At 37.8% G+C, this 72,089-nt stretch overlaps 3 protein-coding genes across 11 annotated transcripts in view; 2 read left to right on the forward strand and 1 right to left on the reverse strand.

Annotated features, from left to right (window-relative positions):
- Positions 1-2,929: 2,929 nt before the first annotated feature.
- Positions 2,930-22,120, forward strand: glipr2 (GLI pathogenesis-related 2). Of its 7 annotated transcripts, none has more exons than XM_084414690.1 (18): positions 2,930-3,059; positions 3,363-3,563; positions 13,617-13,643; positions 13,935-14,144; positions 14,554-14,631; positions 14,726-14,908; positions 15,138-15,266; positions 16,436-16,648; positions 17,070-17,147; positions 17,238-17,420; positions 17,651-17,779; positions 18,948-19,160; positions 19,347-19,424; positions 19,503-19,685; positions 19,953-20,075; positions 20,676-20,894; positions 21,001-21,078; positions 21,258-22,120. In XM_084414690.1, exons 3-18 carry the CDS (start codon positions 13,637-13,639, stop codon positions 21,416-21,418), a joined length of 2,265 nt encoding a protein of 754 aa, XP_084270816.1. In that variant the 5' UTR covers positions 2,930-3,059; positions 3,363-3,563; positions 13,617-13,636; the 3' UTR covers positions 21,419-22,120. The 7 variants fall into 7 exon arrangements, with proteins under 7 accessions (XP_084270816.1, XP_084270815.1, XP_084270814.1 ...); XM_084414689.1 differs by lacking the exon at positions 2,930-3,059 and having other exon boundaries at positions 3,435-3,563; positions 13,932-14,144; positions 21,258-21,444; positions 21,649-22,120; XM_084414692.1 differs by lacking the exon at positions 2,930-3,059 and having other exon boundaries at positions 3,437-3,563; positions 21,258-21,444; positions 21,649-22,120.
- Positions 22,121-25,213: 3,093 nt separating this feature from the next.
- LOC311294050 (tubulin beta-4B chain) lies at positions 25,214-32,516 on the forward strand. The gene is made up of 4 exons (XM_084414698.1): positions 25,214-25,561; positions 26,969-27,077; positions 27,169-27,279; positions 31,303-32,516. Exons 1-4 carry the CDS (start codon positions 25,505-25,507, stop codon positions 32,361-32,363), a joined length of 1,338 nt encoding a protein of 445 aa, XP_084270824.1. The 5' UTR covers positions 25,214-25,504; the 3' UTR covers positions 32,364-32,516.
- Positions 32,517-67,271: 34,755 nt separating this feature from the next.
- lmo4a (LIM domain only 4a) overlaps positions 67,272-72,089 on the reverse strand; it is a gene marked incomplete at its 3' end in the record, with an annotated part of 15,940 nt that continues 11,122 nt past the window's right edge. For 2 of the 3 annotated variants that reach the window (XM_084414684.1, XM_084414682.1), the window contains exons 4-5: positions 68,259-68,417; positions 67,272-68,112 (exon numbers count right to left, since the gene is read on the reverse strand). In XM_084414684.1, coding sequence (XP_084270810.1) covers positions 68,104-68,112; positions 68,259-68,417 — 168 coding nt within the window. Of the gene's footprint in view, positions 68,113-68,252; positions 68,418-72,089 lie in introns of those variants that run through there. The other variant, XM_084414683.1, reaches the window with a different exon arrangement.

Raw genomic sequence — 72,089 nt, forward strand, 5'->3', positions numbered from 1 at the left:
CTGGCTGACTGATGGTAACAAAGCACATGGAGACATCACCATAAAGGCCTGTTGAATATTGGTGTAACATAAGACTTTACACACAGACCTTTAATATGGTGAGACATTTGTGTGACATCAATGAAGACAGACATAATCTTTCACAGTATCCAATTTGAAGCAAATAAAGTTGTTTTCATTTGAAGTTGAGACGTGCAAGGCATTTAGGCAGTGCCTTGAAGAAACAGGAAACCCTGCAGCTAACTGACACTACAGAAAGTCAAGGGTTATATTTGAACCTTCTGGATAGTTTTTGGAGATCTCTGGTCCATGCCAGACTGGAGTTTTGATAAGATGTGCTACAGGTGGAAAGTAGAGCCCAATTATTCTGCAGACTACTAGTTGCTTTCCTTAATTATTTTCAGTACAACATTTTCTGTCCTGTACCTGTGCTTGGACCTGTGGAGCCTCTCATCTTGCCAATGTGTTAGTCAGAGCTTAAAAACATCAGTCGGTGTGCCCCTCTGCTTCACCTAAACTGTATTTAAGTCCTTTACTAACCTGAGTGTAAATTTGTGGTGTTATGGACTGCAAATCGTGCTGAGCCTTTTCAGCATTTCTTTAAATATACCCAGACCAAGAGAAAACATCTCCCAATGTGGGCTATGAACTTACAATAGGAATTTGCATTGACTATATGGTCATAGACCTAGGGAGTTCACACCTTTTGAAGACCAAAAGTCATTTGCATGAAAGACTCGCCCTCCTCTAAGCAAGATCTCTAAACTCTTAAAAACTTTATTACCTTTTGGGAATGAGACCGCATTGTACCAGTCGCACTGAGACATTTCAAATGACACCAAACATGTATAGTGTGTTGTATGATAATTGTTCACATTAAACATATATATTTTTGGGTGAATTTCCAGGGATCACAGCATGTGAGAGAAGAGATAGGGGAAAGAGGGAGTGAAGGGAAAGAAATGTAAATTAAGACAATACTGAGGTGATTGACTCTCAGATGCATGCTAATTTTGCAAGAGAGAGTTGAAATGTTAATTTCCAGAAAGGTCCTTTGTTTTGTCAGAGAGTAGCCCAGACGGCTCTGCTAACCGTTCCAGTCTTACTGGATTATGTGGCCAAAAAATCTGTAGGGGTTTGCCTTATACGCTGTTCATTAGGATAAGATCACTGTTTGTAGCTCTTACACAAGGAGGATTTTCATGAATATGACATTTGTATGGTCTACACCACAGGTGTCAAACTCAGTTCCTGGAGGGGCACAGCCCTAAAGAGTTTAGTTCCAACCGTGCTTCAACAAAGACACACACACACACACACACACACACACACACACACACACACACACACACACACACACACACACACACACACACACACACACACACACACACACACACACACACTACATGGATACTAGCCTAACATAAATAAAAGTGACCTACAGGAAATAAAGTCTAAACTGTTTTGTAAACCTCATACACTTTTAATTAACAACGTACCACAATAATCTTTAATATCAGGTTCAAGAATATCTACTGTAATTAGGGTTTCCGCAGCAGGTCTTAATTCAGTGTGCCAGCAATTAATGCTAATTGGACTGAATTAAATGGTTTGGCCTTTTTTTCTGCCTCTCATTAATTTACTATAGCACAAGAATGAAAAACTTCTGTTGAGACCTATCATGCAATATATATGTGCTGCCCACTAGTGGTTACATTACCATATATGCAGTATTATGTTGTTGTAGATGTTACATTATTAATTTCTTAAAATTATAATTATAAATATAATTATTCTTTTTTTGTATATCACTTCATTGTTTATTTGGGTAACACTTTATTTCGATGGTCCACTTCAGACATTCTTTTAACTATAAGTAGCTTTTTTGCTAATACCGTAATGAGAGTTAGTAAATATGTAGTTTCTGTAAATATTAGGGATTACAGTGCAAAGCAAAGATTCATTTTGACGAAACAGCCTATTCACCTCCTTTAGCATATCCCCTTAAATAGGGGAAGTGTGTACATACATTTCCACACACTGTAAAAAATCCAACTTACGTTTTGTATGACAAATTCAGTTTTTAAAGTCTATTCAACTATTTAACATGAAAAAAGTTGAGAAAAGTTTAGATAACTCAAACACGTAAGTTGAGAAAACTCAAAAATGTCCTACAGCTGGTTGCCTTAAACTTTTAAGTTTTCTCAACTTTTTTTTTTTTTTACAGTGCAGGTGCTAAGCAAAAAACAAAACGATATATGAATAAATGTTCATACTACAGTTTTTTTTTAACATTACATCCATTGAACTTCTTACTCCATCACTTACTAGTATGTAGACAAGTTTAAACGTGTTTTAGTAGTATGTCTACAAGAAACTTTCTTCACTTTTAGTCTTCATTTTTACTTTTAAGGGAAAAATATGTTTTTCTTTAATGAGCTTTTCAACTTAACAGGTCAAAATCAGGTCAACCCAGACCAGAAACTCCTAAAAGATGCTTTGAACGACCTATATGTGAGATATAAATAGATAAAGGTTATAAATAACCACCTTTAAACAAATGTTTTGGTGAAGCATCTAATGTGCAAGACTTTAGCATAGTGTATGTTATGAGCACATGCACCACCCACTGCATCACAGCTCAGACACAAGGTTTGAGAAAATGTATTCATATACTTAGTATATCATAGTTCTTTTTATAGTACATGATTTAATTATGATTTTCCAATTCATCCATCCATTCTCCAAACTACTATGTAGGGCTGCTGGGATGCAAAGAGCCTGTCCTGGTCCCGAAGATAAGGGAAGGAACACCTTGAATGGATGGCCAGTCCATCACAATGATGATTCATGATTTTTTTGTGCACAAAATTACCTGTATCTGAAATAACTACTCACTGTGGGTGACAAAAGGAACAAAAACATTAGTGGAAACAACCGCAAATAGAAAGGAAGTGCTGCTATCGCAACATGCAAGTGTAAGGACAACGCTGAAAGAGAGAAGATTGCAGGCGTGAACATGAACTGAAGATATGCAATTTCACATGATAGAACAAGTTAGAGCTTTGTTTTCCTGCTCTTAATAGTATTAAAATTAGTTTGTAATGATGAGTGTGTGTGTGTGTGTGTGTGTGTGTGTGTGTGTGTGTGTGTGTGTGTGTGTGTGTGTGTGTGTGTGTGTGTGTGTGTGTGTGTGTGTGTGTGTGTGTGTGTGTGTACTTGTTTAACCTACATGAGGACCAAACGTCCCAACAAAGATTATAAAACCTCAAATGTTTGACATTATGGGGACATTTGGTGAGGCACTAAAATCACACTAAAATAATGTTTGAATGTGTGTGTGTGTGCGTGTATTTCAGAGGCAATCAAAACTGAAAACGTGGGTCCATGTGTACAGTATAGGGCTCTTTCCTGGACAAGGGGCGTTGCAGCACATAACAGATACATAGTGCGTAGATTTCACAGCTAGTCAGCAAGATAGAGCGAACGAGAGGAGGAGGAAATAGACCGCTTTTAAAGAAAGACAAATTCCTGCATGCCTTGGTGAGACTTCAGGACAGGTATGTTTGTATTTTTTTTAAGACTATCTGTGAGCTATGTGTCAATGTGATTGATTACCATTAAAAACAATCAATGTATACAGTGCCCTAATCCATTTTTCTTAAATAATCACACACACACACGCGCACGCGCACACACAACACTATTTTTCTTTAAATGCATGCATCAAACAGTGTACTGCCTAATACTTCCAATCACAATAGAGGAAAAGAGCCTGATACTGCAAACTTGCAGTACCAGGCATGTAGACACCAATTGCGTTTGTCTCAGTAATGCAGATCCCTTTCGAGGTAGGTCTCTTGACATTGCGTCACTAGCTGACACTTTGGGGAAACAATGCTGAAGCCTGACTGAATCATGCAAATGTAACTGCATTAGCCAATGGTGAGGGTCAACCCGCTATTTAGCTCAGCGTCGAGCGCTATTGCTCAGAATCTTTCTCCTTCACTCGGCTATGCTATCTTCAAAAAGCCACCCATCACTCACCGTAGACATCCGCTCTTCAGTGGACGGTGCCTGGACTGCCGTTCCTCTGCAACATTCCGGTTAGTATGACATCTTATAAATTATGCTACGGATAATCTGTCTGCTCACCTCTTCTCCCCCTCCCCGTCTTAGAGCGGGGGTCTGTCTAGTTTGCATAAAGCACAAAATGCTCCGGCCACTTGCTATTCTTTTGCCAGTGTAAGGCCGTGTGTCCACCAAAGAGTTTTTTTCACGCGGCTGGCGTGTTTTTTCAATTGTTTTCAATGGGAGCGCCACGTTTTTAAAACGCCATGAGCGTAACGAGGCGCTGAGCGTTTTTTTCACGCTGAAGCGCTGAGCGTTCGGCGTTTTTTACAGGTCGCCGAGAGTTGAAGAATGTTCAACTTTGAGTAAAACGCAGCGCTCATCACTGTCACTTTTTACCCAACCGTCCAATCACAGTGGAGAAGGGGTGGGACTAATCCCACACTGACCAACCGCCACATTCTGCTTGTACAGCGTCAACAGATGACAACAAGAAGCATAATAACGGAACAAAATAATTTAAAACAAGAGCCAGAGAAAATACGTTACATTGTATCGACATTTTAATATAGAATCAACACAGAAACAAAATATGAGTGAGATGAGAAACTAGTAACACTTTCGCGGCTATTCCGTATCATAACAAGCAAAGCGTCTCAACTGAAAAAAATGCAACGCTACCAAAACGCTCTCAAGCGCCCACATCTAGGCGTTTTCAGCAGAGCGGCTAACGTTTTCAGCTGGCTAAATACGCTTTGGTGGACACATGGCCTAAGGCTGGAAGCTTATGCTGCTATTTTGAACCAATAATCGGAACAAAATGCAGTTGAAGGATGACATGCATAATTCAGTTATTTATCTGACTCCAATATAATTAATCTGACTCCATTAAAGTTGTTGTTATTATTCTTTAACCTCTTATTCTACAAAGGTAAAAGTCTTAGAACTGATAGGAAAACATAGGATTTAACCTGAACGTTTAGATAATGAAATTTACAATCACTTAAAAGATTCTCAAAGCCTATAAAGCAGGCAAAGTTATTTTTTAAGTTGCATGTTTAATTAAATAGACAGTGGAATTGAACAACATACTGTATAAAGAAATTAGTTGTAACAAACACTGTCAGAAAAAATGTGCAAAATTTGTACCTTTAGGGGTACAACGGCTTGTCACTGGGGCAGTACCCTCAAGGGTACACCCGTTGTACCCTTATACATGGGTACATATCAGTACCCTTGCAGTATGTACCTTTCAAAGACAAATATGTACCTCTCATGACTAAATTGTACCTTATAAGGTGCAAATTTGTCCTTTTAAGGGTACTGCCCCAGTGACAAGCGTTTTGTACCTTATGATGGCAAATTTGTACTCCATACAACACATTAAAAAGGCCAGAATGCTCTTTATCATTTATTAAACATTCAAAATTATTACATTCTCACAGGATGAATATTTTAAGCACTATCACAATGTGTCATAACAGGATGCATATTGAGCAATTTTACTTTTATATACAAAAATTGTATTATAGAATATCAAGCTTAATATTATATTTATATTTTTTCAAAATCAGTACAATACATTTCAATAACCTTTTTTTTACCATGTAATAAAACATGTTAGCATCAAGAATCACAAAGAAATTTCATTTTTTTTCAAATCAGTACAAGATCTCATTTTAAGTAAATTGTTCTACTTTAAAAAAAGTTTTGAACATCAAGAATGACAAAGCAATCTTTTACCAGCAGTACACATTTCATTAATTGTAACTTTATACCCTTAAAACATTTGATCACAAACACACATTTCACCAAACACAGTACTACACATTTAATTTGAACTTTTTAAACATTCTTGAGGATCAAACAATTTATCATTAGCAGAGTATGTGTCAAAGGGCCTGAAAGTCCATCTCTTGCCCTGGTTTCATAATACTCCATTTTAAGTCAACTTCGACTGTGTTCGCATGGAAGTGTAAATCATAGGTAGGTACAAATGTACATGGAAATTAAGATTTGTGCAAAGACAAACCTCCACACCATCCACTTTGACAAGGACTTGAAGCCTCTTGGAGAAAGCCATTTTTCAGTCAGTTTCTACCAATTGTATGGTTGGGTATGGAGTATCAGCATCAAACTGTGAGAAGAAAAGAATATGTTAAACATATCAGTAAAACAATGCAACATCCATCAGAACTGAATAACTGGACCTGTATCAGAGTATTACAAAATGACAGTTTAACAAATTTCCTTTACTCATTGTTAGTCATATTTCTGCAATTTGCTAAAATCAAAGTAACTGGAAATATCAACAAATGTTGCATAAAATGCATGAAATTGTTTACAAGCTGGTTTCAGGTGAATACATGTTTTACCAATGATACAATTTGTGCATGAAAGGGCAACCCCAGACAGAAAATTAAGATATAACTCTTTATAAACTTTTTGAAGCAACAAAGTTGTAGTTGAGTGGATTGTCAATGGAGGGACAGAAACCACTCAGATTTCAATTCAAATATCTTCATTTGTGTTTTCGAAGATGAACAATAGTCTTACGGTTTGGAATAACGCAAGTAATTGATGACATCTTTTGTGAACTAAGCCTTTAAAGTGACAGCAGCCTAATAATCCACAGCAATCACAACTGAATATATATTTTTTTTACATTTAATTTATCCTTTTTCTGTTGTAATTTTTTGTCCTATAGCTTGTAATTACATTTCTTGTTCTAATTTTATTATTGTTTACTTTAATAAGTTTGAGAATGTTTTACTCTACATTAGACTTGTATTTTTTATAGACTAGTTTTTTTTTTTAGTTTGGACTAGTTTATTTCCTACAAAAATAACTATATTGTGATATATATCATTATCGTGAAATAAAATTATTCATATCGTGATAAGATTTTGGTCATATCGCCCAGCGCTAGATCAGTTTCTAGGATATACTGTATGGAAACTAAGCACACATTTTCAACAAATGTATTTGTTGAGCACCTATACTTTTAATTAACAAAACTACCAGTCCTTAAAGTTTAGAAATCGATTATCACAAAACCGCTATGTTTTATGTCTATACCTGGTAGATCTTCTGCAAGCATCTCTTCTCTTGCTTCTTTGTAGATTTTGGCTAATGGAGCATTTCTTTGAACAAGCTCAAGCACCTTTGGCACAATAATGGTAAAGCCATCCTTGAAGCGCTGGCTGGCTGGCGCTGACAGTTGATGGAATGCATTCATTCGGTCAACTTTATCACACAACTGAAAATAGACAGAAAGAGAAAGTTAATCATTTCACATGAACTAAAAATACAAAAAAAATAAAAATAAAATCAGACATTTTAATATTCTATGTGGCCTCTTTCATTGCCATTTCCCTTTAGTAATATCATTGTACAAATATTTCTAAGCTTGAATGCACATATATTTGTTCACCTGAGGGTTTAGAAAATTACAATGCTTTTAAAAAAAGAGTTATAACTGTAAATTATCATTTTAGTATACATCAACATTCAATATTTATTTTAAGCAGAGAACTGATATAAAATCGGTGATGTCACTGACCCCTGAGGGTGTTTTTAAGAAAGGGTATTTCTTAAGTATATCCTCCACAGTAATCCTACCTCTTATCTCGTTTCTTCGCCATGCAAAAGTTCGCTGCATTCGGTCTTTGACCACCAAGGTATCTAGTCGCATCTTGCTGTACTAGACATGCAGGACATTCACATGACACTCAATAGAGGATGAATCCTCACCAATGACAGCAATCTCCTACTGGATGAAATATAAAAGTACAGAATAATAATAATTAAAATAATAATAAAAGTTAAACCTCAAAAATACATGTCATTCACTATTTACTTACCTTAAATTTGTATGATCACAAAGAGAGATAATAAATTTAAAGCTGCACAATGAATTCAAATATTTCTCTTCTTTTTTTATTACATATTTTATTGCTATTGATGGCTTAATCAGGCTACTTGTCCGGTCAGGCAAGTAAAATTTCTTTCACTTGCCCCTTCAAAAAAAAATACACTTGTCCCAGACAAGTGTTAATGTTGAGCCCTATTATCGGCCACCCTGCATTCTAAGATATCGCCATCAGGCATAAAAGAAAATAAAATTTATATCGGTCGACCACTAAACATAGGACAAATATAGTACACAATAGTCAATGTTATACTTGCATTTCTGTAGTCGAAGTCTGTTGTTGGGATTCTGCTGGCACTGGCTCTAGTGTTAGTGTTATCACCTCCATCTCATATACAAATTTGTTGAACTTGGACTGTTTTTTAAAGGAGCCTTTAAAATGAATGAGATCATGTTCTCTGTGTCCACCTCATTTTCTGAAAAAAAAGAAAAGAAAAAATGATCAATGTGAGCTTGAGGTTTTAACAGCAACAATAAAATCAATGTCTTTTTAAAAAAAAAAATTAACTTTCAATGGAAATTCATCAGTATAAATTATTACTTTAATTTAGAAAAATACACTATAATAACTCGATATACACTCTCAGAAAAAAGGTACAAAGCTGTCACTGGGGCAGTACCCTAAGGTACAAAAGCTAAAAGGTACCAATATGTACACTTGAAGTACTAGGCCAAATATGTCCAGAGTAACGGTTACCTTTTTTCTGAGTGTATGATTAAAAGCAAACTTATTTAAAATAGCAGCTCAAAGACATTGATAAATGGTAAACAAACTTCACTCTCTGTTTTTGGAGGGGCTCGATGCTGACGCACGCCTCTATCTCCGAGCCCTCGCCTCAGTTGACTCTGACAGGACTAACTTAATGACTCGTTAGGGAAAACCTTTCTTCGAAAATACTGAACTGACAAAACCAACGTATGGTTATTGCGTTTTAAACTTATTGTTATAACAATTACTTGTATTTTTAGCCATAAATTAAGATATAACTTTAGCATAACTTAACGTTAACTTACTCTACCGCGAGACCGCGCGGCCATAGAAACAGTTCAAACTCATCGCGTTTTGTGGCCTAACGTTACAGAAACAATGTCAAGTGCACATAACTCGAAAGGGAACCAACGAATTTTCACAATACTTAACACTAAACATACCTCTGAATTTCTTTGCTTCGTCTTCGGTGATATTTATTCCGGCTTCTTTCAATTTCTGAAGATCCTCCGTCGACAGCGTCAGGAGTGAGACAGCCATCATGGAATAACCGTCGTTTTTTGTGCAAACAGTCCCTCCCAACTTCTTCTCGCGCATGAAGTCACTGCGCGGGCTACAATTCCATTGGCTGGTCAAATGCGTATACTTTGAGGCAAATACTTTAATAATAAAATAAATACTTTGATGTATTTATTTTAACTCTAAATTAAAACTTATCTTACAAGTTAAAACAGCTATTATATTACACAGTTTAAAATTCAATTAAAAATACAGACCTACTTTATTGCATTTGCTTTATGTTTCAAACTTTTCTTGATGCTCTGCATAATCTATAAAAGGTCATGTGCTTGTGTACTGTTCAGAACCAGTGACAGTCAGTAAATATGTGGGCTATGAAATATATTTGGTTATTTTGTGCATCTCTTCTAAATAACCAACAACTCATGAACATGAATATCTTGCTCTGTTTAATCCATTTTGGGTGATTGACAATTATGTGTTCACTGAATTGTTGAGATCACTGTGGATGCAGAGCCTAATAAGCTTTTACCATTTCATACACTTTGGCTTCCTCCTTTTGTCACAGATTGTACCTTTGTTTGGGGATTAAATGGTCCAAACATGGACCCTCTGACAGTTGGAAATATATTTGTACCTTTTTTACCACTAAATGGTACATATTAGTACCCTAAGGTCTAACTATGACCCATTGAGGGTACAACTTCACCATTTGTACCCTAAGTGTTCACAAATGTACCCCAACCGTACCCTTTTTTCTGACAGTGAATAATGCACTGCTGTGCAGAAGAGGCTGTAAAAACCTTTCTTATAGTATGAGGTAATGCACTGGTGTAGCAGGGGTTTAAGCCTTTCTCCCAGATCAACAGTTACCTTTCCTTCATATACCCTGTTTAAAGCATTGTTAAGCATGAGTGGAATACCAACACCAAAACCGGCCAACAGGAAACCAAAAGATGAGGCAAATGGGTGGTGATCAAGAAGGAGAGAAGAACATTAACATATTCTCCTCAATGCATGTTTAAGCAACAGTACCTAGACTGTGCATTAGGATAATTTAATATATCTATTAAGTTCACCACCATTCAGTTCTGTTTATAAGCTGTCAGATGAGACCGAACATGGCATAGTTGCATGTTAGAACACACTAGTAGATAAACAGTATGTAGTGGAAATCACATATGTCCTGTGAAGCAAATGGTACAGATGTGTCATTGAGGTGTAAACGACTCTGTCTCTCCAGACAGAACCATTCTGTGCCTGGAGTGTCCCAACAGTCCACAATCAGCATATTGTGGACTCCCTTGCATTAGCATACAAGTGATGATGAAGGCCATTGTGCCACGTTAAATTCACATGTATACTTTTAAAGGGATTTCTAAAGTACTTGGGCAATAAAGAGTTCTGCCCACATTTGTTCAGCCCTACACGGCTTTGCCTCTGTTTTCAGTGCTTTTCCTCTATGCGCAGTGGACTGAGCGACTTTTGTCTAGCCCAGTCTCAGCTCCTTGTATTGGGCCCGAGCAAGCTATGAAACCAGAAATCGATGTGACAAAGCTGGTAGACAGAATTCAGAGGGTGCTTCTAAGTTCTATATCAGAAATTTCTATAATGCAATATCATACAAAGCACAGATTGCCCCGTTTCAACTGTGTTATGAAGCTGTGAAATGCCCCAGCGTTACGATTACATTATCAATTGTCCCCCTAAAACTGCTTACACGGAACAGATCCTCTGGCAAGTCTACTTATGTATTCAGGTTACTTATGTATTCAGATAGGCCTCATGACAAGTGTTTCTGAGGTTTCTTCATAGACACAGTGTGCCACTTCGCTGTCCCAATGAACAAGCAATGTAGAGTGGAGTTCTCGTGCTGAATGATTGACTAATCATGTTTCATTTAAGGAGTGTGTCTTCTTAGGAAGTGGAGTTGGGCTTTATTTTCGCATGGGCCCACCTTTCACAATTGGCCGACGCTGGTCATGTGTGTGATGCTGGCCAATAGTGAGCCTTCGTTCTGACGTACAACCCAGAAGCACTGCGCTGTTACACCACATGAACTCACTCAGAGGCCCACACAGAGGAAAATGAATAGTTGAACAAAGTCGTTTTTTTTGTTTGTTTTTTTGCTCACAAAAAGTATTCTCGTCACTTGATAAACTTAAGGTTGAGTCACTGTTGTCATTTGGATTATTTTAACAATGTCTTTACTAACTTTTCGGTTAACTTAACTTATCGGCAGATATCGATTACCTAGCAGCCTATGAAGGAGTGAGCCAGCTCTCAGATTTCATCAAAAATATCTTAACTTGTGTTCCGAAGATGAACCTATGGGAGACCTGCGCTCTCCTGCTTGCTTATACTCACTTGCTATGGCATGCGTTTATGCTCATTCCCGTTTAGATTTGTGAATTTTGACGTTTTTACACGGCAGGGATTTTATACGATCCCCAAAGCATCAGATAGTGACGCAATGTCAAGAGACCTAACTTGAAAGGGATTGTCTCATGTTACTCAACATAACCATGGTTCCCTAAGGCCGTGTGTCCACCAAAGCGTTTTTAGCCAGCTGAAAACGCTAGGCGCTCTGCTGAAAACGCTTAGATGTGGGCGCTTGAGAGCGTTTTGCCAGCGTTGCGTTTTTTTCAGTTGAGACATTTGCTTGTTATGATACGGAATAGCCGCGAAAGTGTTACTAGTATCTCATTTCACACATATTTTGTTTCTGTGTTGATTCTATATTAAAATATAATATATAATATAATATAATATAGCCTATAATATAATATATATTAAAATAATAAAACATTGTCAATACAATGTAATGTATTTTCTCTGGCTCTTGTTTTAAATGATTTTGTTCCGTTATTATGCTTGTTGTTGTCATCTGTTGACGTTGTACAAGCAGAATGTGGCGGACGCAGTTGGTCGGTGTGGTATTAGTCCCGCCCCTTCTCCACTGTGATTGGACGGTTGGGTAAAAAGTGACAGTGATGAGCCCTGCGTTTTACCCAAAGTTGAACATTCTTCAACTCTCGGCGACCTGTAAAAAACGCAGAGCGTTCAGCGCTTCAGCGTGAAAAAGATGCTCAGCGCCTCGTTACGCTCATGGCGTTTTAAAAACGCGGTGCTCCCATTGAAAACAATTGAAAAAACACGCCAGCCGCGAGTAAAAACGCTTTGGTGGACACACGGCCTAAGAGTAGGGAATGAGGCATTGCTTCAGCTTTTTCTGAGAAAGGAATTTCCCCAAAGCGTCAGCTAGAGACGCAATGTCTTGTTCCCTACCCTCAGGGAACCATGGTTACATTGAGTAACATGACATGTTTCTACCAATCTTCAGTCAATGCAAATTGACTGTTCATTTCTGTAAGGCATGTTCTGTGGTTTCGAGTTTTCAGATCCACTTCATTTTAATGCTGTCTGACTATATGCAAATCACAACCCATATAGTATCCTGCAGTTGAGTCTAGCTGTCCTTCTATAAGTTTAATGTCCAAGGGTGTCACAAGAAAAACCAGTCTTGCAACAGTAAAATTTGTGCCCTTTCACTGAATGACTGAGCAGCACCAGAGTTTCCTGTCACATGTACTCAAGTACACAAGCAAACAGACACCTTATCACGAAAAAAGGAAATGAAACATTTTCATGTGCAAACCCTAAGTATAGTTAAAGGTTAAATTCAGTCAAGTGGAAAAACAAACTGGTTCACATTTCTGACTGTCTCCTAGGGTCACAGAGAGCATACAATGACTTGGTTCTTTTGACAACAAACACAAAATGTTAGCCTATGTTAGTTTAATTCTTTTAACATCAACAGAAGTGTATTGTGAAATAGGTTAAAAATATGAATGTGTCTGCAAGTATGCATGACAAGCAAGATCATCTCCAGTCTACTGAATTAAGATACTGGTCTGAGTATTATATCGTTTGCCATTTAGCTTTAGTCTGAGCACTTTAGTTGTACAGTATGTTGTCAGTGCAAGCACTTCTTATTTATATATAAGTCTACAAGAGATACTTAAAGAAAACATCTCAAATAAAAATTAAAAATAAACTTCAAAGGTAATCAATCAAAATGAATATTACACAAATCGAATATTTTGGGATGGCTGCGTTATTATAAGAGTGTAATGTTTCTATTTTATTTTTATTTTTTTACATTTTATTTAATGAAACTATCTATGAGGAGTCTAACTCAACACTGGTTTGCAAAGTGAACAGAGTAGGCTAGACTTCTATTTACTCCATGTACCTGAATAGATTTAAAAACATACATATCCATCTTTAATGGGAGTGGTTCAGATAATTCTGTTGTGACATTGGTCTCTTAGAAAATTTTCACTGTGGTGTAACTGCCGTGTTGATGTTTTTTTTTTTCAGTCTCTCGCATAGCTTTATCTATGGCAGGTGAGTCTAGACAACTTTTACCAAACTCAAATCTATTTTCCAATTATAACTCTCTCTATTTTTGGTGCGCCAGCATTAAATAATTAATACTTTTATTTATTTAATAATAATGTATCGATGTATTTAACATTTTAGTAGCATTTATAGTTTAGGAGTTTTAACATTTAGCCTAGTTTATCAAAACTCATCCAACGATAATGGTGTAGAGCATCTAAGAGTAATTGAAATAAACTTTTAAACTTAATTTGATTTTGTTTCAGCGCATTATTAAACTGTGGTCTTCTCTAGCAGACAGCAGCTTTGAAGCTGAGTTCCTACAGACTCATAACGCGTACCGCAGACAGCACGGAGCCCCGCCGCTCACCGTAAACAAAAACCTCTGCAGCTCCGCACAGGCATGGGCGGAGCATCTGCTGTCAATCAAGACTCTCAAACACAGCAACAAGGACTACGGAGAAAATCTTTATTATGCCTGGAGTTCAGCTACCAAAAAACTCACAGGTCAGCTTTCTGCTCTCAAAATCAGTAAATGAAAGTCAAATTCATTTAATAGGGTAATCAAACCTTCCATAAATGCAACCAGTCTTTTGACCAGGGCTGCGTTTCTCAAAAGCATTCGATCGTAGTAGAAACCATTGGTGACGCTTACGAAGCTTTTGGGAAACGCAGCCAGTCAGACCGACCTTGGTCAAGTGGGGTGCACTAGAATTAGATGCCATTGCAGGAATTCTCCTGTTGTCAAAACTTTGTAACTTAATTACATGACACTAAACGATGGAGATAGAGCGTTTGTGTTGTCTTTTAATACATGTAATTAGTATTGCACACTGTGAACCAATCCAGTGGTGTTTTGACATACGGCTTTGTAGAAACAATTAGCCCTACATCCCTTTTTCTCTGCTTTCTACAGGACGTGAGGCAGTGGAAAGCTGGTACAGTGAAATTAAGGACTACAACTTTACTAGGCCGGGATTCTGCTCCAAAACAGGTGAGTCCATCTGTAAACACGGTCGGTAAACACTCTGGGTGGTTAAGTTGGCTCTAGTCTCTTTTACAACACTGACTCCTGGTGGTTTCTCCAGGTCACTTCACACAGGTCGTGTGGAAGGACACGAAGGAGTTGGGAGTTGGACTGGCTACTGATGGGAACACAACTTTCGTAGTGGGTCAGTACCTTCCAGCAGGAAACATCACAAATGGGGGTTATTTTGAAAAAAATGTCCTACCGAAAGGCTCCAAAGTAGACTCAAAGCCCTCTGGTACAAGTGAGTACATTTTCAAGTGAATGGTTATTTCACAGTATCCATGTCATGATATTTATGAAGACATTTGTTTCATGTTTTTTTCTATCTCCTTTATATTACACTTTATAAATAATAAGAATTATTTTTATTATTAAATTATTAATAAAATGTTACAGAGTACTTCAAATATTAGATATAGTTGATGTTCATTACAGTATAGTAAAAATGTGATTTATCTGGCAACATTCAGCTGACAAAGTGGGTCCAACGCATGGTGTATCGGGCATTCCTTCAAACAGAGCACCCTCAGTTCCTCGCAGTACTGAGATATCACCATCAGGAGGCAGAGGGGATCTTCATGTGCCAACCAGCTTAAAAGGTAAGTTCAAGGGATAGTTCACCCAAAAATGAAAATTAATTACTCAACCTCACATCGTTTGCAAACCCGTAAGACTTCGGAACACAAATAAATGTGCATGTTACACAGCGCGTTTGAGCTTCAGCAAGAACCAATGAGGTTTGTTATTGCGCGTCAAGCAGGTTCGGTTGAGCTTCTGTTTATGTTCGCTGATCAATGTTTGAATGTGAATAAAAGCCTAAATTATATCTGCTTATCATATAAAGCAATCGAGTCTCATCAGAAAATTTGGACTAAACCGCTCAATTCATATGGATTAGTTTTACGATCTCTTTATGAACTTTTTAAAGCATCAAAATGTCAGTTGCATAGCTGTCTATGGAGGGAAAGAAAGCTCTAAGATTTCATCAAAAAGATCTTCATTTGTGCTCCGAAGATGAACGAAAGTCTTACGGGTTTGGAGCGACATGAAGGGGAGTAAGTAATGACAGAATTTTCATTTCTGGATGAACTAACCCTTTAAGTTTGGTGTGGGAAAGGTACCTAAAATCAATGCAATTTGTTTCATCTAAATGTTGTATAATTATGAATAAATGGCCATTAAATATATTTCAAATTGTGCAGCTTTTCTTCTCAGCACTTTTCCAATGGTGTCCTCTTTGAACAAATGCAAACACACAGGTTAAAATGCACCTTTTGGCATATTTATCTGTCTAGCCATAATGCAAATGAAATGTGATAGTCCATTCTTTCTTTGTACTGTTGTTTTATGGTTTCTGAAACAGCATGTGCTCCTCTATAGACCTTATTCACAGCAGTGCCATCTTTGATTTTTAACGGGAATGAAAGTGAGGCTGAGAAGGACAGACATACATCTCTTCAGTGGGCTGTCTTTATCCTTTCAGTCAGCATGAAATGCGCTATCTGCAATTCAAATAACTATTTATACAAGATATATTTATTACCATATGCACAGTAAAACACTACGGTTTTGACCACACAATGAAATTCTTATTTTACAAGTCTCCCTTACACAAAAATATACAATATAAATACAAACAAGTGAAAAAAAGTGCAAATGTGTATTGTGCAACAATCAAGATAAACAGTCAGTAAGATAATGGGGAGTTCATATTTTAATGTTTTGTTCAGTAATCTAAAAAATGTTCTACCTTTATGTTTGTGTGTAGCAGACAGCAGCTTTGAAGCTGAGTTCCTACAGACTCATAACGCGTACCGCAGACAGCACGGAGCCCCGCCGCTCACCGTAAACAAAAACCTCTGCAGCTCCGCACAGGCATGGGCGGAGCATCTGCTGTCAATCAAGACTATCAAACACAGCAACAAGGACTACGGAGAAAATCTTTATTATGCCTGGAGTTCAGCTACCAAAAAACTCACAGGTCAGCTTTCTGCTCTCAAAATCAGTAAATGAAAGTCAAATTCTTTTAATAGGGTAATCAATCCTCCCATAAATGCAACCAGTCTTTTGACCAGGGCTGCGTTTCTCAAAAGCATTTGATTGTAGTAGAAACCATTGGTGACGCTTACGAAGCTTTTGGGAAACGCAGCCCAGGACAGTCATATCCAGTCAGACCGACCTTGGTCAAGTGGGGTGCACTAGAATTAGATACCATTGCAGGAATTCTCCTGTTGTCAAAACTTTGTAACTTAATTGCAAGACACTAAACAATGGAGAGCATTTGTGTTGTCTTTTAATACATGTAATTAGTATTGCACACTGTGAACCAATCCAGTGGTGTTTTGACATACGGCATTGTAGAAACAATTAGCCCTACATCCCTTTTTCTCTGCTTTCTACAGGACGTGAGGCAGTGGAAAGCTGGTACAGTGAAATTAAGGACTACAACTTTACTAGGCCGGGATTCTGCTCCAAAACAGGTGAGTCCATCTGTAAACACTGTAAACACTCTGGGTGGTTAAGTTGGCTCTGGTCTCTTTTACAACACTGACTCCTGGTGGTTTCTCCAGGTCACTTCACACAGGTCGTGTGGAAGGACACGAAGGAGTTGGGAGTTGGACTGGCTACTGATGGGAACACAACTTTCGTAGTGGGTCAGTACCTTCCAGCAGGAAACATCACAAATGGGGGTTATTTTGAAAAAAATGTCCTACCGAAAGGCTCCAAAGTAGACTCAAAGCCCTCTGGTACAAGTGAGTACATTTTCAAGTGAATGGTTATTTCACAGTATCCATGTCATGATATTTATGAAGACATTTGTTTCTTGTTTTTTTTCTATATCCTTAATATTACACTTTATAAATAATAAGAATTATTTTTATTATTAAATTATTAATAAAATGTTACAGAGTACTTCAAATATTAGATATAGTTGATGTTCATTACAGTATAGTAAAAATGTGATTTATCTGGCAACATTCAGCTGACAAAGTGGGTCCAACGCATGGTGTATCGGGCATTCCTTCAAACAGAGCACCCTCAGTTCCTCGCAGTACTGAGATATCACCATCAGGAGGCAGAGGGGATCTTCATGTGCCAACCAGCTTAAAAGGTAAGTTCAAGGGATAGTTCACCCAAAAATGAAAATTAATTACTCAACCTCACATCGTTTGCAAACCCGTAAGACTTCGGAACACAAATAAATGTGCATGTTACACAGCGCGTTTGAGCTTTAGCAAGAACCAATGAGGTTTGTTATTGCGCGTCAAGCAGGTTCGGTTGAGCTTCTGTTTATGTTCGCTGATCAATGTTTGAATGTGAATAAAAGCCTAAATTATATCTGTTTATCATATAAAGCAATCGAGTCTCATCAGAAAATTTGGACTAAACCGCTCAATTCATATGGATTAGTTTTACGATCTCTTTATGAACTTTTTGAAGCATCAAAATGTCAGTTGCATAACTGTCTATGGAGGGAAAGAAAGCTCTAAGATTTCATCAAAAAGATCTTCATTTGTGCTCCGAAGATGAACGAAAGTCTTACGGGTTTGGAGCGACATGAAGGGGAGTAAGTAATGACAGAATTTTCATTTCTGGATGAACTAACCCTTTAAGTTTGGTGTGGGAAAGGTACCTAAAATCAATGCAATTTGTTTCATCTAAATGTTGTATAATTATGAATAAATGGCCATTAAATATATTTCAAATTGTGCAGCTTTTCTTCTCAGCACTTTTCCAATGGTGTCCTCTTTGAACAAATGCAAACACACAGGTTAAAATGCACCTTTTGGCATATTTATCTGTCTAGCCATAATGCAAATGAAATGTGATAGTCCATTCTTTCTTTGTACTGTTGTTTTATGGTTTCTGAAACAGCATGTGCACCTCAATAGACCTTATTCACAGCAGTGCCATCTTTGATTTTTAACGGGAATGAAAGTGAGGCTGAGAAGGACAGACATACATCTCTTCAGTGGGCTGTCTTTATCCTTTCAGTCAGCATGAAATGTGCTATCTGCAATTCAAATAACTATTTATACAAGATATATTTATTATCATATGCACAGTAAAACACTACGGTTTTGACCACACAATGAAATTCTTATTTTGCAAGTCTCCCTTACACAAAAATATACAATATAAATACAAACAGTGAAAAAAAGTGCAAATGTGTATTGTGCAACAATCAAGATAAACAGTCAGTAAGATAATAGGGAGTTCATATTTTAATGTTTTGTTCAGTAATCTAAAAAATGTTCTACCTTTATGTTTGTGTGTAGCAGACAGCAGCTTTGAAGCTGAGTTCCTACAGACTCATAACGCGTACCGCAGACAGCACGGAGCCCCACCGCTCACCATAAACAAAAACCTGTGCCGCTCCTCACAGGAGTGGGCCAAACACCTGCTGTCAATCAAGACCCTCAAACACAGCAATGGGGATCATGGAGAAAATGTATATTACGCTTGGAGCTCAGCTAACAAACAACTCACAGGTCAGAGTTTAGTAGCTACTTTGTCTGTATCATTTGCTAATGTTTCGCTTGCTCACTTTTCAATCAGGCATCTTAGATGTGAAGAATTTTTTTTTTTTTTTAAAGCAACCATTATTTAATTACCAGTTGTGCGTCTCATGATCTTGTTTGCACGTTTTGAAAATCGCGTGTTTGTAATTTCTACAGGACGTGAGGCAGTGGAAAGCTGGTACAGTGAAATTAAGGACTACAACTTCAGCAGGCCTGGATTCACCTCCAAAACAGGTGAGTCTATCTGTAAACACTCTGGGGTGGTTAGACGTTTGCTCTAGTCTCTGTTCTGACATCTGGTGGTTTCTCCAGGTCACTTCACACAGGTGGTATGGAAGGACACGAAGGAGTTGGGAGTTGGACTGGCCACTGACGGGAACACAACTTTTGTGGTGGGTCAGTACCTCCCAGCAGGAAACATCAGCAATGCTGGATATTTTGAAAGAAATGTCCTAGCGGCAGGTTCCAAACTCGACTTCAAATCCACCCCATCTGGTGAGTCTGATATACATGTGCAGGGATATAATACTGAATATATTTTGTATGATTATTGTATAAAGTAGATGTAGATTGAAAGTATGACTATTTATTATTAATACATATATATCTAATTTGTAATTATATTTATTGTGTAATTATAAATAATATATAAATTAATTAAATTAAAATATAATATATATTCAATACAATTAAATTATATTTATTTGAACTCTTATTGTATAATGTTCACAGAAGGTTTTAAACATATTTTTTGGTGTTCAGCTGACAGAGTTGGACAAGCACTTGCTGCTCTCAGCATCAAGTCAAACCAACTGCCTTCATCATCTCACAGTTCTGGACCAGCACCATGTAAGAGTCAGTCTCCACAGAGCAGCAGCTCAGAAGGTAAGCATTGAGGACAAAATTATGGAATTATGGAAATTATGAGTTTTTTTAACTACATTTTATCTCATAATTTCAATTTAGTATGTCATAGTAAAGATTTTTCCCCCCGTTACGTAGCAGAAATGGACTTCCACTAGAAACAGAATTGTTTGTTTTATTTTAGGTTTACTATGAGTAAACTATTATAACCCTTTTCTGATCATCACAGCACACTATTGTTTAATAAAACAATGCTTATTTTTTTAAGTGGTTTTGCATCTATTTGAATTCAGCTGAATAAATGCAGAATAAATACTTCCTTTCATGCCAACATGTACTTACTCGAAAACTATTAGTAGTTTTAATGAGTAGTAACCAGTAATTGGTCATTAGTTTGAGAAAATCAGCTCCTACAAAGACTGCTTTGTGGAACACTTGCAATTAAACATAATAAAGACACACAGTCAGGTCCATTGTTTTCTTTTTTTCAGCACTATTTGATGTATAAAGCTGTGCACAAACTTATTTGAAATCATGTAAAAAATGACGTCAAAAAGACCAAATCCTTTCAACTCAAAAGTCTCTTCAGGATTAACAGCTTTTTCTTTTCCTGTGATAAAGGTGAGATCTTGTCCCAGTTTCGTCAGTCTCTGCTTGAAGCTCAAAATGATTACCGGCGGCAACATGGTGCACGGCCTCTCTCGCTGTGCCCCATCCTCAGTAAAGAGGCTCAGGATTGGGCAGCACATCTGATTAGCATTAACGCCCTGAAGAACAGCGGCAAAGGTCACGGAGAGACCATGTCTTACAAATGGACATCCACCATGGTGCATCCAACAGGTAAATGAGTTATTCCCCCAAATGGGTCTCTATTTGAGAAACTATAGCACTCCAGAATGATAAAGTTAATAAAAAAAATATTAATAATATATATTTTTAACTATAGGAAAAGAGGTTGCTGAATCATGGTACAAGGAAAATGTAAAGTACAACTTTGCAACTCCTGGCTTTCAGAGTGGAACTGGTAGGTTATTCATTTTGCACTCATATCAACTGAAGAGGTTAAATGGTTAAAGCTGTAAAATATGATAGCAAATATCGATTCAATATGTACGTTTATGTTAAAATACAGATGAAAGACAATATATATCACAAACCATAATTAAAAATTGACACCTGAAAAAAACTTTTATATGTGCACAGGTAACTTCACCCAGATGATCTGGAGGTCTACAGACCAGGTTGGGGTCGGCCTGGCATCAGATGGAAAGGGCAAGTTCATCACTGTGGCCTTTTACAAACCTGCTGGCAACATCACCAACCCTGGTTACTTCCAGGATAATGTCAAACCTGCTGGGAGGTGATCTGCTGAATAAGAAAGAATAAGAAGGTTTATCCATTTTACCAATGAACAAAAACAATTTTAAAAAATCTGAATGTGGGAATTTATCTATGATATCATTCATATGTAAACAGAAAGTCAGTCAACAGAATATATTGCATGTACAAATACATCAGTTCACAAATGTCAACTGCACCTTTGACAATATGCTTGTTTTAATGGTTCTGATATACATATAAATCATTTGCTAAGGTGATATCCACTCATTGGGCCCAGTTTGCACCCGACGCACAGCGGACTTTTCCCTCAACAGACGCACGTCGGTGAATTAAGGAAAATCTCGGAACAGAGACGGTTCAGCGAAAAGAGGAGGCGTGTTCCGGCGCAAACGTTCCCTGGTGCTATTTTGCAGTTCTAGAAAACAATTCCGCCACAGACCAGGAAAAACCTAGTCTAAAGTCAGTGGCACGTTCAGATGCTATTTTAAGGGCGCATGCTTGGCCATAATGTAGCGTGTGCACAACGCGCATACACTTTGCTTCTCTCATCTACACACAGACGCAGCAGTTGCCATTTTTGCAAACCATACAAAATAGGGCCCATTGTGTGGATATGTGCTCTTGAATGATACAGGAATTTTTAAATGGGAAATTGCTTATATAGAAAGAAGGTGTGATAAATAAAGAAAATCAACAAAATAATAATTAAATGAATGCAAATGTTCTGTCCATGTAGTTATTTATCTTAAATGCAGTCTATGGTGTGATGTGATAAAAATTATTTTATAAACAACAATTTAATATTATATATTTTCATATCTTAAACTTCAGCTTTCATCAGATATATAAAAATACTGAAATTCTAACAAGTCTATTACCTCTTCCCCAAACACTCAAGCACATTCGGATAAATTGCATTCTCATACACAAATCATTGACATTTTGCATCTAGAAGTGAATGCTTTTCTTGCACAGCCCCAGAGAGCTTGGGTGGGAATGCAAAACTGAAATGCCAAGGTGTCATGTTGTGTTAACATCTTATCACATTGTGTTGCTGGAGACACATGAGACGCTCTTATATTCATTTATAGATGCCCTCATTCATGAATAGCATGAAGGTCAAACAATTCAATTCAATCCAAACAAGGTCAAACAAGTTGTCTGATAAACTGAAATGTATATATACCTTTATGGGTGCCATTTTGTTTAGATACAGCACACTTTGGCCAAAACTAAAATAATAAAACTACCTTATCAATAATATAATTAGCCTTTAGGATAAAAGTATGATTTAAAAAAATAACATAAGAACATTGCATTGTAAAACAGGAGTATGCAAAAGAGCCTCAAGTTGCCAACATTATGCAAGGCTGGCATTGAGGACTTATTTAGGTCCATGCATTTGTTAATAAAATTTGACTTGATGGTGTTTTGGGGTCTATCCTAACTGCAAAAGAACAAGGATATAAACATATTAATCTATTTTTATTGATCCTTGGCCATGAAAATATAGTGCATACAGTTGAATGAGGCAACATAAGCATAAGTGTGGGGAGAGTTTCTATAGTACTGCTGCTGTTTCTATAGAGCTGTTTTTGTTGTGCATGGAGGAGGATGTTTTCCAGCTAGGTTATCTTTCCTCTGAGGGATCACCAGCAACAGTAAGGGAATAAAAACAGGATCAAGCCTTGCCAAAATAACCTGTAAACCTGAGTGTCTGGTACACGAGACTAAAAAGTATTTCTATATTTATGTGTCTAGTCAACATAAACTAAAAAAGGTGAAATCACAGTGTTTCAGGTCAAAAGCTGCAGGAAGGTATTCATCCTTATGTCCCACTTTTGCGTATTCAAAGTGTGTGTGTGTGTGTGTGTGTGTGTGTGTGTGTGTGTGTGTGTGTGTGTGTGTGTGTGTGTGTGTGTGTGTGTGTGTGTGTGTGTGTGTGTGTGTGTGTGTGTGTGTGTGCGCGCGTGCGTGCAAGGCAGCTGCTGCCAGTGTTGCTACACTTTGAATGTTAATCAATAATGCAGTGCATAGTTTTGCTTACACACATGCACAGACAACCTCTCAAGTTCATAATTTCCCAATCCCTGAGGGAGTACCTCACACCAGTTCCCTAGTTTTCATGAGCCTTGCTGCATATTGAGCAGAGGACACACATTATTTCATATCAAATAATAACTACTAATATCTCGGAAACCTACAATACCGTTCACAATTTTGGGGGCCGGTAAGTATTTTTAATGTTTTTAAATGGTCGCCAAGGCTGAATATATCACTACAATTTAAAATAACTGTTTTCTATTTTAATATATTTTAAAATGTAATTTATTCCTGTAATGGCAAAGCTGAATTTTCCGCAGCCATTTTCCCAAATTCATAGTCACATAATCCTTAAGAAATAATGCTGATTTGGTGCTCAAGAAACATTTCTTATTATTATTACAGATGAAACAGTTTTGATGAAACTATCCAGTTGTGTCATAGAATCTTGGGTCCTTTAATCTAATAACATTATTTTGACCTTTTTTGTGGTCTGTCAAAATGCTGATGAGTAGACTTGATTATTATAATACAAATGTTGTATGTTATACATCAACAACTATAATGCATAATGCATCGTAAGCTCTGCTGTTGAAATTCATTCTGCATGCCTTCATCATTAATCCTATTTCATTTTGTTCAGCCTACGTGTGCTTCTGTCATAGCATGCATGAACTGAATCCCCTCTATAAGGATGTATGACACCTCAGATACTCATAATTAATTAATCGATGCTGCGCATCCCACTTGTCCTGAGACACTCAGTGCTTCAGGGATGGCAGCACAATATTGGCCTACACAAATACTTGGTTGTATTGGAAATTTGCTTCAGCAAGGAACAGTTTACTGGCCAAGTTTTTTTTGTGTGTCGATTTAAATAAAGAGGTGAAACAGGGTCAAAGATATCAAAGCTCTCATTCAGTTCTTTTCATCAACAGCTATAGATCTTTATCAGAATGGGTCAACTAATGGAGGCGTAGGGTTTGTTCTCTTATTCAGAAAATACAAAGACGTACTGTATAAATGAAGTGGGCTATACATTTTTTTGTGATCTCTATTTGAAAAGATGCATATCTTAACTTAAACAATGAGCAGATTAGGATGTGGACAGTGATGCTTGCACTACAGCAAAATAGGCCAATTGTTACTATTTTACATTTTGGTCAATCATTTGTATGAATTTGTAATCTCGTTCATATATTTTCATTCGGTGTGCTTACAGTCCATACAAGCAAACATGAAAATGGTTAATATTACCATGAAAAGTCCAACAATATGCGAAACCATTAACATAACACAGTCTGAAAAGGAAAATGGAACCTTTTTGCTTCAAAATGTCAGCCAAAGATGTTTATAATTAGTAACATAAATTACTTGAAAAAGAGCATGTCTTTACCCTATGGTCTTTACAAGTAACTCCCCAGCCATGACATACACTGATGCTTTTCAGAGACTTCAAATCCCAGCAAAATTGCTTAATGTAGTTAACGTTACTTCAGTTAATTCCTTTTTCTTTTTTCTTTTCTTTTTTCTTTTTTTTTCTCATATGAATTTGATCTTATATGAAGCTGATTTAAAATATAATATATAGCAAGCGCATTCAGTGTACTGTATGTACCAAATCTAACAAGTCCAAACATGCAATCTACTGTTTGTTTGGTGTAGGTAGGTGTGCTTGCTTGGTAACACGACTCTCAATGAAAAAAAAACAAAAAAACTATTCTTCTGTTCGATTATAAAAGCAGGTCTCTGGTTACCAATACAAAACGGTTTCTGTGTGAAATGTGATCCGCGTTGTAACCACTGGAAACAGATTACAACATCCCTAATCCAATCAAAAGCAGAAGCTCCAACAGAGCGCGTGTTCCTCGACCAATCAAAGGCGGACGGATAATGATTGACGTCTCGTTCATCCACCTGCGTTTGAATGCGAGGGTTGGCGTTATTTAAAACTGAAAACCGTTCACTGGGCTTTGCAGAGTTTAGACGACACGCGTTTGGAGAGGGTCAACTACATTTGTGTAGTTTTTTTAAATAAGAAAGTGCTTTTTCCTTAACGATTCAACATGAGAGAAATTGTTCACCTGCAAGCTGGTCAATGTGGAAACCAAATCGGTGCTAAAGTGAGTAACAGTTAAGGGTAACGTTATTGATTACGTCGACGTTAGGCCAATAAAGGCTTGTCGCGAGGGACATGGTTTGTTTGTTGTCTAGTTATCATGTGTATAACTAATTATACTTGAATATTTATGTTTAACTGTGCTTTTCTAGAGAAAAATAACATCGGATAAGATGAGCAACTACCGATCTAACGTTATCGTTTTGTTTTTTTCCTCGGTTTGTAGTTTTGCAAGTTGCCATGACAATTTAAAAGCATCTTATTTAAGGGGGAACTATGCAGGTTTTTTTTTTTTTTTTTTTTTAGCTTAATTTACCTTAACTGAACAGCTTTGGAGTTATTGGAATGGTTATATGACTTTTTTCGGGTTGAATGGTGGTCTCCCATGTTCTGAAAACGTTTTCCAAACGTTCTATTTTGGTTGTGGGAACGTTGATTTGAAATGTTCTAAAAACGTGCATAACGTTGCTGGAACGTTATCTTAAGGTAAGCATAACGTTCCTGTAACGTTCTTTACCCCAACAATGCAACATTCAAAGAACATTAAAATGTCCACTTTCTTTCATGTTAAAATGTTATTTTAAGGTTAGAAAAACATTTCTGCACCATTCTTTCAACTTGATTTTTTTTTTATTAATGCAAACATGGGAATTATATGCGCACACTTTTACAGCACATCAAAAAGTTGAAAATTTCATATGATTATCATACATTTGAAACGCTACATTGTAGCTTAAAAAAACATCAACAAATATTTTCTGATCAACATTTAAATGAAATGGAAACGGTTAAAGGGTTAGTTCACCCAAAAATGAAAATTATGTCACTAATTACCCTCATGTTGTTCCAACCCCGTAAGACTTTAGTTCATCTTCGGAACACATATTAAGATATTTTTGATGAAATCTGAAATCATTTCAAGCACAAATGAGAACTGTTTCGAGGGGGATGCCAGGTGTGCCAAAAAAAAACCCTAATATTCGAATGTCAAATTTTCAAATCGAATACCAACCCACCGAACGAATATTCAGGTCCAGCCCTACAAATATCTATTCCGAAGCTGTAGGGGGAGCTCTATAGAGAAACCTGCGAGCAAAAAGCAAGAAAACAGCGAAGAAATTGCCAAAACTGCATAGCGCTGCTTTAAAGGGGTGTTAAAACACCTTTTTTTGAAGGCTTGATTGTGTTTGTGGGGTGCACTGTAACATGTTCATGCTTTGTTTTTTAAAATTCTCCCTTTGCTTTAAATTTTGAACGTTGTAACTTTGCAGATGTTGTTTATGCTCAAACAGCAACGTTAACTAAAGTTAGAAAAGTGAAATCGTGTTTTACCACCCCTTTAAAATAATTTTTGAAGACATTTAAGGTGATAAAATTGTTGATATTGACCCCTTTTCTTCTGTGTGGTCAGTTTTGGGAGGTGATAAGTGATGAGCACGGAATTGACCCAACAGGATCTTACCATGGGGACAGTGATCTGCAGTTGGAGCGGATTAATGTGTACTACAATGAAGCCACTGGTCAGTTTGCGTTTGCAATGTATTGAAACATAAAAAAATGTCATTCAAAGTTTTACATTTAAGAGTGGAAATGTGCACTTTACTACGACAGGTGGAAAGTATGTTCCTCGTGCTGTTCTTGTCGACCTGGAGCCTGGAACCATGGATTCGGTGAGATCTGGACCATTTGGGCAGGTCTTCCGACCAGATAACTTTGTCTTTGGTAAGCCTGTTTTCATATGCCATTTGACAATGTTAAATTCTTGATGTTTACAGTTTTTTCCAATTGCTGACACACAATTTTGCAAACTAGGCTGGTTTTATCAAAATACTTAACACAATTCACTATTGCTGCAACTAACGATTATTTTAATAATCGATTAATCTGTCTTATTTTTGATTAATCAATGAATCGGATAAAAAAAGATATAATTTCCAACCCCCTTATTCAAAAACAGAACTGACAGTGCAAAGTGCACAAACAGGTTGCTCCTTGAACATCCCTGAGCTGTTAAAGTAAAATAAAATATAAAACACAAACATACACATACACATGCTCAGGGTGGCCGCGGGTCCTTAAAAAGTCTTAAAATGTCTTAAATAAAGTTTTCCTAATAAAAGGCCTTAAAAAGTATTAAAATGTCTTAAATTCAGATTCGATAGGTCTTAAATATTTCTGGTCACGTTACCGCTAAAATGTCTCCAGTCTGACGGACCTAATGTCCGTCAAATAACCAGTGAAGCATCAAATTCGCGTCTATTCGCGTCTTTGCATTGACTTTGTATGTAATCTACTCGCGCAAACAATTAAATTCGCGTTTGGTGTGAACACACCATAAGAGACGCCGGCGCGACCACAACAGTGCCCAACATCAAATGGCAAACGTATAATGCAAGCGGAACGAAACTGCTCGTTATTGTGTGGTTGAAGGACCGTTTATCAGTTTGGACCAGTGCAGCGCGAGCCGATCGTGATCATGCGACACTGTTACTACACAGCACTAATAAGAGATCCAGTAAAGAAAGCATTTGAATTCGCCACAGAACTGACAGAAGTAATAACATCGCTGCGAGATCTAGTAAGTAGCATTCATATGTCTCCGTTATTAACGGATCAACAGCGTTGACATGGAAACCTGGAAGAAACATTGTGCCATGAATGAACTATCAGTGTCCACAGATCAGCAACATTCACCATGGATTTACTGTAGTAACACTAACTGCAACCATAGAAGTTTGGCAGGAATAGTAGGCTATAATGCCTTCAAGTAACATTACGTCGGTTTTATTTTGACATTATGAATACAATTGCTGCCCTCAAATGTTAATCTGAACTAAAATAAACCTGTTTATAACTACTACAATATGACATTTCATTTTTTCCAAGGAGCTGTTTTGTTTTATATGCTCCTAAGAAGAGTCAATTATAGCTCTAGAATTGCTCAAAGTAAAAAAAATATCATACTTTATGATGTTAGTTTTAATATAAAAAAGAATAAAAAATGTAAATCAAGGAAATTTCTCTGGCATTTATTTCTTTATGCTGTATCAAAAACGTACCGAACCGAACCATGACACAAGTGTATCGTATCGAACTGAACCGTGAATTTTGTGAACCGTTACACCCCTAATATATACGCATGTAATATAATGTGTATTTCCATCACAGGTTTGGTCTTAAATTTCATTCAAAGTGGCATTAAAAAGGTCTTAAAAAGTCTTAAATTTAACTTGTTCATATCTGTAGACACCCTGATGCTTTACACCTGCCAAATATATAGGCTTTTTTAATGAAAAAAAAAAGTGCACAAAAAGATGTGTATTTTGTTTAAAGGGACCTGAGCTGTCGGAACAATAAATAATTTATAAAAAAATAAAGATATGCAAATCAGAAAACTTAACAGGATTTGTTTGAACATCAGAACTTGTTCTCTACATTACTCACAGACGCACACACTCACAAACTTGGTTTTTGTCAAAGATGTTATATAGTCTTTAACAAAATGTTTGACATTATTTGACAAGCACATGCACACAAAAGACAAGTCTCGCGCAGTCGGATAATAGTTAATAATGGCAATAATAATGATAACAGAAGATAATATCTCTAGTCTATCCTAATATTAATTATAAATGTATATAAAATATAAATACGATATAAAATAATACAATAAAAAAAACAATAAAAATAAATACAATGGATTGACCACCTGGTATGGTGTGTAAGGTATTTTGCAGCTCATGCTTTCCGAACGTACAGTGAAGTTTCTCTGAGTCATTTAGAGTAAAGAATGAAAAATTCAGTGCTGCAAATTGTGGAAAAAATATTCCTTGTAGTGGTACTGGGGACAGACAAAGTGTTTTCATCTTATGTCTATCTGATTCAAATCAGAGTCTGCTAATTCAGTGGTAAGAATTTAATTGTTGGTTTTATTTATATTATTGTCCATTTATTGAACTTCCATGCCTCTTATATAGTAATTATATATTACTATGTACCAATTTACTAATGCTTAGACACACTCGGTCCCTCTGGTGCGCAGACACACTCGGTCTCTCTCGCGCATGGTTGCTCGCGCACTACTCGGTCTCTCTCGCGCACTACTCGGTCTCTCTCGCGCACTGTCGCTCGCGCACTACTCGGTCTCTCTCGCGCACTACTCGGTCTCTCTCGCGCGCTGTCGAGCGGGGCTCTCGGACACACTCGGTCTCTCTCGCGCACTGTCGCTCGTGCCGCTTTTGTCCAGTCTGCGCCTCATAGCTCTGCTCCACGCTCAACTGAACTTTTTTTTCTTTTTTCTTTATACTCAAATCTCCGCGACTCATTGAGTGGCGCAGTAGTCGCGCAACACAACGAATTGATAATGAAATTCGTAATCGATTCTTTTAATAATCGATTCGTTGGTTGCAGCCCTACAATTCACAAAACCACACACCCAAACTGCAAAATACCTAAGGCCCCATCCACACTATTGCGTCTTCGTTTAAAAACTGAGACCTTTTGCTACGTTTGCACCTCCCGTCCAGACTAAAACGGCAAAAACGGAGATTCAAAACGGAGAAGTTTAGAAACGCTGCCGACCCGTTTTTTGTTTTGAATCTCCGGAGGGCGTTTTAGTGAAGATGGGTCAAAACGGAGGACTTTAGAAACTGACGTAGTAGAGGCTCACGCTCGGAGTGTCATCAGTCATGGCGTATATCTTTGCTAGCAGCTGTTGTGCAAGTAAATTCTGCATTTTACAATGCTATAACTGCCTACATGCACCGGAGGCAAGGTATTATTCGAGCGATCTGTGACAATTCCCGTGTGCAGCGGCGGTATCGACCGTACATGGAGAGTCAGTTTTGGGTTAACCCGGGAAGAACCAGCGCATGGTGGGATCATTTTATCAATGAAGTTGTTTACATCGGCACGCGCATGCCCAGTGTTGGTGAATGGTCACGTGATCCGCGTTTTCAGTCGTTTTAATGTGGACGGAGATCAATTCTAATACGCAGCTAAAACCCTGGTGTGGACGGAGATCGTATTCGTTTTAATTATCCGTTTCTAAACTAAAACGCAGTAGTGTGGATGGGGCCTAATATATCCTGCAAAATAAAGCACTGCAACCAAAACTACATACAGCATTATCAAAATCAAACTTTTGCATGAAATGGATGCATGAACACACTTCATTCATATTACCAGATTTGTGTCTAACCAACTACACACTGTTGGGCATAATGAAAAGCACTCATCTTTAGTATGCTTTGCCATAATACTAAAATAGGTAAAATTGTAGAAAATTCTTCAGATTGGTCACATGCACAGCCATATTTGCAGACACACTGGTGTTTTTTTTTTTTTACCAAACAAGTCAGTGCAACATATGCACAGCAGATATATTTACATTTGGATTGAACAAAAATATGCTCACAAAAAACCAGTGAACTAAAAAAGATTGAAGTGTTAACAATTAACCATTGAGGTGTTTGGCCAGGTGGCACATGTATTGGCCAATTAGACACATGTGACTTTGTCAGATTGTTATCTTATGCAGAGAACCGTGTTCAGTGCATTTAAAGTGCCATTTTGAATTGCAAAATGTGTGTAAAGCAGAAAATGTGTTTAGACTTTGAGACTTAAGAGGTTTTGCTTTCTGTGTGTCAGTTTAAATAATTGTGCTGTGCATGTCATTTTAGTGTTAGCAATTGGAAAAAACTGTAAATTAAGCCTTGTATAATCTGTAATTCTTTTCAATCATAGGTCAGAGTGGTGCTGGAAACAACTGGGCCAAGGGTCACTACACAGAAGGTGCTGAGCTTGTAGACTCTGTTCTTGATGTGGTTCGTAAGGAGGCGGAAAGCTGCGACTGCCTGCAAGGCTTCCAGCTCACCCACTCCCTTGGAGGAGGCACCGGGTCCGGCATGGGCACGCTCCTCATTAGCAAAATCCGTGAAGAGTACCCAGACCGCATCATGAACACCTTCAGTGTGGTGCCCTCACCCAAAGTCTCAGACACTGTTGTAGAGCCTTACAATGCCACGCTGTCCGTCCATCAACTGGTGGAGAACACAGATGAAACGTATTGCATCGACAACGAGGCGCTGTATGACATTTGCTTCCGTACACTCAAACTCACTACACCCACCTACGGCGATCTCAACCACCTCGTGTCTGCTACAATGAGCGGGGTCACCACCTGCCTGCGCTTCCCCGGCCAACTCAATGCTGACCTGCGCAAACTGGCCGTCAATATGGTGCCTTTCCCCCGTCTGCATTTCTTCATGCCGGGCTTCGCCCCCCTCACCAGCAGGGGGAGTCAGCAATACCGAGCTCTTACGGTTCCTGAGCTCACACAGCAGATGTTCGACGCCAAGAACATGATGGCTGCTTGTGACCCCCGCCACGGTCGCTATCTCACCGTGGCCGCCATTTTCCGAGGCCGCATGTCTATGAAGGAAGTGGATGAGCAGATGCTGAATGTCCAGAACAAGAACAGCAGCTATTTCGTGGAGTGGATCCCCAATAATGTCAAGACCGCCGTGTGCGATATCCCGCCTCGCGGTCTCAAAATGGCAGCCACTTTCATCGGCAACAGCACCGCCATCCAGGAGTTGTTCAAGCGCATCTCTGAGCAGTTCACTGCTATGTTCAGGCGCAAGGCCTTCTTGCATTGGTACACGGGTGAGGGGATGGATGAGATGGAGTTCACGGAAGCCGAGAGCAACATGAATGACTTGGTGTCAGAGTACCAGCAGTACCAAGACGCCACTGCCGAAGAGGAGGGAGAGTTCGAGGAAGAGGGAGAGGAGGAGCTTGCATAAGCTCTCAAGTTCTTGATTCACTGTTTTTCTGTTCACTTTCCTTATTCTTTGGTTTGTCTTTGTTTTGATCTCTTCCTCCCAAGCAGTTTCACAAGGAGCTAAAAAGCTCTCAATGTTCATACATTGTCTAATAAAGCTCTGAATTTGATAGCAGTCTTTTGGGGTCTTTGGCCTTTTTCCTTGCTGATGTGTTGAAGTGAATTTTAGATGAAGCTTGGTTGAACATTACTAATGTTGTATTGGTTACCTTTCATTCTTTGTGTAACTCTACAGAATATATAAATTATAAAATGCTTAGTTAATAAGATGTGGTTTCTTTAAGTACAAAATGTTTCATTTGAATATTTTGCAGTGACAGTAGTGCAAACTAGATGAAAGCCGTGTTAGTGTGCAGATCATTCAATGATTCAAGACCTCCATCTAGCGTTTAAAATGAAGTCACAAGTAGATAAAAAAAATTGTCTTCAGGTGAGAAAATATGTCTCCATAAGTTCACTAGAGATTTTCTCTAGTGGGTGCTCGAGCCCCTGCCCTATTTCAAAATTAATCAGTTCTGTTCTCAAACAAATATCAATGATAATATTGTGGTCAATAAAACAATATGCATTTGATTAAAATTAACATGACAATGTGTACAAAACTAAAGTAGCCTAAATTCACGTTTATTTTTACGTTTCTGTCAGTCTGAGGTGTCGTTGCTGTAATGGGTTGCGTCAAATTGCGTGCGTCTGCTTCGGTCGACTCTTGACTGACGGGTCAGTCTCCGTTTTCGAGGGTCTAAAACTTCGGAGTTGCGTGTGTGTGGACGGTCGGTAGACATAACGTTTTAAAATGAAAATGCACAAGTGTAAACGTAGGTATCCTACAGTCTGCTCGGGAACCGATGCTCTCGAGCCAATTACCGTTATAGTTATTTCAGTGAGTATATGGCTCGACGGCAGGAAAAAAATAAACCAAACAATTTTTTAAAATGTTTATTTTTTATATTAAATTTTTTTTATAATAAAAGGTTGTGTCTCGATTCAATTAAAAATCCACATATCACATATTTTAAAATATTACATAATTAATTGAAGCCTGTTTGTCATGTATAATACACCGACCAATCGTTATCTGGCACTATAAGTTCAAATTTCATTGGACGATGTGAAGTGGAGCGGTAATTCTCCGGTCATTTATAAATAAATCGTTTGAAAATGACATGGACATTGGACAGACGAATTTACATTTATGAAGCGATCTGAATCTGCGTCGTTGAACTAATGGATGTTAATTGACTACAAAGCAGTGAAAGCACTGCACAAAACCAGCACCAAAAGTAGCATTAATGGTAAGTATAGTAGCCTATTCAAGTCACTTGTGTTTAGTCTATATTGATACACCGTTTACCATTTGATGAAACTATCATAGTTTGTTAAATGAAGCCCAGCTGGTCTATTATGCGAAGTGTAGGCTAACAACAACACGCGAAATGGTGACTTTATTATTTGAACATTTCTGATAATTTTGCAGGAATAGTAGCTAGGCTATAATAGTACAGTACCACTGGTAAAAAAAAAAAAAAAAACTGCACACACATTACTATATGTATATATATGTGTGTGTATATATATCATTTAAAATAATGGTTTTCTATTTTAATATACTTTAAAAATATAATTTATTTCTGTGATGCAAAGCATGTGTGTGTGTGAAATCCATATGAAATATTTAGATTTCGGAATGTGCATTAAATGTATTCTTTTGGCATTTGCTTTTATCCAAAACGACTGTGTGCATTCAATGAAGGCCTATACATTTTTAACAGTCTAATCCTTGTCCTCGGCGTTGCTACTAGTGCCACTCCACTGTTTTATCTACAAATGTTAATATAAAAAGCTTCAGACTGCAAAAGTTAGAAATTGTTTATTGATGCGAAAATGTTACTTTAATTGCTGCTTGTGTTTCACATTTCAATTGATCATACATACAACATTCAACACAATGCGTTGATCTTGTGAGAGTTTGTGATTTTCTGTTCTCACCAGCAGGTGGCGCTGGACAGTTACTGAAAAGGTCGCTCATGAGATTTGAGTGTTGAAAGGAGAGGAGAGTTGATGTGACTGGTTCACACTTCAGAGACAAATCCTGTGATCTTTTAAACCCGTATTTCTGCCGAAGTATTCTCTCCATAAACTTGAAAGGTATGTGACAGAGCCAGATTTACAGAAAACTACATGTAGCCTACCAACCTAGGACAATAATGAAACGCTATATAAAGTTTTGCATAACAGCTCTGCTGAATCGTGTCCACACCTTTCTTAATCTTAGATGAGATTTGTCATGTTAAATCTTGTCACCAAGTCGGTCTAATTATTAACTTGAAGCTCTTTCAATGCAACGAGGATTACATTATTTAACGTGACACAACAATCTGGCCCAATTTCATGGAACATTGAAGGAAGGAAGCTCTGAGTTGAATTGCAGGCGACACCAGAGCAGAGGGGGAAGAAGGAACATTAATTCAATCAGCTAGCTGTGTTGTGAGTTGAAGATCGCAGAGGAGGGCTTCATTTACACAGTAATTGTGTCTTAAGTTTACCAGTGACCACTGACATTGCCTTTTCTCCAAATCAAATTCCTGGAGGTTCAAAGTAGATCATCATACTTCTTCATACATACATCTATAATCCCTGTCAACGTATTATAGGGATGGGAAATATATCGGTACCATATCGGTTTTTAGAGACCTTTAAAATATTTATATCTACCAGTTGGATATTTAATTTTACATGCTATTTCTCCTACTTTTACATTTAAATGATCTTTACCGTCATTTTAACACTTGAAGTTACTCTTTAAAAACATACATTTTCTAACTCTGTAAAATGTAATCTTTATTAAATGTCAAAATGAATATTCATTTGTCATACTGTAAAATTATTTTAGTTTTACTGTTTTTGTTTGTTTGTCTTCAGACAAAATGGTGTAGTTAATATCCACCATTCATCAGTTATCAGTCATAACATGAAAATAATTATCAGCGTACAGAATTTTAATATTGGTGCATCATTAATTATTTTTTAGAAAATATTTGACAATTATTTGGTAAATCTGAGTGAACACTGAATTCTGCTTCCGAGTGCATGCGCTTGAAAGTACAGAAGAACCACAGTCGTTTCTTGTAAGAGCTCAGTTCTATTTTAGAGTCTCAGTAATCCATATCATGCTCAAATGTGGCAACACAAGCACGATACAATAAAATGAAATCATTCAGATCAAAAGACTACAGCAAATGGCGAGACTTTCATACCATGAAAGAATTGGTTTTGAGAAAGGTTCGAACCAGATTGTATTCCTCAGTCTGATACTGTAAGCACAAGCTCATATAAGAGCTGCCAATGTGATCTTTTGTTGTCTCAGCTTTCACAACCTAATGCATGCACGTTATTCCTTTTAATTGGTTTTTGTGATTTTATGCCTCATCCATATGGCACTAGAATAAGCTTCTGTCTGAACAACATAAATCCTCTCTGTTTTAGCACTGCTATGTACACAATGTTGATGAAGCGCTTTAAACAGATGATGGATTGCTCTTTAACAGCCAAAGCAACTTCACTGTCACTGCCACTGAAAAGGGGAGGGAGGGAGAGAGAGAGTATGTGCTATGAGATGCAAAGTGTAGCAGCAGCAAGAGGTGTGAAACATAAATTAGTATGGTTTTAGGCTGCACAGATGGGCCTCTGCCACTCTATATACTGCATACAAATGCTTTGAGCCTGAGGAGCATCTCTTCATACAAACAGATTGAATGGGCCACCCATATAAGCCACAAAGACAGACAAGATAGGTTTAATGAAATTATGTTTTTTTTTTTTTTTTTTTTTTTTTACTTTTGACAAGGGCCTTTTGGAAATCCAGCCAAAATCTATTAAAGCCATATGTGCTAAGTGTATTAAATAAAATTGATCTGGCGAAGAGTATATGAAGAACGAAATCTAAGAATGACCATAAGAAGCAGGTTAATTAAAGGGATAGTTCACCCAAAGATAAAAATGATGTCATTAACATCATTTTATCATCTGATATTAAATTATGTCATTTAATTTCATAATGTCATTTTGTCACAAAATAAGATATTTTGAAGAATATGGGTAACCAAACAGTTGATGGGTCCCATTGACTTCCATAGTATAAAGTCAATGGGGCCAATCAACTGTTTGGTTACCCATATTCTTCAAAATATCACCTTGAGGGTAAGTAAAGGATGACAGAATTTTCATTTTTGGGTGAACCATCCCTTTAATTGCTGACTTGGGTTTTACAAGAAAATGAAACGAAAGGGAGGAAATAAATATTAAAATTTTATATATATATATATAAATAGAGAAGACTAGAGGAGAATGTAAGGCAAGGCAAGTTTATTTATATTGCACATTTCATACACAATGGTAATTCAAAGTGCTTTACATAAAAATAATCACAGCAGATACATAATAAACATAGCTAAATAATAATTAGACATTCGACCTGAATTATTATAGTAACTCAATTTGCTTTCACTTATTGATGACATCATAACCTCGGGCGGCAGGCACAGCAGATTCTGCCATAGTTGTTGCCTGTGTTGCATAGCATGTACGTGAATGTAGGGGCTGAGGCTTCAAGAAAGGGTGTGATCCTTTTGGGTAGGGGTGAGTTTGTTTTGGCATTATATCAATAGCATTTGTATACCAGTAATCACTTGCTGCACCTTTAATGAGCTGAGTTCATCTGAATTGTACTGACCACACCCCACAGGAAGTTGAATTAGAATTTGATTTGAAGTAACAGAAAAAGAAATTCAATGCAGGTAATGCATTCTGAGGAATGAAGTGTTGTTAAACTATATATATACTGTACACTATAGTTAAAAAGTTTGATGAATAAAGTCAAATGTAAATACAGTAAAAACAGTAATGTTGTGAAATGTTATTACAATTTAAAATAGCTTTTTTATTTGAACATATTTTCAAATGTAATTTATTCCTGTGATGGCAAAGCTACATTTTCAGCATCATTAATTCAGTCTTCAGTGTCACATGATCATTCACAAATCATTTGAATATGCTGATTTGGTGCTGAAGTAAAATGTCCTACTATTATCAATGTGAGAAACTGCCCATAAACTTTTTAAAACGTTCAAGCAGGGCTTTGTGAAGCCAATGTTCAAAGTTTGACTTGACAAACCTTGCTTTCCAGCTAAAAATGTGTTATATAACTTTCTGTGAATTTCAGTTCATTTTAAATCTACTTCCTTGTATTCAAATCTGAATTGCAAGTCCGCATCCTGTTTGCTCAGGTTCAGGAATTGAATTGTAACTTTAAAAAGATATTCTAAATTGAATTCTTAATGTCATAAACCCTCTGTCACAGGCCTCCAAATGCTCCCTAAACCAAGTTGCTTTGGAAAATATCACATTGCCCTACTTGCTTTGTTCTTGACAGTTCACTTTGACGTGAGAAGATTGGCCAAGCGGCACTTCTCCTCTATTTCCTCCCTCTCTCCAGTCGCTCTCCTCCTTGCCTCAGGCGTGTGTGTGTGTGTGTGTGTGTGGTTGTCAGCATGCGTGTCTATGTGCGGAGCTGATGGCTTCCGTCGTGCAGGGTGCCACACACACAAAAAGGGGTCCTGTCACTCACTCAGAGCGGCCATATGTGTGCCTGCGTGAGCTCAATGCCAGCGGCAGAGGCTCCCGCCAGAAGACATTAGGGGAGCAGTGGGGCGTCATTACCCAGGCACCATGATTGATTAACCGTGAATCAGGAGCACCAGGGCCCCTCGAAAGCCCTGTGCTGATGGGAGGAGGGAGCCCCCTGCAGATGTGGGGGTGTAATTGCATCAAGGCTTGGCAGGAGGAAAAGTAGGCAGGGGAGACAAACACACAGATGAGTGCCCTCATTAGTGGGGGAATGAGATCAGTGTTTCTCCTGATGGAGCCGGTTGGATATGTGGCAGGGATCGTTTAAATATAGCCGTTTAGACAAGTGAGCTGAATCTTGGGGTTCTCTGCACTGCAAAAACATGAAATTAAATAAGCAAATAGCAACTGAGGCCTTTGATTAAAAATGAATTATTTCATGTGTATCCACATTTTGGTCCAGATTCATGAAGTGTCACTGTGAGCGGCAGAGCTGATCAGAAACTACTGAAGAATAAGGATTTTTTTTTCTTTTCAATTTTCCTTTTTCCTCCTCTAACACTCTGGTCCTTAGCGGTAGGGAAGCTCGGGATGAGATGATGATCCCTTAATGGCCCCCTGCCCTTCCTCTCCCTCTTCTCCGTGTCCCGGAGCCATGCAGCGCATTTGTGTGCTGTGGAGGGGTGACTAATGAAATCCAGTGAGAGGCAGCCAGCCCTGGGAATCCGACGCTAATGTTTTGTTTGGTATTAAGATGCGCAAAGGCAACTCAAACTCCCACTGACTTGGACGCGAAAACATTTGGAATGGGCTCATCAATCAAGCCCCACCACGCTGGAACTGTCTAATCCTGGGGTGCGTCACGCGCCGTGGCGACACTTCGTACAAGGAGCGCACACACATTAGATGTCATTCACACATGTATGAATTCAAAGTTGAAAAAGTGACTTACAAACTGACATTAGTGGAAAATACTTTTGGTGCTTGGATTTTCCCTCTGGAGTTTGTGCTCTCCTGAGATGCTTGGATTACTTTATTTTAAGCTTGGTATAATTTTATGAGAGTATGTGGTTCTTCAGTAGATGTACGTATACATATATATATATATATATATATATTATTTCTTTGTTCTTAGTGGCAAAACATAGGATAATATAGGATAGCTTTCGTAATACTGGAGCCAAATTATCAAATGGAAAATCTGTTAAAAAAAATCGTGTGAACCAGGTTTTGCCAATGATTACACTCTCATATGACACATTTGGCTGTGCCTGTGAATATTACATTTTTGTATTCAAAGTCAATTGCAAAAATGTACAAAAATGTGTATTAAATGTCACAGTACTGCAGCAGTCAAAATGACTAGTATACTGTATACAGACAAACAATTTATTAAACGCTTGCATTTCAATTGTGATGCTTTAAATAAGTGACCATATCACTCCAGATTCAGAACAGACATGAACAGACCCTAATAATATTATTTAATAATAATAATCACCATTATTATTATTATTGTTTTTTTATTAATATCAATAATAATGATTATTAATACTAATAATATTTATTGTTCATGTTTAAGAGACAGTGAGATGCAGAATAAAATGTGAAATATTGTTATTAGATTATTTTAATATTATGTTTCATTTATTTAAAATATATTTTATTGATTTACCAATTTGACATTTACTGGTCTAGAACCATCTCATTATTTGCCAATAAAATATCTATAAAACTCTCTCTCTCTTCTAATATATATATTAGAACTTATTTTTTCTTTACATCTTTATTGTACAGTCTGCTTATTTGTAAATGCATTGATGTTTGTGAAAGCCCTCAAAGCAATCAGTCTCTCAGTGACTGTGATAGTGAGCGAGGGCTGGCGCTTCCCTTGAACCTCAGTCAGCTGAGATTAGGGCTCGTGATGACAGAGATTTAGGTAGACTGGAGCACACACTGTCACACCTCTCTGTGGTGGCCTTTAATCAGAACAGTACACATCACTAATGGCATACATTGATTGATGAGTGAACGTTCTCTGGGGGCTTTTCCTCCTGATTGTGTCTCGCAATACAAAACTGACTTTGTTTTTCACAATTTGGTGTAACAAGGACGTGATTACAGCCAAATTCTGATTCACATTTTTTGAAGTAAAGTGATTTGGTCAGGGTAGTGGACTTTAGTCAGGCTGTGTTTTTATTGAGACCGTATCTGAATGTCTGTACAGGCCTAAGTGGAGCATGACTCTGTTTCTGTGTTGTTCTTGGGACAGTGCTGGATTGACTCATTGTTTGTCTTTACATGCTTATTGCAATTGTTAAGCATTTTTTATCAATCTATTTGATTTATTATACTCTGATAAAATTTATTAGAAAAACAAAAGTAGATACTTAATGGACCTTGATGACAGATACGACTTTGAGGTTGCATGATTTTAACCACCAGGAGGCATCGGCAGGCAACCACTGGAGCAGGCTGTGGCACAGTCTGCTTTTGGTGTAAATTAGCCAGTACTAAACACACCTGGAAAATGATCTGTTCTGGGTTGTTTCTCTTTAGCATGCCCGTTTTATAGCAGGGGAAAATTGATATGCCTGCTACGTGCCAAAAATGCTCAATTGCAACCAGTACACAAAAGCATACTGAGGCCTTTTAAATACTGAAGTCGTGTTTTAAAAAATTTGCTCAACAGCTTGTAGGAATGCTATGCTAACTGCTAGTGAAATCCTACCATTTATTGTTTTGGAGATAAAATTTAAAGTCAACATAAATAAATTCACCATGTTGGCTACATTTACAGATCTATCATACCAGATATAAGTCAGTTTGACCTATTTAAAAAGTTGCTCTAAAAGGGACAATTTTTTATAATTTTTTTTAATAAAAACGTTATTTTAAGTTAATCAAACTGTTCACTTACAGTATAGTTGCTGTGCATTCAAATGGAAGTAGGTCCATTTTGGTTTGTAATGAATTTTTTCATGTTTTTTTCTCAGAGAATTGTGGGAAATGTAGTTTGGTCACACAGGTCTGCTTTCTATGTAGTAAAAAATTTGCCCACTGGTTATGACGACTGTGCTATTGACTCACAAATGTGATCTTTCCAATATTAAACACACTGTACACTACTGTTCAAAAGTTTGGGGTCGGTATGTTTTCTTAAACGTTTTTTAATGAAGCAGTAAAAACAGTAACATTGTGAACTATTTTAATATAATTAAAATTTTAATACATTTTCTATTTAAATTTATTTCTGTGATGGAAAAGCTGAATTTCCAGCACAATTACTCCAGTCTTGAGTGTCACATGATCCTTCACAAATCATTGTAATTTGCTGATTTGGTGCTCAATAAACATGTTTTATTATTATCAATGTTGAAAGTTGTACTGCTTATTATTTTTGTTTAAACCATGGTACATTTTTGTCAGGATTCATTTATTTGAAAGAGAAATGTTATGTAATATTATAAATGTCTCTCACTTTTGACCACTTTTTTGTCATTGTTCAAATTTAATAGAAAGCTGTATGAGAATGTATACTGCATACTTCGTTTCAGAATTCAACACATTTATCCTGATAGCCTCAATGTTTCACCGTAACCTTCTCAAGGGTCCTTCGTGTATAGAAAAGTCTCATTTCTCAGTACTGCCTTCAGACTGTCCAGGGATAGCGAGAGCCTCATGGGTGAAAACAGAATAATGAAAAGGAGGGATTTTGGCCATTTGACTTCAGTGGTAGCCTTTAAGATACTGCACCAAAGAAATGTCAGACCAGATCTTATCAGTGTAGTGATAAGAGGACAGCGCCCTCTAGGTGGCACTTTTTTACTGAAGGTCAGAATGGGGTCAGGCTGGCAAGGCAAAGGGAGATCCAGGTCCAGGACTGGCCACCCACTGTGTAATATCCCGTTTCCGTTGAGGGATGGGAATAGACGAGACACAGAAGGGAGAGAAAAAGCCGGAGAGTGAGGGGGAGAGCAGACAAATCTGAGATCATGGAGCATCTCTGTCCTGTATCCATCCATAGAGCTCTATCTCTCTCGCTCATCTCTCTCACCCACGCTGATTATTTCCTGGTCTGAAGCCCCTGTGGTTTTCCAAATGATTTTAAAATGGATTTCATTTCCTGTTGGGGGGGAAGGGGGCAGCGATAGTAGTAGGACAAACCCGAATGCTAGTTGTGTGGGAGAGAGATGAGGAAGGGAGATGGAGAGGAGAGGATGTGAGAGAAATAAAGAGAAAGGGGGCTTCTTTTTCCTGGATATGAGGTTTTGAGTTTTGCCCTCAGGCCTCAACACCACACAGCATTCTGTTACAATGCTCATTTCCTCTCACAGACCCTGGAAGACTTCTCCTCTTTGGCACCGTTCTTCTTTCTTACTTTCAGTTGCCTGTTTTTTGGGTCTCTCCATCTTTATTTATTTTTTCTCAGCTGCTTATAAAGTTTGTAAAATCACTTTGAAGCCACTTAAGTTCTCCCCAAAAATGAAAAGTCTGTTATCATTTGTTCACCCTAATGTCATTCCAAATCTGTTTGATGCATTTTCTTTTTTGTGGGACACAAAAGTGAAATGTGTTTTGAACCCCACTGACTTCAATCAAATATCATTCAAAATATCATCTTTTGTGTTTCCACAGAAGAAAGAAAGAAAGAAAGACAGTGATTATAGGTTTAGAAAAGACATGAGGATGAATAAATGATGACTGAATTTTCAGTTTTTTTGGTAAAGCCAGAATAAAGATTCTTTTCAACAATAACAAGCAGATGAAGTTACAAACGCAATGCATGCACCTTTTCCCATTTCTTCCTCAATCTATTGCTTTCGTTCCTTCTCCCACAAGGCCCGGGGAATCGGCATGACATAAGCGCCTTTCCCTCGAGGCGCAGGTCGGAAGACAGAAGGAGAGGAGGAAGGAGGAAGAGAGAGAGAGACGGGGCTCGATAAGAGCCGCTATCAGAACTCACCCAAACACAGCATCCGGCTGTTCTCCCTTGTGCATGCGGAGGAAAACAGATACAGGTTTGGGCACTTTTCCATGCTGTCTCTTCCCTCTTTTGTCACCCATTTCAATAGGTAGGTCTCAGAAAGGATGTCTGTTAGGATGTTCGTGACAAAGAGAAAATACAGCAATTGTCTTCCACACAAGAGGTTTTATTGTGTGTGAACTTCTGCAAGTAAGCTTGTGAGAATGAAGGTTTATTTAGTGCATGTTGCTGGCTGTTTTAAACAAGTTGAAATTATAAAAAATGAAAGCAAAGTAAAAAAACAAAACAAAGGAGAAGAGCATGTGAGGAAATACAGGTGTCATCACATTTCTTCACTTACATCTTTCTTCAGCTCGAAATCCCAATATCCGCTCATCCTGTTTCCCTCACTGAGCTATCACTTTCCCGAGCCCCCGTCTCCTCATCTTTCCTAATGAGCAGAGACTCTCTTAACCTGAGCCACCATCTACTTCTACGTCTTCCTGCTAATTACCATCGGCTTGTCACAGCTTATGAAGATGAAGCTCACTCCTTCCCCTCAGGTATAGCACCTTTCACAAACTAGCGTGAAACAAGGCAAAGCTACTATGTTTGGTAGCTAGACTTTTTCCAAAGGTTAGTGGACTTGTTTACTAAGTTTAAAATGTAGTTTCCACAATAGAATAGATGTGGTGGAAATGACGGTGTGCTGGAAATGTTAAAGCCCCCCTGTAGTCAATTATTGTTAAAACTCTTAAAACTCATCTTTGATCACCAAAATGACATATTTAAATGTTTTCCTGTGAAACAAAAATCATTCATGCCTTAAAATGCCTTGCTTCATTTCGTATACATGGAACCATGAATATGCAAATGAGCCCGCCTCCACTCACTCATACAGGCTCGTCTACAAGTTGATGTATCAGAATGGTAATGCATTTTTAAGTATCGCTCTCTACAACGTCGGATACTTAACGGTAATTAATATTAATCTTTGGTTTGACTACATTATCAAACAGCTACTAATGTATTGCTAATGTTACACAAATGTAACATCCCACACAAATGGGATGGCAAAAATAACAGAATTTTCTTGTACAAACAAGTCAGAGTTTAAAGGGATAGTTCACTTTGAAATTAATTTTTGATATGTTTTAGCTTACCTCAAGGGCATCCAAGATGTAGGTGTCTTTGTTTCCGCAGTAGTTTCAATTTTGATATTTTTAGGTCAAACCGTTCTTGTCTGTCAGTCATATAATGCATGTCGATGGTCACTGGCTCAAAACACAAGCACAGAGTCCAAATTAAAACAATTCCCCATCGTCCAAATGAAACAATTCCCCATCATAAGTACACATTGATGGCCTAAGACACGAAACGAGCGGTTTGTGTGAGAAAACGAACAGTATTTATATCGTTGTTATCTCTTGAAAACAGCACACGTCCAAATGATCTGACGGCGCGGGCGGGTAAAGATATATACATAGATGTCGCCTTGGCTACTGCAGTTCATTGGAACGAAACCGTAGCCAAGCGACATCTAGTGTATATATCTATACCCGCCCGCTGGCGGGTATAGATGTATACACTAGATGTCGCCTTCGCTACTGCAGTTCATTGGAACGAAACCGTAGCCAAGGCGACATCTATGTATATATCTATACCCGCCCGCGCCGTCAGATCATTTGGACGTGTGCTGTTTTCAAGAGATAACAACGATATAAATACTGTTCGTTTTCTCACACAAACCGCTCGTTTCGTGTCTTAGGCCATCAATGTGTACTTATGATGGGGAATTGTTTCATTTGGACGATGGGGAATTGTTTTAATTTGGACTCTGTGCTTGTGTTTTGAGCCAGTGACCATCGACATGCATTATATGACTGACAGACAAGAACGGTTTGACCTAAAAATATCAAAATTGAAACTACTGCGGAAACAAAGACACCTACATCTTGGATGCCCTTGAGGTAAGCTAAAACATATCAAAAATTAATTTCAAAGTGAACTATCCCTTCAAAGGTAATTTTAAAGTGATTGTTGACCCAAAAATGAAAACTCAGTCGTCATTTCCTTGTTCCAAACCTTTCTTTCTTTTGCAGATTATAACCAGCTTTGGTTCTGTTATGCGCTAAACAGGTTTGGTTAGCATTAACTTCCACTCTATGAACAAAAAACAGTGAGAAACTTCTCAAAATATATATATTTTTTATCTTCCACGGATAAAAGGTAAGTCATACAGGTTTGGAATGAGATGTGGGTGAGTAAACAATGACAGAATTAAAATTTTGGGGTAACCTGTCCTTTTAGGAGAGTTTAAAAAAGTGCCCATAGTTGAAACTTTTGAAAAAACTTTGACATTTTGCTGCATTACTCCATTATGATGAACCCTAGCATTAATTATTGTTTTAGATTATATTTGACAGTGGAACTCTGACTGTGTGTTAGTCAACCTGGGAAATTTCCCTCTGCTATGGCCAAAATCTTGATTTGAAACAGAATGTACAGCATCTAACCCCCATAGCTTTAACACAGGAAGTAAGGCCACCCTAAAAGTGCCTCTCAAACAATAGCCAGGAGGACTGTTCACTGGCCAGATATTTTTATATTTTATATATTTAGTACTTCTGTTGATGGAAGGAAACCCAATTGGGCATCAGACAGAAATGGAGAGAAGTCTTAAGAGTGGGACATACAGTGAGAGCGAGAGAGAGAGAGAGAGAGAGAGAGCTCATGTGTGACCTTGACCACCAGCATAAACAGTAGCGTCCTGTGAAACCGGATTGCATTCACAAACCGGATTGCATCAGTGGTTCTCAGGCGACCAACCGGAGGTCCTTAGGTTCAGCTTTGTTTATGAAAAATTAAAGGAAAGCAACACCTTTGCTCTCTTGTGATCTATGCCTTATGTCCTCTCCTTATCAACCGAGATAATAAGTGAGAGAGGAACACAAGCTGTTTTGTCATTAAAGGAATATTCTGAAAGCTCTAATTTCCACTTGTCCCTCCTTCTCTTTTATAAAAGGTCAAACTATGGGTTACACTTACTATGGAAGTGAATCTGGCCAATCTGTAAACGTTAAAGTTTGTTTCTGTGTCACAAGAATAAAGAATAAGCCACAAGACAAAAATATCCCATACTAACCTTTTCTGTGTAAAATGATATCAAATGTACAAATTTGTCATGAAGCCATAAACCCTAAAATGACTGTTAATTGATATTATTATTATCAACGTTATACCACTAATGTCATCAATCGAGCTTAACTTGTATATAACCCAGAATATTCCAGTAATTGCAAGACAAATGCCAAACCCTGAGAATGGAGCTACTGTAGGTGCTCCTCCCTTCGATTTCCTCAAGGTGGAGCAGGCGATGGGAAGGAGAATCTTGCAAATGCACAAAGAATTCAGTCAGTAAGTAGGATGTTTCTGGGATGGATGAAGCCTGTTTGAGGGGGTGGGGGAGAGGAAGGAGGGAGGGAGGGATGGGGTTGGCCTTGGCTCTGCTCGGCTCGGCGGGGTTTGATCAGCCAGGCTCTGGGCTAATCACACTCGCGTTGATTAACAAGCTGCGCAAACACACAGGGCATGATTGAGCTGCCCGGGTAAAGAAAATAACCGGCAATCTACGAGAAGCCCAGGACACACATGCCTTTCACTCGTCTCTCCTCAACCCCAAACAGCCTCATACACGCACACATCAGAAACAGCGCTCTCCTTCCTTTAGTACCTCTGGTCAGACTTTCAGAAATCTTTCTGTCCATTCAATAATTTTTCACCCCCACTGTTTTGTTTTGCTTAAATGTTCGCCGCACAAAGCCGTGAGGTAATCACATACTCTCCATAGTCTATCATATGGCTATTTATAGAGGTGCTCCCTCTTGACTTTTTCTCAACATTTTTGGCTGTAACTTGGCTTGTCTAAAGCTCACTGATCACTTTGGGGCATTGCTGTCTGGACATACTCCCATACATGCATTAGATTTCAATTTAAGCATAGTGTTTAGGCACGTGTGGGGGATTGAAATAGGGGGTGCACCTCCACCTCCTCACTCTCCTTCACACACACACATACCCTCCTGCTTTCGCAAGCTGCAAATGAAACCAGATGGACTCATTTATTGCCAATTAGCTCCAACGCTGTAAGTGAAGCCTCACCTATACAATTTAAACTTTTTTTATTGAAACCTCCCAGCACCTCTAACACTGCATCTCAATAAGATGGACTAACGTCTTTATAACCTCCACCTCCCACCAGTACCACGAAAGAAAGAGAAAGAGAAGTCTTTGAGGTTTCCTTCCAGGCAGATGTAAAGATATACAGAAAAAATATATAAATCTGATATATATATATATATATATATATATATATTTAATATATATATATATATATATATATATATAACCTATTTGAAATATTATCCATTATTTAAAATAACTATTTATATGATATTTAAATTTATTTTAAAATGTCATTTATTTCTGTGATGGCAAAGCAGTCGTTGCTCCAGTCTTCAGTGTCTCATGATCCTTCAGAAATTCTAATATGCTGATTTGCTGCTCAAGAAACATTTCTTATTATAATCAATGTTGAAAACCATTGTGCTCCTTAATATTCTTCTAGAAACCATGAAACATTTTTCCAGGATTCTTTGATGAATTTAAAGTTCAACTGAGCAGCATTTATGTGAAATAGAAATATTTTGTAACAATATAAAATAAAATTAATCTCAATTCAATATTCAGTTTATATGTATGTATTTGTCTGGTTTATTATTCCTTACATATCTTTAATTTCTCAATATTTATTACTTTCCTAAACAGTTTGTTTCTTTAGGATTTATCAGGAAATGCATCAGATGTCTAATTTATGTGTAATTTATCTGATTCTGAAATATGGAAAGAACATGGGGCAGCACTGAAGACTCAAAAGGTATTTACGCAACTTAACAGCCACATTATTGAGCCAACAAGAAACGGCTAAAGAGGGGTGAACACATGTCATTAATCCATGGAGCCACACATTTGGAGGTCCCATGAGAAGGATTTCCCATTAACATGACTTTTTAGTCATTTAGGCCAGATGTACACTGTGAACTCCATACCGGTCTCAGACAATAATGCTTTCTTTTCATTCTTATGGCATACTCAGGTAATTTGTTAACTGTAATGGCATTAAGTGTAGACTGATAGTGTTTCTTTAATCTGAGGGCCATCTGTAGGTGTTCATGTAGCTCAAACAGTAGAGCTTGGTGCTAACAATACCAAGGCTGTGAGTTTGATTCGGGAAATGCATAAATAATATATATTCCTTGAATGCAGTGTAAAAAGCTTTTGTCAAATGCATAAATTCAAATGTATTGCTTTTCTTGTTCCATAGTGACCTTGCTTCATCTACCAAATAATTTCCCTTTTGGTCTCAGCAGTATTGCTTCTTAACTAGGCACTCAACAATTGAATGTATTAAATAGGCATCCAATCGCTTTCTTTAAATTGTTAGATGGTTGGTTTTACAGACTTCGTGGTCCTCACATTCACTGAAAAAGCAATAAAGTCTGAGATTTTGTTTGCTTATTAAATATTTGGGCTTAATTGATTATGCATTCAGCTAACAATAAGAGTGTAGTATTGTCAGCTCCACTTGAGACATTTTATGATCCTTTTGTCCTTTACCCCCCACAATCAGCATAAAAAATGGTGAAAAAAGGGCCTCATCTCATCTTCAGGTTTCAGTCTGGTTGTGGAATGCTAGCTGCAGTACGTAGGGATGACCTCTGCACTATGTATGTACATGCTCCACATAAAATCCAGTTTGGAATACCTATGAAATCTCATATCAGATACACATTTCCTGACCTTAATTAAGATGCCACAACTGAATGATTGTCCCTTTACCAAATAATACTCAAATTTGTATTCTACAAATTTTGTTACAAACAACAATACAAACATATTTTGTATATTACAAATTTGTGTACTAAAAATTGTTCATCCCTCTTGTTTTCTCCATTCTAAATGTGTCGATGGACATGAACCATTAGCCTCATGTTCCATGTGACTTCTCTCTTGTTTTATTTTTCTCTCCACCCTCTCTAAGCAAAGCCATATGTCTGCTGACTTGCATGTCACATGGCTCATTGGCACACAGCCTCGCCCACCTCCATGTCCTGCCCCCTTTCTCCAATCAGTTTGCTGCTAACTCAAAACCACGGGGTGCATTTTGTAATCATTGTCATTCATTTGTTAGTTTTCCTGTCCATATTTTAATCAATGCTACTTTTTTGTTAGCAAATGTAAGTGCTTAAAAAGAAAGTCTGTCATCATTTACTCACCCTCATGTAATTTCAAACCTGTGAAACATAAAAGATTTTTTGTTGTTGTTTTTTGTCCATACAATGAAAGTCATTGGGGTCCAATTTTACTTTGTACGCTCTCAGAAAAAAAAAAGTGAAAAATGTACAACAGCTTGTAACTGAGGAAGTACCCTTAAAGGACAGCTTTGTACCTTACCCCTAAAAGGTTCACAGCTGTACCAGAAGGGTACATATTTCTACTCTAAGCTCTGAAATGCACCTTTTTAATGGTGAATACGGTATAAATGTGTCCCTTTAAAAGTACTGCCCTATTGACAAGATGTTGTACGGTCAAATTGTACTGTTTTTTTTTTTTTTTTTTTTTTGATTTGTATGAAAAAAAATCTGCAACATTAAAAATGACCTACACTTGTTGGATGAGCAGTGCTCAAAGAATCCAAACATGTTCTTAGAGGAAAGCCACATGAATTAAGCTTTTACGTTATTTATGTCCAGGCCGATGGAAACACATCCAGTCAATTTGTGTGTGCTGTTTCAGTGAACTGAAAATGATGAGGAAGAGGTTATTTTCAGTGCTGCTCATTGAGAGTGGCGCTAATTGTCCCTGCAATGCTAATCAGTTCCGCCAATCCCAAGTGGGCCAGAAAGAGAGACCAATTTTCCTGTTACTGATCTCATGAGGGTGTGTGTGTGTGTGTGTGTAGGGGGGGAGGGAGGTGTACAGATGTGTGCAAATATATATGTGTGTGTCTTTACATGTGTGTATCAGTGTGTGAATCTACAGTCAAAGAAGTGCTAAACACCTAAAGAGTTCTCATGGCACTCTCAGTATAGGTGTTTGATTAGATAGCTCTTGTGCTGTTGACATGTTTGTCATTTTTTTATTAAATTTTAAGTGCCCCTATTGTGCTTTTTCTGATATTACCTTTCATGTAAGGTGTAATACAGCTGTTTGTAAATGTAAAAAGTCTGCAAAGTTTCCATGATCAGATTTCACGACAAATGGAGGTATTGTCTCCCAAAAGAAAAAAGTGATTCTAACTGAAATGAGTCGTCAGTAATTCCAGTCTCACTATCTGCAGAAACCTAGTCCATGTTTGTAACACATTTGCATAATGTCAGCCTATGGTCTTTATTGGCTGCCTGCAAACAACGTCTGCTTTGACCCGCCCTCAAACACTAGTTGTAGCTAAGGCCTGAAAAAGTTTGATCATGTTGAGAAGGTGCTCTTTTCTGCGATGTGTAAGCAATTTCAGACACCATCGTTACTGTTCATATCACTGTGAAGCCTCCGGAGCTGAAATTAAGATATGGTGTGGATATGGTAATTTTGTTTACGACACGCACTGTAAGCGGTAGACCAATCACAATAGACTAGGCCATCTGACCAATTAGAGCAGAGTAGGCTCTCAGAAAAGAGATTCTGAATCTTTTATGGAGTCATTTCAGACTCTGAGAGGTGATTCTTCATGTAAACCTATTGTAGGAGGCCTCCAAAACAAAATTAGGAACTTTAAAATAGCATAATTGTGGCACTTTTCAAGTATGTCAGCAGGTAGGAGTGTGACAGCTTTTAAACAGCCTTTTACAACCCATTTTAATGTCATAAACTAATTCTTAATGGCCAATCAGGGATTAACCTGATCAAGGAACTAAACTGTTCTGTGGTGGTCCTGAATAGCACATGACCAGATGGACAAGATTATTTCTGTTGTGTTTACAGTTTCATTTGGAGATTGTGCATGGGTGCATCTAACATTAAATACTTTAAGTGTGGGTACACCATAGCGGCAATTTCAATCTGGCCAACCAGCTGGATTTTCCCTGGAGGATTTAGCCTGGCAAGCGCAATTTATGTCTGACAAACTATCACAACACATTACATGTGACTATGTGGTGCTACACAACACACCCGGTGGCTACTGCACAGATGTTAGAATCACAATAGAACTTGTATATCTGATTTCTCTATTCATTCTTTATGAAGTCCCTTGAGTCATACTAAGATGAAATGGTGCGGCTTGAGTATGTTAACGACACAATCAACCAACTTAATATTTAAATCAAATTTCTGCCTGCTGTAGAAAGATGTAAACATTTAAAGGCCATCTTGCCTCCATTCCTATATTCTCATACTTAATCATAAAAATAACAAATAAAAGTTGCCAGACAGATGGTGGAAATAAGACCTGAGAGTGGGCAATCATTAACAGACTGGATTTATTCACCTAAATGTTTTAAGAAGCAAAACGCACTAAAGACACTCATTCACAGTTGCTGATAAGCTGTAAACTTGTGAAGTGATGTTGTCTTGGCCATTGGAATAGCATTTGTGTCCTTTATTTCTTTCATTTGAAAAATTATTTGAAATTGATAGGATCTATTTGTGTGATGGTATTTTAAAGTCACTCTTTAGGACACGTTATGGGCCAAATTTGAAGAATTTTGTTTCTTATATTTTTTGCTGTGTGATCAAAAAAAATTGTGTTGCTCAGATTTATGCCAGTTCACACAAAGATTTAAAATCTGTCATTATTTTCTCTTTACCCATCATTTATCCTCATGTTGTTCAAAATCTGTATGCATTTATTTCTTCTTTGGAACACAAATGTCAGTGGGGTCCTGTGTTGTTTTGGACTTTCATTTTAAGGACAAAACCTGTTCTTCAAACATGCTTTTGTGTTTTGCAGAAGAAAGAATGTCATACAGGTTTGAATTTCCATTTTTGAATGAACTAAATGAAAGTTAAGCTCTGCTTATTCAAATGTAAGTGTTTACATTTCATAATACTGTATGTGGTATAACATCATCTTCTCAGAAGCGTATTTATAGAAGCAGTGTATATAGAAAACTGAAACAGGTGATGTGATTTCAGCAGGATGTTTAAAGTGTGACGTCTGACCAGTCTTTCCTGCCAACAGTAGCCTTTTCTGTATGAAGAGTGCTGTGGATACGTGGTAGGGGTGGAGGGCTGGAGGGGGTGTCAGCAGCCCTAATCAACAAATGACTGTAACACTATTGTCAGCTCCAGCCCTCCTCATTAAAACATTCCCCAAACTGCCCACGTTGCCCGTAAAGTCCCCTCTTTATTTTTAGGTGTCTAATTAGGGGCCTTTGGCTTAGGCTTCTCGCACTCTGTGTCGACTTTAAAGGGGTAATTATGGAGATTATGTCTAGGCTGCTGTGAGAGTTTAGGGAAAACAGACCAAATGGATGGATGGATCAGGCTGGAAGTTTGGAGCAGGCAGAAGAGCATAAGGTTGCGTTAATATTCGGCACCAGCTTGGCATTGTGAGGCTGGCAAGACAAACATGTACCATAAACCAGATCCAAAAGACATTCAATGAATAACCATTACAGTTTTTGAAAGTTAAGTAGCAAACGTTTTCGCGTAAATCTTTTGTATGATAAAATGTGCCTTATTTGCAAGTTACATATAAATATAAAATCTTGTACATTTATGAAATGAAATAAATGTAAACATATTAGGGCTGATTAAATAAATAAAATAAACATAAAGGTATAGTTCACCCAAAAAGGAAAATTCTGTCATTAATTACTCACCCTCATGTTGTTCCAAAACCCATAAGACTTTAATTCATCTTCGGAACACAAATGAAGATCTTTTTGATGAAATCTGAGAGCTTTCTGTCCCTCCATTGACAGTCTACGCAACTACCCCTTTGCCGCTTCAAAAAGTTTATAAAGAGATTGTAAAACTAATCCATATGAATTGAGCAGGTTAGTCCACAATTTTCTGAAGAGATGATGAACAGATTGAATTTAGGCTTTTATTCACATATAAACATTCATCAACTCACACATCAGTTGTGGTAAAATGAAGATCAAGCATGTTCACGTGATGTGCAAGAACCAATGAGGTTCATTCTGACGCAGCACGTTTGAGCTTCAGCAAGAGGTTTGTTCTCGCATGTCAAGCAGGTTCACTCGAGCGTCTTTCACTCGGCGAGTAATTAATGACATGATTTTCATTTTTGGGTGAACTAACCCTTTAAAGGAAAAAAAAAAGTGCTGGGTTCAGAAATTTGTTTGGATGACACTCAGAGCAGAATATGTGTACTTTTAATGGAGGTTAATACATCGCTGATTTTTATTCATCACACTTACAGTCCTCCAAAACAATACAAAAGTATTCCTATTTTCGTTCATTTTGTTCTTTATAGCTCATAGGCATAGTAAGTTTGAGAGGAAGCTGATTGATGAGTCCGTTTCCCCCCACAATATAGATTTTTTGCAATTAATTTATATTTATACAGTAAAGTGAGCCATTATAATATTGACCATTTTCATATTATTAATGCAAATGCTAAGTGATATCCAGGATAATATGAGTTAAAAGAAATGCATTTCCGGTGTCAATGAATGAATTACTGATGTGTAGGAGAACATATTAGAAAAAAGGTTTGGAAAAAACTATGAAATTGTGATATTGAAAGTGTAATTAGCACATCCAGTAGAAATTCCTGGCTTGTCTTAAACAGCATGCATGCTGTTTTCAAATAACCAGATAAAAATTCCTAGCAATTTCCTTTAAATTCCCACAGGGATGTCTGCGGAGGCACTCATTACAAGCGCATACATGGCCGTTATTTAAGAGACAGCTGAGTCAGGCTAGATTTGGTGCAAAATCTGAAGTCCATTTCATTTCTAGCTCTAGTCCGTAGAGAATGAAACTATTCATTATAAATAAACCCGGTTCTGGCTTTAGGATGGAGAGAATAAGTATGAGACAGAAAAACAGAGGGCGATTTGGGAGGGTGGCACTGGACCAGCATGGTGTAATGGAGTTGGAAGTGTCCTTAATTACACATGTGGCTCTGTGACTATGCAAGTGTGAGGCGAGTGAATCTGCTTGAGAGAGCAGGATAAGCAAAATATAGCACAAAAATCCAAGTATCATTTATCAAAATCACACAAAACATCAAAAGAATGAAGAATTTAGAAAGAGAAACAAAATGATTCTGTAGGCAGACAGAAAAGAAAGAGGAAGCAGAAAAACAGGGAGGGAGGAATAGAGAGCAGTGTTGCTTGGTGTGGGCCCCGTGCTGTAAATTGCATCTGTTCCTAATTAGGGAGTGCTAATGAAGGCCCGTGTTCGTCCCGGTCCCACTGAGAGACGGGCTGGCTCACAGCCTTCATCACAGAGAGACTGAAAAAGAGAGTGAGAGAGACTTTAATATCATTCGGTTACTTAGCACATGCAGTACCAACTTAAGTCTAAATGAAACACTGAAAGGAAATACGGCTGTTACTGCAGACAAATTCAGCTATTTGGATGCAGATTCCTACAGAACTACTCAGGTGACTGTGTCTCGTGTCTTTTTAGGCGTACACACTTGGCTGTGTCAGTGTGTGCATGCACGTTTGTAAGCAGCAGGCGTAATTAGCAGGGATTTCTCAGATAACGAGTTTTTCCTCCAGCAGCAGGGGACGCGGTAAGGTCAGGCTGAGTCGGACATTCCCACACCCTGCAGTGAATACAGGTGGCCATCCTCTCCATGGCGTGCAAATGCTCGCTCATTTTTGTTGACCGTGAGCTTCACTTGCATAAATTCACCATCCCACACAACTTTTACAGGAGATCAATTCCAGTCTTTCGACTGTAAAAGCAAACAAAGAAATTAACTAAATGAAATGTGTTCATTTTCCTCAAACATTACTGAAAGTTAATTGTACTTAAAAGGGTTAATGAAAATGAAAATCCTATCATTAATTACTCACCCTCATATCGTTCCAAACTCATAAGATCTTCGGAACACAAATTACCGGTAAGATATTTTTTATGAGATCCGAGAGCTTTCTAACCCCAGACTGCGACGTTATAACCACTTTCAAGGCCCAGAAAGGTAGTAAAGACATTGTTAAAATAGTCCATGTGACTACAGTGGTTCAATCTTAATGTTATGAAGCGACGAGAATACTTTTTGTGCGAAAAAACTTTTTTTTCTTCTCTTCCTTGTCAGTCTCTGATACTGTTCTTGCGTCAGAGACTGGTTCAAGATGCCTTTTCACTCAGATATACAGTGCTATGCATAAGTTTAGACACCCATGCTAAAGTTGACTAAAAAGAGGAATAAAAAATCATCTTTTGGAAATTGAACTTAATGCCTTAATTTTAAAAATTAGGAAAAATCCAACCTTTAAGGACACCAATTTTCTTTGTGAATGAATAATGTATCGTAAATAAATAAATGTTCTTCCTTAAAATACATGGTGCATAAGTTTGGACACCCCTATGTTAAATTCCCATAGAGGCAGGCAGATTTTTATTTTTAAGTATTTTTTTTAATTTTTTGTTTAGGATACTATGCATCCTGATAAAGTTCCCTTGGCCTTTGGAATTAAAATAGCCCCACATCATCACATAGCATTCACCATACCTAGAGATTGGCATGGGGTACTTTCCATAAGATCATCTCTCAATGCAAATCAAACTAGCTATTAGGCTCTCTATGGGAATTTAACATAGGGGTGTCCAAACTTATGCACCCTGTATTTTAAGGAAGAACATTTATTTATTTACGATGCATTATTCATTCACAAAGAAAATTGGTGTCCTTAAAGGTTGGATTTTTCCTAATTTTTTAAATTAAGGCATTAAGTTCAGTTTCCAAAAGATGATTTTTTATTCCTCTTTTTAGTCAACTTTAGTATGGGTGTCTAAACTTATGCATAGCACTGTACACCACAATAGAGAAGAAAAGATTATCACAACTTCCGTTTAGTGCCGACTTGGAGAGATGTATTGGTGTTTATGTTTAATGAATCCCAACATTCATAGTGGTTTCTGTTGCAGTTTTGCAGGGGTTACCATTAGGTCGAGGATGGACTGCAAAACCTTAAAACTATCAATGTTGTATGTTGCTAAACTGTATACATGCTATAGTATAGTGGTAGTCTCTTTGCTAGTTACATTAAAGGGTAACTAAACCCTTAAACAACTTTTTTTAGTTAATGATCTGTAAGACTGGCTTTATTAGTGCTGTTCATTGATTCGAGTAAATGTGTTGACATTTGGGTATAAATTGTTTTAATTTTACAATATATGGTGTAAAAACGTCTGAGTGCTGCCCTCTTCGAGTTGAACGGTGCCTACTGCAGTTAAATTTTCCTATTTGAAGTTGTTTCCCACGTGACGTATGCAGGCTCTGCCAATGGCTCACTACCCACGTCCCTGGCACGAGCTGACCACGCCCTTTTTGCTTAATTATTAACACTAAATCATACCAAAATTAACCTAAATGCATGGGTTTTAAATTTTTGAAAGTTCGTTAGCATTTGCTGTGAGCATTAGCCTAAATTAGCCATAATGCTAATGTTTTACCACCCATACACTGGCCCCATTCTCTCTTGCGCTGCTGCTTCGCTAGCATCGTCGAAATCGGGAGTTAAGACTGCAGTTTGAGCCAGCGGCTCTGGCCCTGTTCACAGACAATTCACCCTCCTCCATGTCAGGTGAAGGTGGGGTAGAAAAGTCCTCTACTTCAAATGACCGCTCAGTTGCAAAGCTACTGGCATCACTCCAGTCACTCTCCATCTTTGCGAGTCTGACAGCTGTCAATCAATCCGTCACTGCGGGTCTCAGGTGCACGCCCCCCGCTCAGCCCCGCCCTCGGTTCGTCCCCTCTGTCTCCGCTGGGCTCTGCCCACTTTTCCAGCCTTTTTCAAATATTGCCAGTGGGTGGAGTAAGGCTCTGACCAGGGGTTGAGTTACACTTTAAAGGAATAGTTCACTTAAAAATGAAAATGCTGTCATCATTTACTCACCCTAACCTGTATGAGTTTCTTTCTTCTGCTGAACCCAAAGGAAGATATTTTGAAGAATGTCGGTAACCAAACAGTTGATGGGCCCCATTGACTTCCATAGTACTTTTTTTTACTATGGAAGTCACTGGGGTACTTTGTATTCAGCAGGAAAAAAAAAGAAATTCATACAGGTTTGAAAAAACTTGAGGGTGAGTAATGGTGACAGAATTTTTCTTTTTAAGTGAACTATTATTTTAACACCGCAAAATAATATGATGTTTATGCAATCAAATTGCTTGAGTTAGCTTAGTCAATATAGTGGTGCAGGTATGACCTCAGAACCCGGAAAGTCTAATTCGCCGCTGGTTCCTTCGAGATTTTCCTATGTGGTTTTATAACCCTAAATGCATGAATGTTTCACCAATCATTATTACATATTTGGGTCTTTAGCGACCCGGATCTATATCTATATCTATCTCCTGGTATTAGAGTAACATTTACAGAAGAATTAAATAAAGTATATTTTGTTACCTTTTGGAGCTTGGAAGGGTTCAGTTTGAGCAGAAGTTTTATACCTCTGCCACTGTCCTCTTCAGAGCTCATTTTCTAGTACATTCAGCATCTGGCTCATATTCACAATCTCAAACATATTCTCAAATCTATCATTTTCAACATCTTCAAAATCAATATATTGATCGCTGATAGCTTCTTCACCAGGTCCACCATCAAGTGACAGTGACACTAATATCTGATTGCATTCAGTACTTGCTCTGCAGTAAATCGCTGAGTTTTGCCTATTCAAGTTTCAAGTTTTGCCTATTCTTTTGTTTTCTGCCTGCAGTAACTATGAGTGAAACTTGACTTCATCATTGTGTATTAGACATTGTCATCCTTGTGGAATAAATGTGAATTGCACTTATTCAGTCATCAAAGATTCAATTATTGTTGTGGAAAAAAAATTAACTTTCACTTACATACCTCGAGTCGTTAGTGAACCTATACAATTTTTACCAAAAAATGAATGGGAAAACAGGCATTTTTTATAAAAAAACAAAAAACAAAATCTTGTTATATTGTTTGTATTGAATTGATTGAGGAATACTGAGAAGGTTGATGTCTAACTTTAAAAAATGAACGAGGAGGAGGGTAGTGAATGACGTCCCGGGTCACTAAAGACCCGAGGTATGTGCTTAAGTGGTAATGGGGTTTTTCAATTTATGAGTAACATAAAGCCTGCGGTAAACATAACTTGACGATACTTTGACGTTTTGTTCTACAATGTACACTACACACACTTAAAAATAACTGCTTCAAAATTCACGTTATATGGGTTTGTGTAATTTACATTGCTGAACAAAACATCAAGTGTTGTCAAGGTATGTCTACCACAGGCTTTACTTTACACATAAATCAAAAAATCAATTAAAACTCCATAGGAAAATCTCGAAGGAACCAGCTGCGAATTAGACTTCCGGTTTCTGACGTCATACCTGCACCACTCTATGCTTCAATTAAATTGCAATTAACATGCTTATGTAGTACAAAATCTTGTGGTTTTGAATTTTGGATCAACAAGCAAAACTTTCAAATATTGTCCTTACATTGTAATCATCACAAGCTGCCTATGAAATTGCTGCCTAACACATTTGTTGTGTTAGATTTACTGAATACATGACGTTAGCTTACAATGTATTATATTATAGCTGTATATAACTATGGACGTAATATTTGATGTTGATCAACTGATTACCTTAGTAGGGTTTAGAGTAAAGTGTACAAGAACAAAAATCAGGAAATGGTCTTGAAGGGGTCAGTACTCCCTGACTAGAAACACCATTTGACCAGAGAATGGAATGCAACCAATGTGTAAAGCTATTGGCGTGGTCCACTCACAGTCCGCAGTGAAGGTATTCAGCTCGCACAAAAGGAACAGCTTGTGCACCTCCCCTCCCAATTACTGACCCTGACAGGGGTAAACAGAACTCCCCTCCAATCTCTGCTACATCTCCTACCACCCGGGCCAAGCTGCGGCCCTTTGATCAGACTGGAGCTCATTAATGCTCTTATCTGCTTTAATTAGCTCCCAGGGTCACGGCGGCCCCTCTAAAGCCGACCCTAGACCAGCTGTTCAAGAACTCAGATCAGCACGCCACGGAGAGCAGATCTGGGTGGGTGTTCTGTCCAAAAACAGATACAGAATCAGTTTCTCTGGCCGCAAGTTCAACCGTGAAGCATTATGCGTGTGGAAGTGGAATGGGCCCTGGGTCATAGCTTTTGAGTTTTCACTATTCATCTCTTCAGATATGACAGGGTCAGATGTAATTCCATATACCTTATTTAAGTTTTAATATGTCTGCATTTGTGACAAAATCCTCATTAAGGAGTTATTTGGAAGCTTAGGCCCAGATTAGGTCATGCCACCCAATGTTAGCCATCGGCCAAGAGCTGCATGCTATCAAGTTTCATGAGACATCTCGTAATGAGGTCCACTGGCTATAAAAGCTTACAAAGTTACTCAAGCGTTCAGCTGTGCTACTGGAACTGAGGACAAACCTTTGTGTCATTTTAAACGTGTTGTGTTCATGCTTACGTGTATACAAGCAGGTGTCGGTCCATTGTTGTATAAAGTAGCACACAGCATCTCTCCACTGTACTCACAAGAGAGGGGAATAGTGCATCAAAACCAAAGCAATTAATCCACAGCATGCTCTCCTGCTGCTCTGTAGGACAAACCGCCTTTGAGGCAATTGAAGGTAACCCAGACAATTAACTAGTGGGATCAGGTCTGGACAGGGACCACAAACGCAGAAACACAGGGAGCTAATAAGACACTACGTGGAGTGTTCTAGACGTTTCTAAAATATTTAAATGGGTCATTCTTGTTATGCAGTACATTTTTAAAATAACTTTTTTTTTTTTTTTAAATAGCATCCCCATGTTGTAGTTATATATACTACCATTCAAAATGTTTGCGAAAAGTCTCGGTCACACCAAGGCATTATTTGATCAAAAATGATAGGAAACACTGTTATATAATAAAATATTATTACCATTTACTGTAAAACAACTGTTTTCTATTTTAATATATTTTAATATGTAATTTATTCCTGTGATGGCTGAATTTTCAGCATCATTACTTCAGTCTTCAGTGTCACATGATCCTTTAGAAATCATTCTCATATGCTGATTTGCGGCTCAATAAACATTTCTTATTATTATCAATGTTGAGAACAGTTGTTCTGCTTAATATTTTTGTGGGAACCATGATAACTTTTTTTAGGATTCTTTGATGAAAAAGAAAGTACATGTGAAATACACACATATTTTGTAACAATGTAAAAGTCTATTTTAATCAATTGAATGCATCCTTGCTGAATAGAATAGAAGACCTTTGAACGGTAGTGTGTATTTTTTTTTTATTAATAGCAATAATTTCTATTAAAGACGATGGAATGTGTTTGGAACCAAATCAACCACAGAATCCATTATATCCATTGTTAGAATTTATGTTTGTGTTGTTCTGTTACTGCCAGAAATGTCACTTCATGGAGGATGATGTCATGAAGGAAATGGCTTTTATTAGTTAAATGCAATTTATTTTACAAAAGACTAAAAGGGTGAGGGCACAGGAGAGCCAATAAAATGACTACCAAAAAAAAATATGCACATTTTGTTTCAAACATTTTGGTTACGCAAAGTGAACAAAGATTAAGAACCAGAATATGAATGAATAAATTGCCTTTTTTATTTTAGAAGTGCAACACAGCAAAGACATACAGCAAAGTATTTCAATCCTCTCTATATATAAAATTCGAATATGTTCACTTTTAAAATAGTTTAACATTTTATCCAATATATTATGAGGTATATGATTGGGACATGAAAATATATACAAATGAGCACAAATTCCATTAAACTATGACTCTTGATCATGAATCTACACCATGAATCAGTCTGTTTATAATAATTTGCAGTTGTTTTTCAAAGCTCGGTGCTCAGTTAGAGCAGTTATACAGCAAAAATGTTCAAGGTGGTAGCATAGATGCTCTTTTTACCTCTACTGTAACGTAAAATGTATGGATACAGTATAAGAGCAAGAAAGAGTGAGCAGCAGCCACACAAGCGTACAAATAGCACACGCATGCATGCTACCGCTGAGGTGAGTCTACACATTGCTCGTGGTATATGCAAGCACCTGTAACTTTGTGACAGTGTATCAATAATGATTCATTTCATTAACAGCAGACGTGTCGGGTACTCGAATGTGTGCATGCAGCATGTGCACAAAGTTATTCGTAGAAGTGAAGGTGGGTTGTTAAAAAAAAATGAAGCGAAGACCCACGATGTTGCTAATTCATTTACAGATTTAATTAGATGGATGGAGCCCCTCGCAGTTATTAAAACAGAGGGGAGAAAATGTTGCCAGCACCACAGCACTTTTTAATTATGACTCCAGATCCCTGCTTGCTGACGTCTGGGGAACTGCTTAATTAAAATCCTCATTATTTTACTTTTAATTAGTTCCCCCCTCTTTTGTTTCCTCTCACCATATGGCCATGTTCCATGGTCAAATCAACTTAATTGAGCTAATTAAGCTGATCAGTTTAATTATTCAAAGTCTTCTGATTGGATGGAATTGCTGTCCAGCATCCCTGCACCCCCCTCCATCATCCCTCTAATAAAGCTTTTTTGTCATTCCCTTCTCCTCTCATACAGCTTCTTCTCGGTTATGCTCAGATCATGCTCATTTATTTATCAGTGACGTACACACTATGTCTAGTGACCTCTAGTCTCACGTAGCCAGACTTTTGCTTGATGATTTAGGGTCTAGGCTCTTTAGCCTCTGAAATTGGCCAATGACCGCCCACTTAGGCAGGAAGTGGCCATCAGACTGACATGCATTGACTATTCAGTTTTGTTTTGTTCAATGCCATGTTTAGGGGCATGTAAATGATGCTACAATAACAAACCAGCGTGCTATAGGACAGTGTATCAGTACTTTCATGTTTACCTGCATATGATATTCCCTTCTCAGTGAGGTACTTTGCCTGATCTTCCAATGTAGATGTAAGAGGACACACAACTAATAAAATGAAATCACCCAGGAATCTAAAAGCTCCCACAACTTTTGCCTTCACAAAACCGTTTCCACTTTAGTGTGCCATTTGCATCAGATGTTCAGTGAACTGAGAAACTAATCCTACTTCCTATATAGTAAGCGAAAAAAGTATGTGAGCAGAGTTCCGAATTCATTCATAAAACATTAGGCGAAAACCACCCTGATAATACTATTTCTGGCGAGATTTTGAAGTGTGCAATCTGTGCATCCAATGGACACTTTACTATGAGGCCACAGGAGAGGATTTGCGAATGACAGTGAAGCGTCGCAACTGACGCTGTAGGTCACATGACAAAGACAACATGGCGGATGTCTGAATTTCATTCATACTACACACATTCATACCACATAGAACACACTTTTTTAGTGGTCGAGAAGTAAGTTTTAAGCAAACTTAGTACGTACATTATAAGATTTCGGATGCAGCTTAAGCAGTGCTCAATGTGGACTGGCACTTTTTCTTGCATACTGCCACTTCTCACATGTTGCTGGTACTTAGCCTCTCAGAGTCAAAGCGTCAGGTCTAGGTGATTAGTAAGGACTTCACACTACGTGAATTACTTTTATGATGCTAATTTGAATAACCTGCGTGAATATCATGTAAAGGCTAGTCATGCAAGGAATTCCGTATTATTATCATTCAGTTCTTTGATTATGCCTCCTCTGATAGATGAGCACCATTGCGGGCCTGATGTCTGAGGACTTCCATTATCACGCACACACAATAGTATCAAATCAGTTGTTTGGCAAATGGTTCCGTTTGTAAATAAATTCATATAGTACCAGCAATATATCCAAGCAAGGTTTTTTTTTTTTTTGCATTGTTGAAATTTCAAATGTGATAATGATTTGCATATGCCAGCCGGTGCACAAGAGCACTTGTGTTCCCCCCACTTTAAGCACTGAGCTTAAAGGGTTAGTTCACCCAAAAATGAAAATTCTGTCAGTAATTACTCACCCTCATGTTGTTCCAACCCCGTAAGACTTTCGTTCATCTTCGGACCACAAATTAAGATATTTTTGATGAAATATGAGAGCTGGCTCACTCCTTCATAGGCTGCTAGATAATAGATATCTGCCAGCCCAAAAAAGTTAGTAAAGACATTGTTAAAATAGTCCAAGTGACTACAGTGGCTCAACCTTAACGAGAATACTTTTTGAACGAAAGTCTTACGGGGTTGGAACAACATGAGGGTGAGTAATTACTGACAGAATTTTCATTTTTGGGTGAACTAACCCTTTAAGTGACCTCACACCCCCTGCTGCTGGGACAACAGTGTCTACTGAGCCTATTATTGTGTCCCTGAGGGGCGAGACCACCACATAAATGCCTTGGTACTAAGATGAGCTGACAACCAAAATTGTACTCTGACTGTCAATAAATTATATCCTCACAATATATATCTGCCAAATAAAAACAGACTGGCTGGCCAAAGTAAAGCAGTTATGGTCATTAGCAACAATAACTGCTCTGCTAAGTCTGCTAATGAGAGCCATTAATGAGGACTGACCTGTCTTTCAATTTTGCCAGCAACACCTCAACCTTTACCCTTTTGTCTTTTTCCTGGTTAATTTATCTGTTTAAAGAGAGAAAGGGATAGCACTGTGTCTTAACCAGCCGCAACCACAATAAGCAACAAGTGACATTACATTTTATTGATCAGTTTGTATTTCCAATATTATATTCCTGCAATACCGGAGGCTGCCGTTTCAGGACTCGTTTTTTTTTTTTTTGTCCCGGCGCCGGCTAGCCAGTTCTACTCCAACAGAGGAGACCTGAATGAAACCTAAAAGAAACAAATGCAAAGACTGATACAAATACCACAGAAATGATAACATTTGTATTCACTCTCCACCTTTTTTTTATGTAAGACAAGGCACGGCCATTTTAGATTTAAATGTGTAATGCTTTCGGTGTCAGGCATCTCCAGTTATTTTATTATAGGCAACATACCCATTAAGCATTTTTCCATAGAAAATCATTATAAAGAAATTCTGTGTTTTGCATTCATATTCTGGGCTGATCTGCTTAAAATGGCTGCTCACTGCTCCGGATGTGTGTGTCCACAGTTTGTGTTCACTACTACTCACTACTCTGTGTGCAGTATGGGTTACCATACTTGGCCTTCAGGTCATGTCACTTTAATACGGTATACTCTGAATTTGATCTTTTATCTGTCATTACACAGTATATAGTTTCACCTTGAAGAAGGCACACATTCAGGGAATCTAAACTGATTGTAAAGTTTCCTTACACGTCTTCAGCCTCTCTCCCCATTTCTTTCTGTCCAGAATGCGGTTTGGCACTCTTCTCCACTGCTTCTCTACCACCGAAGCCAAACAGCTGTGGAGTTTATGATGCTGGCGGCTTAAAAACAGATCAGAGACAAGTAAGGAGGCCTGGTCATAGCCATATATATCAGAGGCAGGCAACAGGATCTGACTCCATTGGTTGCTGAAACAAAAGATAGCGGTGCACAAGAGTTTCAGGTCACTGAAGTAGCACAAGCAGGGTATTAAACCAAAAGCCTTCTCCTATGACTTATTATATTAAATGACTGAGCATTGGATTAGATTTTCAGATTTGTGTGCCTTTGTGGGACATCTCTGTGTTATTAGAGTTAGTTACTGTGGCTGTGGTTAGCACACATTTAATTACACAGGGATATTATATTGGGCGTCTTACAATGTGTCAGTGCTCTCATCCACTTGTGGGAGTTAATGAATTATTAAATGATGCACAAAGAACTATTTAATCTGCTCCCACAACTTTAGGATTTTATATATTTATGCACTAGGCAGATGCGTTCATTCAAAGCGACTTACATTGCATTCAAGGTATTCATTTATATTAGTTAATTCAGTTTTGAGCCTTTATTGCTTGTATATTTTTATAGAATAAACTGCACAAGGAACGATACACGATCCATTGTTATAGTCTTTATGTTGTAGGTTATCACAATGTGGTCGACCCATTGACCTGTAGTAGCAGCACTAGCCTATTGCTGTGATTTGGTAGTTGTGTTGAGGAGTAATGTAGAAGTGTACGGTCTGTGCATCCCTCACTGTCTGATAAAAAAATATCCCTTCTTCATCTGTTCTGCTTCTTCCCCATCTTCGCACAACACGAGGTGAGGAAACAATGTAATTACACCAATTTGCATGTGTTAATTGGATTAATTAGAGAATTGAAGAAAGAAGGGGAAAAACTGCGTGCATGTCCTCAGACAAGGGCTTCTTTAAATCAGTACACTTAAAAATAAAGTTTCTCCTTCCTTTACAAGTTGGCAAAACCTTGTGGTAGAGCTCTGATTTGAGAAACCGTTAATTGGCTTTTGAACATGTCAGACTAATTAGAAATGCACAGTTGAAGCATGATCGGTTTGAATGCAAAGAGCTACTCGAATGGCCATGGGAGTTCTTAGTGAATCTCAAAAAATAAAATAACCCCTCCTCTCACTTAACAAGATTTGGAGATAATTGCAATTAGGATCATTTGCATAGGTTAATGATTTTTTTCCCTAACTTTCCTTAACGATCTCAGGCCACAGAATATTTATGGATCACTGAATCTTAAGTACAGTACAGTACATGGACCCAATACTGTAAGCTTACACCATAATGCCTTTACCACAAAGCAGCTTTCATTTCAAGATGTTTTTTTTTCTGATTTATGTTTGCTCTGACAATGATATATGTGATAAAAGTTTTTTTTTTTCTTTACTTTTTGATGCTACTGACCCCCAAATATACAGCTGCATATATTTTATAATGTACAAAGGACCACTTATACAAAAAAAAAATATATATATATATATATAGCCTATAGGCTATATAATGTTTTTTTTTTTTTTTACCAAGTTGACCCTTTATGCACACCACCAGGGTACTCTGTATACTAACTGTAAAAAATAAAATAAAAAAAGGATACAAATTTTACATATAATAAAGTTTATATCCAACATAATATTTTTTTTTTTTTAAATGTATATATATAAAAAAAAAAAAAAAAAAAGAGTAATGAGATTAAATCACAATGATTTTATTCTGTTGAAAAAAATAATAATTATAAAAGTGTTTTGCACTGTGACGACATTAAAAAATAACATCTGGCTGTCCCCAATACATATCTATTTAAAAGTAATAAACATTTCATAATATAAAGGGAAATACACTGAACATTGTTTTTTCAGTATGATCTAACCTCCAGACTTTTAAGATCCCACAAACACACAGAATGCTTCAATGTGAAAAGTCACAGCTGGCTTTTACACCCCCTACCCAACACATACACACCCACCAACAGCCATAATGAGGTATGCTTGGCTTCTATTTTTCTTATAAGAAACACTAGGGAAAGGAATTTTTTTTTTATTAATCGTAAAAGTAAATTGGAAAGGAACACCTTGCGAGTGCAGGCTGTAGTTGGTTGAAAAAAAGAGAGATGGGTTTAATTAGCTAATTAAATAAACAAGATATTGGGGAGTTTAATGCCAAAAAGCAATTACCAGAAATGTCATAATGAGAAAACTTCTCATACCTCTGCAAATCTGATCAGAAAAAGGCAGATTTAGAAGTAAATTAAATCTTGAGAGGAGGGCCAGATGAAAGGGTGGGGAGCGTAACGGTTATTTCTGTAGCGACGTTCACAAAGATGCACGAGACCTCCTTTTAGCAAGACCCACGGATTGAAATCACGGCGGGAGAAAGAGAAAGTGCCAACTCAAATGCCTTTCATTACTCTCTGTAATGATGCAGACGCAAGAGTTTGTGTTGAAATCTGGAGGGTAATGAACCATGTTTTTGGCCAGGGACTATTGGAGAGCCGTCTCGACATCTAGTGAGTGTCCAACACACCAAGCCAAAACCATCAAATGTTGATGTACACTGAGCAGAGATGTCAAGACAGCATTTTTGATGGTTATAGTTATTTAATTAAGTACTTTTTTTTTCCTTTTACAGATCTTATTTTTTTTAATGGTTCCTCTATTTAAACAGAGGACACAAGGAAACAGGTCAACCATTGAACACGATACAACAGCACATGAAATATACACAATTTTACTCTCAATCTCCCTCACTCTCACAACAAATGTCTTGGCAGACACTGAATAACAGTCTCTCTTAGAGAATATGCATACAGACATATAATTTATTCTACCAAACCATTGGGGGGAAAAAAACATGCCGTTTCATCTGGAGACTATGACCCTTTCAAAAAGGGCGCTTCATAACGTCAAACTTGAGTAGACGTAACAATACATGTTCACCTATCTGTACTGTGCATGTGTATGATTACTTGCTAATAGGAAGTTAATGACAAAGGAGGGAAAACTGGACATAAAAATGTTTTAGGCACCAAAGACGACAGAACATTTTCAAAAAAGAAAGATAAAACTTGGCTTGTAAACAAAAGACAACCACCACTGCAACAAAATGGTCATTTTTAACAGTCTTTTTATATATGGATGTCGTTTTATGGACAAGAAGTGATATCAATCATCATCCATAGAACCCCACAGTCCAAAATGCCAGGTAACGTCCACAACATTCCTTGAGAAACTTTTCAAAGGGGAACAAAATCATGTTGAGCATCACCCCAGCATTATAGAGCTGCCCTTTTATGGAGTCTAAGGCTTTCAGGGTCAGGCTATCCCAGCCATAACCAGACAGACCACATATGAGTGCACATGATCATTTTTAGCTTCTGTGTCTTTCTTCGACTTGATTACGTTTCCCTCGATGGGGTGATTGTCTCGCAAGTGACTCACAGTACTTGCGTGGTTCTGAATCCTTCTAAGGTGGCTGAATGCACAAAAGTGGTGTGGACATTCACAATGATAGATTGAAGGGAAGAGGTGAGGAAAAATATGAAGAAAAGGCACACCGCAAATTATCCATCCATGTTTCCTCAGCAAACCTGTGTCAAAAGAACCAAGTAGCCAATCAGTTTGTTTTCCAACTAGGAAGAATAATGCAATCTAGTCATCTCTCTCATTTTTTAAACATGTTTTTCTATCTTCTGGTACCAGAAATGTACATTTACAAAATGTGTTTTCATCATACCTTTTGGTCGGGTAGGAGGGTGTTGCTCTGCAGGGGTGTCAGGTGACTACTGAGCAAAGCTCCACCTGGCCGGTCATGCTCACAAAAGATGGTGCCGTTGACGTAGTGAAATCGGTCACCAGGCACCAAGCGATTTCGACATGTGGCACAAGTGAAACACTGTGGAAGAGAAAAAAAACAAGCAAAATTATTTTATTTTTTTACTGCCACTCTGGCATCTCTTAATAAAACAAGTAAATTTTACCACAAAAAAGTATTAAAGTCGAGTGAAACGGAAGTTCCATAATGTGACATACATCTGAGTGAAATAAATTATATAAAAATAAATAAAAAAGAAGTGTAGCAACTTGATTCAATCAATCAATTTGTTGATTGGATAGAAGCAGATTGGCTGAATGCGAGCTTACAGGCGACTGTAAGAAAGGGGATGTTTAAGCGAAAGATCGAGTCATGACTTTTTGATTAAAAAAGTAAAAAAAAGCATAAAGAGTTTAAGATCAATGAGATATATTTGCAAAATAGATGGGTGCCAAAATTGCATACTGTATAGTAGGTACCACATTTGGTTTGGAACTTGACTGTTAAAAAAAATATATATACATATACATACATACATACATATACACATATATATATATAAAATATGAATGAAATTCGGACGTACTACATCCGCCAAGTTGTCATTGTCATGTGACCTACAGCGTCAGTTGCATCGCTTCAACTCCATTCACAAATCCTCTCCTGTGGCCTCATGGGATAGTAAAGTGTCTATCGAATGCACAATTCAAAAACTTGGTGGAAGTAGTAGGTCATCCGGGTACTTTTTGCCTATTGATTTATGAATACTATGAATTCGGACATACTACTCGGCTCATATACTGTTTTTCGCCTACTATATAGCATGGAAGTAGGCCTATTTTGACACAGCAACTGTGAATTTTCATTATATTTCATTATCTCACTTTAAATAGACTGAAATTTAACCACCAATATGAGTGGGGAAAAGTCCTATAAATAAACAGTAGTTTTCCACTACTGATAGAAATAGGGAAATGAGCGAGACCAGAGTACCTACACATATGGTACATTTGCATTGTTTGAAAAAATCTATTACACTCCAAGCTCACATTTCTTCAGACACTCACAAATTAGAAATTTTGTCAGGATGTAGTTACCCAATTTTGAAAACTTATGCAAACAAGGACCACTGGGAAACCAAACCGAACCACTCAGCTTAATCAGGGAATGGTTTCCTTTTCCAATCAAATATTATTAAGACAGGTTGACACCTACACCACTATAATTAAGGAGGAATGTGTGGCGCAGTTGGGAAAATGGTTAGTTGATGAGTTTCAGCAGGCGTCTCTTGAGACTATCCTGCTATCCGTGTTCAGTAAAAGCGAGACTTCAGCTGACAATTCGAAGAGAAACATATTTCCCAAAAAATAGACTATTTTAGGCCTTTACAGATGTTTCCATTCCAACCAAATAATGAAAAGCATAAACACATACGTTAATTCAATAATGCCTCTAATTCTCACTCTAGAGATATGGATGTGTGGGTCCAAGTCATTGTTTTGCAAGAATTACGCATTTCAGTCTTTCAACTTCCAGTCTTAAGGGAGTTGCAATACAATACTCGAAAAGAAATAACATTTCATAAATCTAACTATTAAACATTGTCTCAAGCTTATGTTGAGCAATTCCTGCTGGCTTACATGCAATGTCAAAGGGAATTAGGTAATTGCAATGTACAAAACAAATTCCCTTATGTTTGGGACTGGTTCGGAAATTGTAACCATTCAAGTGTACAAGGATGTTGCATAAGTAATTCTGCAAAATGGTGATTTTTTTTTCTTCCCCATACTGGAAGGTGTCTAGGCATCAGCTAGTCTGATAAAAAATGAGCAGGTTTAATCATATATTTAACAAGTCTGTAAAAAGAGTTAAGTCTGATGACTATTGTAAATAATTTAAATTAGAGTCTATGACAAATTACTACCCACCCATCCATACATTGGCGTGCATACAGATTGCTATCAGCCGATAATCACCACTAAAGACTTGAAGCTCTGACTGCTCGCAGTAATGAATATATACAGTGGGGAGAACAAGTATTTGATACACTGCCGATTTTGCAGGTTTTCCTATTTACAAAGCATGTAGAGGTCTGTAATTTTTATCATAGGTACACTTCAACTGTGAGAGACGGAATCTAAAATTCAGAAAATCACATTGTATGATTTTTAAACAATTAATTTGCATTTTATTGCATGACATAAGTATTTGATCACCTACCAACCAGTAAGAATTCCGGCTTTCACAGACCTGTTCGTTTTTCTTTAAGAATCCCTCCTGTTCTCCACTCATTACCTGTATTAACTGCACCTGTCCACACACTCAATCAAACAGACTCCAACCTCTCCACAATGGCCAAGACCAGAGAGCTGTGTAAGGACATCAGGGATAAAATTGTAGACCTGCACAAGGCTGGGATGGGCTACAGGACAATAGGCAAGCAGCTTGGTGAGAAGGCAGCAACTGTTGGCGCAATTATTAGAAAATGGAAGAAGTTCAAGATGAAGGTCAATCTCCCTCAGTCTGGGGCACCATGCAAGATCTCACCTCGTGGGGCATCAATGATCATGAGGAAGGTGAGGGATCGGCCCAGAACTACACGGCAGGACCTGGTCAATGACCTGAAGAGAGCTGGGACCATAGTCTCAAAGAAAACCATTAGTAACACACTACGCCGTCATGGATTAAAATCCTGCAGCGCACGCAAGGTCCCCCTGCTCAAGCCAGCGCATGTCCAGGCCCGTCTGAAGTTTGCCAATGACCATCTGGATGATCCAGAGGAGGAATGGGAGAAGGGCATGTGGTCTGATGAGACAAAAATAGAGCTTTTTGGTCTAAACTCCACTCGCCGTGTTTGGAGGAAGAAGAAGGATGAGTACAACCCCAAGAACACCATCCCAACCGTGAAGCATGGAGGTGGAAACATTTTTTACATCTTTTCTGCAAAGGGGACAGGACGACTGCACCGTATTGAGGGGAGGATGGATGGGGCCATGTATCGCGAAATCTTGGCCAAAAACCTCATTCCCTCAGTCAGAGCATTGAAGATGGGTCCAGTTTCTCCTTTAATGGATCGAGACTATGGAATTCTCTGCCCAGTGACTTAAAACTGCAGACAGACATGATTACCTTTGATAGAGGTTTGAAACGGTGGCTGAAATCAAGTCAAATCTGCACACATGGTAATGCTGTATGAAATGAATATTGATGATGTGTATTGTTATTGTTTTGCACTATGTTTTGTATATCGCATTGTTGTGTTTTATGAAATATGTAGTCTCCTATGGACAAGTGTTGCAAATTAGCAGTATTGCTATAACACTTAAAACACTGTATCTGGTGCGTCCAATGCTATTGTTATGTCCATATCAAATAAAAAAAAAAAAAAAAAAAAAAAAAAAAAGGTCCTGGAGTGGCCTAGCCAGTCTCCAGACCTGAACCCAATAGAAAATCTTTGGAGGGAGCTGAAAGTCCGTATTGCCCAGCGACAGCCCCGAAACCTGAAGGATCTGGAGAAGGTCTGTATGGAGGAGTGGGCCAAAATCCCTGCTGCAGTGTGTGCAAACCTGGTCAAGAACTACAGGAAACGTATGATCTCTGTAAATGCAAACAAAGGTTTCTGTACCAAATATTAAGTTTTGCTTTTCTCATGTATCAAATACTTATGTCATGCAATAAAATGCAAATTAATTACTTAAAAAAAATCATACAATGTGATTTTCTGGATTTTTGTTTTAGATTCAGTCACTCACA

The sequence above is a fragment of the Rutilus rutilus genome (assembly GCF_951802725.1).
Source record: "Rutilus rutilus genome assembly, chromosome: 7".
Taxonomy (NCBI): Eukaryota; Metazoa; Chordata; class Actinopteri; order Cypriniformes; family Leuciscidae; genus Rutilus; species Rutilus rutilus.

Excerpts from the sequence above, each read along its gene's own strand:
- LOC311294050 (XM_084414698.1), top strand. The coding sequence starts at position 25,505 with ATGAGAGAAATTGTTCACCTGCAAGCTGGTCAATGTGGAAACCAAATC. Across the intron at positions 27,078-27,168 it reads GTACTACAATGAAGCCACTG|GTGGAAAGTATGTTCCTCGT; the intron begins GTCAGTTTGCGT and ends TTACTACGACAG. Across the intron at positions 27,280-31,302 it reads ACCAGATAACTTTGTCTTTG|GTCAGAGTGGTGCTGGAAAC; the intron begins GTAAGCCTGTTT and ends TTTCAATCATAG.
- glipr2 (XM_084414688.1), top strand. Across the intron at positions 15,267-16,435 it reads TGTGCCAACCAGCTTAAAAG|CAGACAGCAGCTTTGAAGCT; the intron begins GTAAGTTCAAGG and ends GTTTGTGTGTAG. Across the intron at positions 16,649-17,069 it reads AGCTACCAAAAAACTCACAG|GACGTGAGGCAGTGGAAAGC; the intron begins GTCAGCTTTCTG and ends TGCTTTCTACAG.